Source organism: Canis lupus, chromosome 3 (genome assembly GCF_048164855.1).
Source record: "Canis lupus baileyi chromosome 3, mCanLup2.hap1, whole genome shotgun sequence".
Classification (NCBI taxonomy): domain Eukaryota; kingdom Metazoa; phylum Chordata; class Mammalia; order Carnivora; family Canidae; genus Canis; species Canis lupus.
The window spans coordinates 19035855-19107943 of record NC_132840.1 but is presented as its reverse complement, the minus strand read 5'-3'; the positions used below and the strand labels follow the sequence as shown (position 1 = coordinate 19107943).

The 72089-nt window shown below is 40.1% G+C and overlaps 2 protein-coding genes and 3 long non-coding RNA genes across 7 annotated transcripts; 3 read left to right on the top strand and 2 right to left on the bottom strand.

Annotated features, from left to right (window-relative positions):
* Window positions 1–3622: 3622 nt before the first annotated feature.
* Window positions 3623–3757, top strand: LOC140624533 (thymosin beta-4-like). Its single transcript, XM_072811449.1, has one exon. The coding sequence runs from the start codon at window positions 3623–3625 to the stop codon at window positions 3755–3757; it is 135 nt and encodes a 44-aa protein (XP_072667550.1).
* Window positions 3758–30863: 27106 nt separating this feature from the next.
* On the bottom strand, window positions 30864–33899 carry LOC140629953 (uncharacterized). The gene is made up of 2 exons (XR_012027731.1): window positions 33488–33899; window positions 30864–31953 (listed from the first exon to the last, which is right to left on the bottom strand). It is a non-coding gene; the product is annotated as an uncharacterized lncRNA (long non-coding RNA).
* MPHOSPH6 (M-phase phosphoprotein 6) lies at window positions 33711–56290 on the top strand. Of its 2 annotated transcripts, none has more exons than XM_072819437.1 (5): window positions 33711–33850; window positions 38845–38957; window positions 52053–52143; window positions 55079–55173; window positions 55588–56290. In XM_072819437.1, exons 1-5 carry the CDS (start codon window positions 33800–33802, stop codon window positions 55721–55723), a joined length of 486 nt encoding a protein of 161 aa, XP_072675538.1. In that variant the 5' UTR covers window positions 33711–33799; the 3' UTR covers window positions 55724–56290. The 2 variants fall into 2 exon arrangements, with proteins under 2 accessions (XP_072675538.1, XP_072675539.1); XM_072819438.1 differs by lacking the exon at window positions 33711–33850 and adding an exon at window positions 34226–34370.
* Window positions 34377–37049, top strand: LOC140629954 (uncharacterized). The gene is made up of 2 exons (XR_012027732.1): window positions 34377–34760; window positions 35403–37049. It is a non-coding gene; the product is annotated as an uncharacterized lncRNA (long non-coding RNA).
* Window positions 55859–66268, bottom strand: LOC140629955 (uncharacterized). 2 transcript variants are annotated; one of them, XR_012027733.1, is made up of 3 exons: window positions 64526–66268; window positions 60438–60656; window positions 55859–60081 (listed from the first exon to the last, which is right to left on the bottom strand). It is a non-coding gene; the product is annotated as an uncharacterized lncRNA (long non-coding RNA). The 2 variants fall into 2 exon arrangements; XR_012027734.1 differs by having other exon boundaries at window positions 64713–66268.
* Between the last annotated feature and the right edge of the window lie 5821 nt (window positions 66269–72089).

Here is a 72089-nt window from a genome sequence, read left to right as displayed (position 1 = left end):
GTTCAGTGGAATCCATTTTGTTAACACCAACAATTAGTTGTTTTACACCCAGTGTGTAAGCCAGAAGGGCATGCTCACGGGTCTGCCCATTCTTGGAGATACCTGCTTCAAATTCACCAATACCAGCAGCAACAATCAGGACAGCACAGTCAGCCTGAGATGTGCCTGTAATCATGTTTTTGATAAAGTCTCTGTGTTCTGGGGCATCAATGATGGTCACATAATACTTGCTGGTCTTGAATTTCCACAGGGAGATATCAATGGTGATACCACGTTCACGTTCAGCTTTCAGTTTATCCAAGACCCAGGCATACTTGAAGGAGCCTTTTCCCACCTCAGCAGCCTCCTCAAATTTTTCGATAGTTCTTTTGTCGATCCCACCACATTTGTAGATCAGATGGCCAGTAGTGGTAGACTTGCCCGAATCTACGTGACGACGATGTTGATGTGAGTCTTCTCCTTTCCCATTTTGGTTTAGGTTTAGCGGTGGTTTTCATGACACCTGTGTTCTGGTGGCAAACCCATTGTGAAAAAGTCATTACAGATTTTTACTGTAATCTTCATTACAGTAAAAACAATGGCTTTCAAAAAGCCCTAATGAATTAATAAAGGTAGGCATTGAGCACCAATAGCTGATAAATAACACACACACACAAAAGAAATACTCAGATTATGAATTTACAAGGAAAAATAAACCTGATTCTGATGAAGCCTCAAGATCTAACTACCAATTTACAGGAAAAACAGTAGACAAGAGGACCATATTAAGCCATACTGCAGGAATGCAATCAGTAAAATTCAGACTATAGGAAACATTATAAGATAGACAACCCAGTGTCTTTGACAATAGAAAAAAATAGCAAGGAAAAACAAAAAGACAGAAAAAGAGGAAGAAAATATACAACAAAAAAGACTTATGGAACATACACAAATCTGATTTGGATTCTGACTCAAACAATTGTGAGAAAAAAACTTGTGGCACCTCTAGCTTTCACTCAGGGATAGAGAGCTACATAGAACATCATTCTCATCATACTTAAAACAACAACAACCAAAATATATATATATAAAAAGCCAGACAACTACATTAATGATTTTTTTTCAAATCCATTGGAAAATGAGGTCTCAGGGCAACCAGCTGGTCTAAAACACAAGGAGGGACAGATGCCTGTAAGGAGAAAAGAGATGTGGCCATTCGTGTACCTGGGGTAAATGCCACTGGATGGACATCTGTGAGAGAATTCAGTGAGAATAGTTAATATAATATTGGCAAATCAAATCAAACATTATATAAAAGAATAGTACCTCATAACCAAGGAGGGGTTTATCCCAGGAATACTGATTTGAAAATCAATCAACATGATTCACAATGGTAAAGGAAAAAAAGAAGAAGAAACATCATGTTTAATGGCAAAAAAACTGAATGCCCTCCCAATGAGTTCAAGAGAGGAGTATCCTCTCTCACCACTTATTCAACACCAACTGGATGCATCATGCTGGGCACATTCCAACCAACTCAATAAAACAACAAAAGAAAACCAAGGCTTACAAATTGGAGAAGAAGAAAGAAAACGGTCTCCATTCATATATGACATGATTGTCTATATAAAAAAAATAATAAATTATACACCAAAAATACCTCCTAGAACCAGTATAGGAGTTTGGCACCTTTGCAGGATACAAAGTTGATTCTACATATTGGCAATGATAAATTAGATTTCAAATTTTTTTTAAAAATACCACTTATTGTAATAGCACTCCAAAAATGAAATTTAGTTTCATATATGTCATATATGTGAAATATCTGCATGGTGAAACATATGAAACACTAAAGAAAAAAAACAAAGAAGATCCAAATAATCACATTCATAGATTGGAAGACATAGTATTATTAAATTGCCAATCCTTCCCAATATGATCTATAGATTTAACAGAAAATCACTGGTATACAGTAACTCTCTATACTGCTTTTTAAATTCTTCTGTAAGTCTAAAATTATTGCAAAATAAAAAGCTTTTGAAATTTATAATTAAGGAATCACTATTAATTGGTTTTTAGATGAGATGAAGGTATTGGGGTTATGTTTTGAAAACTCCCCACCTAAGAGACATAGATTTAAATTGTAAATAATTGGAAATTCTCTAAATGGCAGCCATCACAGAATTACTTGTTTCAGACAAGAATCATGGATGCTAAAATTAGTGAGTGAAAGTATTATGAGAAACAAGACACTTGAAGGGTGCCTGGGTGGCTCAGCAGTTAAGCGTCTGCCTTTGGCTCAGGGTGTGATCCTGGAGTCCCTGGATTAAGTCCCACATCAGGCTCCCTGCATGGAGCCTGCTTCTCCCTCTGCCTGTGTCTTTGCCTCTCTCTGTGTGTCTCTCATGAGACACAAATAAATAAAATATTAAAAAAAAAAAAGAAACAAGACACTTGAATTGGCTCAAATATCTCCCCCACAAGATACTTATTAAACACAAAGAGGATGATAGTAACTTTTCAGCTAAGTAACCTGGCAAACATTATCTTAAACAAGTACCTCCTGATACGATGTACAGAGAAGGACACAGTACCATTGCTAAGGACTCCTGCCAAAAATGCATAACCTGAATCTTAATCATGCAAGAGCATTTATTGCATAAAACTGTACTAAAGGACAGTCTACAAAATGACTGGCCTGTACTCTTTAAAATGTGGAAATCATGAAACACGGAGACAGACTGGAAGGAGACAAATGATATGGGATTCAAAAGCAACATGTGATCCTGGGTCAGATCCTGGATCTGAAAGAAAAATTGTCTTTGCTGTGAAGGACATTAATGGGGCAGCTGTCAACATTTAAATAAGCTTTTATTTTTTTTTTAAGAGTTTATTTATTTATTCATGAGAGACACAGAGAGAGAGAGAGGCAGAGACATAGGCAGAGAGAGAAGCAGGCTCCCAGTAGGGAGCCTGATGGGAACTCAATTCCAGGACCCCAGGGTCACAACCTGAGCCAAAGGCAGACGCTCAACCACTGAGCCACCCAGTCACCCCTTAAATAAGCTTTTAGATTGGCTAACAGTGTTGTGTTATTTTAATTTCTTGATTTTGATCACTGTATAAGGGTGCTGTTTTTCAAGTATCACACAATGAGGTGTTGGGGGAGTTTACTTTCAAACAATTCAAAAAGAAAATTATATATACATACATAATATATAAACACACATAGTGAAATATTAGAGAATATTTATTGTATTTATAGAGTATATTATGTATTTAAAATGTTTTATTTATATATTTATTAATATATACAGAAAAAATGATCAAGCAAATATGTTAAAATGTTATCTTGTGAATACACAGGAATTTTTTACACTATTTCTGTAACTTTTCTAAAAGTCTGAAATTATCCAAAATAAAAAGTTTTTAAAATTAACAAGAGATAATAATAACATCTTGAGTCCATGGCCTCCTCTATTTCCAAAGAGCTTCTGTCTATCCCAGAAGAAAACTGACTCTGTCTTTCATCCATTAGACCATCCCAGCCATCTGACTTAAAACAACACGAATTAGATTTGATGGCCACTGCACAGACTAGACTTTGCTAGCTCATGCACCTCGCTCTACTTTCTCTGCAACCATGTCTGACAAACCTGATATGCCTAAGATAGAGAAATTCAATAAATCAAAATTGAAGAAGACAGAAATGCAAGACACAAATCCACTGCCTTCAAAAGAAACAACTGAACAGGAGAAGCAAGCCAGTGAATCGTGATGAGGCATGTGCCACCCATATGCACTATATATTCCACAAGCATTGACTTCTTGTTTTGCTTCTCTCAGTATGTATTCCTCCTCCTAGCTGTTTAACTTTATAAGATGCAAAGAGGTTAGATCAAGTGTAAATGACTGTGCTGCCCCTCTTCACATCAAAGAACTACTGACAACCACAGCTTGTGCCTCTCCCATCTGCCTGTCTGGCTGGCAGGGAAGGAAAAGTTCCTGCATACTGGTGAAAGAAGGAGCTAGGTGGGACAACAGTGAGCAAAACCCAAGCAAAAACCAAGCTGGCCTAAGGTGCCCTGAAAGCTGTAAAATGTGGTTTAACCAGAGTGCCACATTTTTGTTCAAATGATTTTACTGGAAAATCATTTTTCATTTGCAAATTAAAAGTTTTAAAACCAAAATAATAATAATAAAAAAACCCCCGCAAACTTACTATCTTATAGATCGGCAGATCAGAAGTCCAAAATGACTCTTTGTGGGATACAGTCAAGGTTTCAGCAGAGCTTGAACCTTCTTTCCTGGAGGCTCTAGGGGAGAATCGGCTTCCTTGCCTATTCCAGCTTCTAGAGGCTGCCTGCATTCCTTGGTTCATAGCCCCTACCTCCATCTTCAAAACCAGCAGCATAGCATCTTCAGATCTTTGCTGACTTCCTCTTCTGCCTTCCTCTACTTTAAAGGACCTTTTGACTTCAGATGAGACCCACCAGGATAATCCAGAATAATCTCTGTCTCTTAAAGTCAGCTGATTAACAACGTTAATTTCATCTGCAACCTAAATTCTTCCTTGCTATGTAATGAAATATATTTACAGGTTGTAGGAATGAGGACGTGAACTTCTTTGAGTGGCCATTAATGTGCCTATCACAGCTACCCTCTGCCTGGAATGCCTGGAAAATGTGCCCTATCCCCCAAACCCTTCTGGCTAACCAGATCCCTAAATCATAATTCTTTCAGAAACGTGTCCTTAGCTAGTTGGAAATGTTATAGTGATTGCTCCAGATCTAATTTCCTTAACACTCCCATCCTCAATAAACTTAACGATGTTACTTATCTGGTAAGTTTTTGTTTGTTTGTTTGTTTGTCTGCTTGCTGGCTTATTGTACAGCCTTCCTTTCTTTAGCTGTTATTATCATTGTCTGATTGAGTCTATAAATTGTAAGGCTGATGCACACAAGCAAAATAAATGTCACTGATAAGAAACACTTTCTAATGCCCACCTTAAATTGCCTTTGCTGAAATGTAATCATTTATTCCTAACCTCACTTTGGAAGCAACAGAAAAGCAACTAGTCAATATCCACCATAAAAACCTTTTAGATTTAGAGTCCTTCTAATGCCAGACAAACAAACAAACAAACAAACAAACATAATATGTCAACCAACCAGCCAATCTAGGACAAAGGCCAGTCAAGTTGGTTTTTGGAGTTATGGAGTGATATAGTCAAGCCCCAAGATACATAGCCATCCACAAACATGACCTATATGATATCTTCCACTTTTCCTTCTTAGCCAACATACCCTTATTCCATCCTTGCCTATTTCCTCAAGTTCTCATCGTTTAGGCTGCCTTCCCTTAGTTCTGATTCCTTCCTGACTTCTTTATGTAAGTTGAACTTGGACCTGAGCTTGTTTCTTCTTCAAATGACAAAATCTTGTTCATCTTTCAAGATTCTTCTCACATGATCCCTTTCCCCACCAAGAACAATTAGCCATCTCTTCTCTGTGTTCCCACTGGATATGCCAGGGATTCATGACTCTAATATAACAGTTAACTTGTGGAAATTGAAGTTCCTTCTACATCACCGTCAGCTTTGAACTCAACTCTGGTTACTGGACTGCGAATACCAAGGAGGCGGCTATTGTGAGTCACATTTGTTGTTTTTTCAATAAGTCAGTCCTCCAAAATTTCTCCCTACCTCTTTGTTTATTTCTTCTATTTTCAGATCAATTCCCCTTTGCCTGGAAGAATTCTGACTCAGTGTTGGAATCCTTCAACACTTGGTCTTTGGTCCTGTTCTCTCAGTATGTATTCCTCTCCTAGTAATTTTAGCCATTTCCTCAGTTTCAATGGCTATTTTTATGCAAATCACTCCCTCAGGTACATCCCACCCAGAACTCTCCTCTGAGTTAAGTTTATGCCATCCATTGTCTTCTGAAGATCTTAAGGAAACCTCAAACACTTGTTCTGAACAAAACTCAGGAACTTTTTCCCTGGGTATGAGAACTTTTGGTCACCTTCTCAGCACCCATTTCCTCCTTCCTACAGCAGCAACATCCTGATTTCCTTCAAGGACTTCACCTCTCCTACCCTTGGCCAATCTAGTCTCCACAAGAATGACCTCATCCTCATCCACAACCAGGGGTAGGCAGTGATTAACCTAACCCAATCCACATATCCCATCCCCCTAAGCAGGGTGTCTCTTAGCCTATGGGCACGTAATCCAATCAGAGCAAAGGAGTCACAGTGATGCTTTAGCTGGGATCCTAGAGAGAAAAGCCCACTGTACTTGGGCTTTTCCTGTACTTGGTCATCTGAGAATGTGGTCATCTTGCTACCCCAAGCAGCCAAAGAGAAGCTGAGCTGAGACTTAGATCCTTGTCATAGTTTGGCCCCTAAATAAGTCATGCCTAAAGCTAGTTTACCCCCCCCCCCCTTTTTTAATCTCATTTCTGTTAGTCAACTAATTCTCCTTTAGTTTAAGCCAGTTTGTATTAGTTTAATGAAGAACCTTAACTGATACTCTCTCCCTACACCTGACCATCCAGAGTCCCCCAACTCAGTGAATAGCATCATCATCCATTCAGTTAAGAAAGTCAGACACCTAGGAGTCATTTCAAATATCTCCTTGTCCCTCACTTGCTGTAGCCAATCTGTCACCAAGTCCTGTCAATTAGAGGTCCTAAATATTTTTCAAATCTATTTATCCCCATCTTTATTGCCGCAACTATGTTTTGCCTAGACTACAACAGCCCATGAACTGCTCTACCCTCACTTACCTTCCTTCCTCCAATCCATCTTCTACACTGCAGCCAAAATGATCTCTTTGAAGTGCAGAAGTGCTAATTCACCACCCTGTTTAAAACAACAATTTTCCATTGCTTTTAAGACAAAGACAACATTCCAAGCTCCTTCACATGGTTTCTCTACCTGGCTTCCCCCAAAAACAGCAGAATACAAAAGCCTGCCTGTGTTGTTTTATTTGGGAATTGACCCCAAGAAATAGGAGTCATGGATTAGGGAAAATGAGTGAAACAGAGAGGGAGGAAATAAATGAGCAAGTTGACCACCACTGGGAGCAACTGTGATCAATCCAATGGGAACTTCTGAGGGACTCTGGGGAGTGTATTTCAGAACTGTTTACCAGAGACAAAGGGGAGAAGCATTCACTAATCAACTTTCATCCACCAGTGGTTGGGGGTTGCCTGTAGGCGCTAACTACTGGACACTTATGAGCTGCTCACATGTGATTACCAGTGGTCTCTTTATAAGGACCCCAGGCACAGTTGGAATGAGGTCAGCATAAAAGTGGTGGGAGTTGGTATGGCACTGTCCACCATAGCCTTCACTGAAATAGAGGCCATGAGATAATATAGTACAAGTGTCTGATACCATGCATAGTCTGGCCTCTATCTCCTCTTCCAGCTTCCTCTTGACCTCTTTTATTTTATTCCAACCATGCTAGTCTTATAGCTTCTGGACTCCATGTGTTCCCACCCACCACAGGGCCTTTGAACATGTTATTTCCTCTGCCTGAAATGCTCTTTCCTTCCTTTTTGTCTAGTTCTATTATTCATCAGAACTCAACTCAAGCATCACTTTCCCTGATAAGCCTTCCCTGATTGTTAACGCTACCATAATGAGCACTCCCAGCATCATGTGCTTCTCCTTTGAGGCACATATGAAAATTTCAGTTGTCTACCTATGTGATCATTTTAGATTGTCTGACTCCCCCTGGACTATCCACAACATTAGGAAAACTATAGAATCCCCAGCATTAGTCTGGTATTTGGTACATGTCAGGCACTCAATAAATCATAATTAAAAAGATAAACAGATTTCTCTTTTTATTCCCACTAGTATCTGGAACAAATAGGTGCTCAAATATTTTTAACATAGCTAAATTATTAATGGAGCTAATGTTTTCAGAAGTGTTACTTTCTGATGGAATTTATTTAACTTTCACCAAATTGTATTCTATCTCTTAAAACTGCTATAGTGAGACTCTTCGGTGGGAAGCCAGACATTGTTTTTTTAAGACAAATATATTTTTTAAATGTGTGATACCTATAAACAGCAACTGGATTCCCCCAGAAAGAACAGCTGAGAAAGAGAGAAAGAGAAATCATCCGTGTAGATAAGAAAGCTTCACTGTGGACCAAGACAGGAATGCTACCTAAAACAAATGGGTATAGGTTATTGACCACAAGAAGAATAAAATTCATTGGTATGTGAAAACAAACTCCCAGAATCACTCTGAGCTCTCCCTTTTAGCCAGCACCATCAATTATGATTATTAAGTGCCTGCTCAGCTGCTGTGCAGTGGAAGAGGCACAGAGGTTTGGTAGCTAGGCAACGGTCTGGAAACTCAAAGGGTAGGAGTTGTGATGCTGGCTCCTCCATAAAAGTGATAAGTGGCCTTGGGTAAACTCCCCTGCCTTGTTTTCTTCATCTGAAAAACAGCATCACCAGTCTGTCTTTCTGCATTGAGGGAAACAAAAACAGAGTGAATGAAACACTGCAATTGTAGGAAAGTGAGTTTATAGGGCCTGGGGAGTGAAGAACGCATCAGGAGACCAACTTTTCAACTGAATTCACCACTTTATTACTAATGGGTTGAGCCTAAATAGTCTGTGCCTCAGTCTATCCATCTGGAATGATTTATAGATAATGGTCAAGTTCTGATAGAAAACACAAATTAAAATGTGGGTCTTCCTTTCTGTAAGACCTCTCCCCCAGAGTCCTCATACTTTCTCAGCTACCCCTAAACTAAGTACGTCAAAGGCAAATGTCATATCTACCTGAGTCACTAACAAGCTCCAGCACCTAGCCCAGTGTCTGGTGCACTGAATGAGCTCATTGATTATTTAAATTATACCACCTATTTAAATGGGGATAGGAGTTTATATAACCTTAAGTGAATCATTACTAGTCTTGAAGAAAAGAAAGTCCACTGAACAACTTTAAAGGAAATGGCCTAAAGATAAGTCCATGCCAGGTCATGAACAGCCATGAAAGAGATTACATTTTGACTAATTCTTTTTCATTATTTTTACTATTATTTAGAACAGTCCCAAATAATATAGTTATAGCCCAACAGCATTCCTCTCCCCAAATATAACTGTCATTTCTGTAGAGTAAGTTTTAAAAATGTTTATATATTATCAAAATTAAGTTTCAAAATGAGCTACAGTATCTGGAAAAAGAGGATAATAATATTTCACAGAAACTAATTGGAAACTTGTTTTGAAATAAAGTAGTTATTATTTCCATCATGGAGAGATGAAAGTACGGAGATTTCCTTTTATCTCACCCAGGCTAGTATCTTACATTATTTATTCAAGCTAAAATTAAAACCTGGCCAAATCCTACTGAGGCATTGCATATCAGTTAGAGATTATTCTTCTGGAAATGAACTTTTGTTCACAAATTTCATTATGCAGTTACAAATGACTATTATTAAAATGTAACATATAAAACTAAATTGTCTTTTTTTTTTTTTCCTGGCTATGCACAAGGTCCACTTTCCTATGCAGTATTATTCTTTTCTTCTGGACTTGGCAACATGCTGTACCTCTGCCCATTGCCTCAGCATCCAGAAAAATCTTACAATACCCATTCCATTCACATGAGCCCCCCTTAATGCTACTTTTTATTGTTCCATCCCTTACAAGGAACAGACACCAAGGAACATTCTCTACCTCGTGACCTTGCTAAGGCCCAGTTTCATTTTTTCTTCAGGCAAAGCGATTACCTACAAAAACATATCTGGAATGTGGTGTCAACCTACTTGCAGGTTTCTGAATGCCTAATCCTTTCTTGACCATCCCCCAGGCCCTGTCACATCTTACTCATTTTGCTTAGAATGTTCTTCCTTGATTGTCCAACTCTGACTTGTCCTTCAGGTCTCAGCTTAGAAGGAACTTTCTCCATAAAGATTTCTCTGATCTATGTCCAAGCTCCTAGGTCAGGTACAGCCTCTGTGTTGCCATGACACCCTGCACCATGTAGCACTTGCAACTTTTTTTTAGTTGGTTCTACCTCACCCTGGATTGTAAGCCCCACGTGAGCAAGAGTAGGTCCTACTGGCTCACCATTCATTCACCAGTGCCCAATACTATGATAGGCATATAGCAGTTAATCAATAAGTATTTCATGAATTTTGGATTTAGATCCCATTCTGGTATTTGGCCCCTAGTAAAACCAATCTTCTATCTGAATCTCAAAGAATCCTCACTATCTTCAAGCTTTCCCAGCATTAACTTTGTGGTTCACCAGAGTTCCCCTTGGTTCTTTACCATGAGAACTCTAATTTCTCTTCTGTTCATTTCTTTTTACTCCTGGAAGGTCGTGTCTAGCACACCCAGGGTCTTCTCTTCTGGTCAATCTGTTTCAATCATGCTCATTTAAAAATTTCAGTTTTTAAACCTGGTCCAACCTTTTCAGTTCTCAACACCCTATATCCCATCTACTGCACATCCAGGCCACACTTTACTTTCTTTCTACCTCTAGTCAACTCCTTAGCTCTCTCTAGCTCAACAAGAATAAAATTTAGTATGCATTTGTTAAGGGAGGCAGGAAGACTAAAAATGAATCTAGGCACTGCATGGATTGTTATACAAGACAACCATTTTAAGAAAAATTCTAACCTCAGTTTCTTGTACATCTACACTACCTGTGCTCTTGATCTTGCTCAAATTTTCCCTTTGTCCCAGGACAGTAACACGCTGCTACTTCCTTTCTTAATAATAGGAGGCCCAACCCAATCCTGAGAGTCCTTTTCCAATCAATTCAAACTAGCTTTTCCCTCTGCATCATTGCTGTCAATAGCTCCTTTTTTCTTCATAGGTTTCTAGATTTATTGTTTATTTGTTTGACTCTGATGAAAGATATAAATAAGGGTAGATTTTCCCAGGAAGAAGTCAACTAGGTCATTTTTGTAGTTTGCCTAAAGACTATCTTGGTTCACATCTTTGTTCCAAGTAAAAAGTGAAGCTAATGAATATTGCTTACCTTCACTCTTCTTGTTTGTATTGTTTGACATATGAGAGAATCAATAAATAATATCCCTCTCACCCCTTTTTATGTTAAGAATCTACTGAGAAACAAGACACAGGAGACAAACAGAAATCAAAGCATCGGCTTTATTATTATTACTCATAAAACTCATCAGAAAATTTGCCTTGACGTCTGAGCACAAATAGACTTGCTAAACTGCTTCTCAATTGGACAAATTTATGCACCAATCACAGTCATCACTACACTGCTGTAGGACCTCCCCCAACCAGGCAGTGGCTACTTCTCTAAGTTTCCAACATGTATCAGTATCCTGTAGAAAGGAAAGTCCAAGATTTAAGTTTGTTTAGTTCTTTCTCCAGTCAGAGAAGGCCAAGAATGTAATGGCTGCTATGCCAAAGGAAATCTGTTATAAAAACATAAAGGCAGGGGGATGAAGAATCCTTCCATATAGCAACCAGTCAAATTTTTAATGGTCCTGTCAAAGATTCCAATGGTCCTAATATGGCCCACAGATCTGATAGGCTCAAGGTTCCCTTGGTGATTGCAAATTTATCTTTTCATACTGCTATGAAACAATATTTTACGATTCCCATGAGGGAATTATGGATTTGTTTGGCCTCATCTGGGATAAGTTTCCCTTTATTGTTCAAACTCAGCTAGAAGGCTCGGAAATGGGTATACAGGTCACTTGGATTATCTGATTAAGAAGAAAATCCTAAAAAAAAAAAAGAAGAAGAAGAAGAAAATCTTTTTTTATTTCAAACCAGACTCTAATGAAAGTCTTTAATTACTTTTTAAAATTTTTTAAAAATTTATTTATTCATGAGAGAGAGAGAGACAGAGACACAGGAGGAGGGAGAAGCAGGCTTCATGCTGGGAGCCCAACGCAGGACTCGATCCCAGGACTCCAGGATCGTGCCCTGGGCCAAAGGCAGGCACTAAACCGCTGAGCCACCCAGGGATCCCCCAATGAAAGTCTTTATAAAATGCATCCATTCACTTTGCTCCTGCCATGAATACACTAAATGTAATTTAATTTTTTTGTTGACTTATGGTCTTTGAGATTCTCACATCTCATTGTTTATATCAAGTCTCACTATTTGACACTGGATACATATAAATACAAGATATAAAAAAATTAGATTGAATGTGCCCTAACCACAGGACAAACTATGGCTCAGCAGGAAACTCTCTGATGAGGTCAGAATTTTTAAAATATATTTGACAGATTATAGGAATATATTAGAAATGATGATGGTGGTGGTGGTAATAAGTACTTACTATGTTCCAGACACTATTCTAAGCCCTTTACGTATATTAAGTTGTTTACTCTTGGGGCACCTAGTGGTTCAGTTTGCTAAGTATCTGACTCTTGATTTCAGCTCAGGTGATGATCTCAGGGTAATGAGAGTAAGCCCAGATTCAGGCTCCACACTCAGTGCAGAGTCTGCTTGTCCCTCTCTCTCCTCACATACTCTCTCACTCTCTCTCCTCAAATAAATTAATTAAATGGTTTTTTTAAAAAAAGAAAAACATAAATTGTTTACTCTCAAATTCTACAAGGTAAATATTATATCCATTTTATAGATAAACAACTCATATTCAGACAGGTAAACTGACCTGTCCATGGTCTTACTGCTAGAGTACATGGAACAGCCAGGATTTGCCCTTGGTTGTGTGGTTCCAGAGCCCTCACTCCTAACTGCATACTAAAACAAGATAAAATGTGCATAGGAGTATTGAACTGAAAGAACACAACAGGAGGGTTAATCCCTCAACGTGCCATTGTGAAATATGCTTATATGAAATATGCTTAAGCCTTTCATCCACAAACTCAGAAACACACACACCCCTTATCAGCTACCATCAAAGTAAAAAAGATGAACCTAAAAAACACACTTCACTGCTTGGGGCAGATGATAAAACATTAACAAACAACAAAGAGAAAGTCATATATCACAGCTTCTGTTGTATTTCCATCTTCTGTATCAAGGAGAATGATCTTTAGATTCAGGAGGGCTGAATAAATGTAGTTTAGAAGAAACTGAAGTATGAGATAAGTAAGGTGATAGCAGGAGACCGTCTTACTGTTTTAAATGAGTTTGAGTCTCCAGGCCTGAACAAATTACATCCCAGAGTATGTAGAGACTTTGCAGATGTAATCTAAGAGTCACTGTCAGTAATCTTTAAGGAATCAGAGAGAATAGAAAAGGTACTGGGGTAATAGAGCCAGAAAAATAGTATTCCAATTTCTCAACATGTGGGGAAAATGTGTATCCCATGATTTATAGATATGCAAGCTTGATTTTGAAACATGGTAATATTCTAAAATGATGAGATAGATGATTTGTGAGTCCCCAGAAAAGGAAGTGGTGATCACTAGGAACCAGGGCAGATTCATTGGGGGAAACATAAAGATCCTACATGCCTCTTTTTTATGGGTCTAAGGACAAGTGACAGTAGGGTGCCATGCCCATAGGTAGGGATGTGAGAGCAACTTGGCTGAGGTTCCTATCACCCTGTGCCATCACTAGGGTTGATGGAGAGGATTGGGCTGGCTGATGTGTTCCCTTTGCTTTTTATTTATTTATTTATTTATTTATTTATTTATTTATTTATTTATTTATTTATGATAGTCACACACACACACAGAGAGAGAGAGAGAGAGAGAGGCAGAGACATAGGCAGAAGGAGAAGCAGGCTCCATGCACCAGGAGCCTGACGTGGGATTCGATCCCGGGTCTCCAGGATCACGCCCTGGGCCAGAGGCAGGCGCTAAACCGCTGCACCACCCAGGGATCCCCCCTTTGCTTTATACTCCATGAAGGCACACATTTATTCAAAGAGAAACACCAGAGGGAGAAAAGCCTTCATATGGACAAGGAGATACAAATTTCTGTGCCTCCTTGCACCCCAATGTCTAGAGCAACAATGTCCACAATAGCCAAACTATGGAAAGAACCCAGATGTCCATCGACAGATGAATGAAGAAAGAAGATGTGAGATACACACACACACACACACACACACGGTATTACTCAGCCATCCAAAAAAAATGAAATCTTGCCATTTGCAATGATGTGGATGGAACTAGAGGGTATTATGCTAAGCAAAATAAGTCAATCAGAGAAAAACAACTATATGATTTCACTCATATGTTGAATTTAAAGAATAAAATAGAGGAGCATAGGGCAAGGGAGGGAAAAATAAAAGAAGACGAAATCAGAGAGGGAGACAAACCATAAGACTCAAACAAACTGAGGGTTGCTGGAGGGGAATGGGGAGACAGGGTAACTGTAATGGACATCAAGGAGGTCACGTGGTGTAATGAACACTGGATGTTATATAAGACTGACAAATTACTGAACTCTACCTCTGACACTAACAATACACTATATGTCAATTAATTCAATTTAAGTTTAAAAAAATAGTAAAACAAACAAATTCTGTGCCTCCCCAAAGCCCAAACAAGCTCACATCCATCTGCGGTTTATACTAATTAGGGCAAGCATATTTAGAAAATCTCTTAATTTTCTTGGAATCTGATGGATAAGACAGTATTTTTAAGGAAATAAATTCCTGGTTGACCACTCATACCAAAAATGCTTGAATTTATGAATCAATACCCTTCTGACTAGAACCCTTCCTTTCATGCATAGCTCACTTCCTCCTTCCATTAGGACTCTCCCCAGTGTTGCTTCCTTAGAGAAGTTTTCTCCAACCTATCTGATAGAAGACAGCATTTGCCCCCTATCATACTCTGGGTATCTTGTTTTATCCTTCTACATAATTCTTGTCATTATCTGATATCATACTACATACTCGAGCTCTTCCCATTATCTAATGTTGTATTATTATATATGCTATGATACATACGTGTGTCTGTCTCTGTATGTATGACTTGCAGAGCCAACAAATTCTATGTGAATGATGTCCTTACATTGTGTGGTAGTCTTGTCCTTTTGAATGTCAGCTCCGTGAGGGTGTGGTGAAGCTTGTCCTGGGAGAGGACTGACTCAGGGGATTGAGGGAGGCTGGATACAGTAGCCCTCTGTGTAACTGAAGAACCATCACAATGAAACAAGACAACAGTCACTGTTGTTCCTGATGTGTGAAGCGATAGGATATAGGTTTGGCTAGAGATGCAAAGCATACTCATAATTAGATAGATGCCTTCTGACCTTTGAACTCCCAATCTACTAGAGGAGATGTTCAAGGAGAGGCTACAAGACATCCTGGTCCAGATACTTTACTATTTGCCCAAAGGGGTGAGAAAATAGGTTGATTTATGGATTGCTTTTCATTCTATGTAGAATGACCTTATTTTCTGAACCCCAAACCAAGATCTGTGATCCTATATAAAGATTCCTGTGTTGCTATTAGGTTTGAAAGACCATCTTGTAGCTATAGTGCTATTAGTCACCAAAATATTGAGTTTCTGGGAGATATCAATTATTAAAATAATGGAAAAATATTTGAAATTGGCACTTTCCTGAGAAACGGAAGATGTAAAATCACTCTAGGATAGGCATTTTTCTCTCTTTGAGTACTCCTATTTTAACCAAATAGAACTCCAAGAGTTCTATTCTTGGAGTTCACTCATTTTTTTTTTCTAGCACAGTTGTTTGGTTTTTATTTTTGTTTTTTTTTTAAAGATTTTTAATTTTCTAAAGTAATCTCTACACCCAGCACCAATCTCACAACCCCGAGATCAAGAGTTGCGTGTTTTACTGACTGAGCCAGCAAGTCTCCCACAGTTTTCTGAACCATGCTGTCTTCCACAGAAAAACTGAGTACCAAAATATAACGACCCTATTTTAGTTTGTTCAGATTTAGAAAATCAAGAAGCCCTTGGAAAAGCTTCTGGGAGCACAGTAAAATTCCAGGCCCTCCTACAGAAGCTATGCAACCCTTCCCTCACAATGTCACTTCTACCTTTGTGGGGAAACTGCAGCCTATGCTGCTAATCAAGATCCCAAACTATCCTAGTTCCTACAGCCTAGACCATAGTGGCTCCCCATCAATTCCCCATTTGGGGATTATTTTTTTTTTTTTTTAAGATTTTATTTATTTATTCATGAGAGACAGAGAGAGAGAGAGAGAGGGGGGCCCAGGCAGAGAGAGAAGCAGGCTCCAGGATCATGCCCTGGGCCAAAGGCGGCGCTAAACTGCTGAGCTACCCGGGCTGCCCCCCATTTGGGGATTCTTGCACCAAGAGGTGGGTAAGGCAAAAGACTCCCCCCACCCCACCCCACTTTCACCACCCTTGGCCAAATCTGGACTCTCCTTTATCCATAGGAATCAGTCAGACTGATTAAGATATTATAATTCCAAATAGCGGCACTGGGCTGGTATCAGCTGTTCCCTATTAGACACAATGTTCTTTTCAATAGACTACTTTGTTTCACACTGACAGTCATTTTTCACCCTGCATGGCAGAATTTCAAAGCCAAGAATCCTGTATTACACGGTAAACAAACAAAATTAGACTCAAAATTGCCTTTTTTGATTTTGATATATTAATCAACTCTTCAGGAAAGCTTCTAAACATTTTCAATTACAAAAAAAAAAAAAACAGGCTGGCAACATTTTCCAACTTCAAAAAAATCAAGCTTAGTTAAAGGTTTGTTTTCTATTCCACTGATACTCTATATTACATATTTGCAACTGTTTCTGTTTTAGGACAGATTGATTAATGGCATCAGTTCTAAAAAATCCCACCACGTCCACAGGGGGAAAAAAAGTATTTCCATCTGTGATCTTCATTAACCAAGGCAGATCTACCTATTTTTGTGTGTTCCTTCTTGTTTCAGCTGCATCCTTGGGTCCCTGAGTATCTCTCAAACTATGGGCCTCATGATTGCCACTGAATGCTAATTGTGGGTCAGGTTGGGTACTCTGGTACTCAGAAGGAGAGTAATGGATGGAATGAGGCAGGGGAAAAGAGAAATCTTGACACCCCAGAGACCCAGCCTCCCTCCTGTACTTTAACATCTTACCTGACTAGGCAGGAAAACTGTCATTTGAACTAACAATGAAAAGATGTTGAAAAACAAAACAAAAAGTAAGATATGGTCAAAAGGGATGTGTACCAAAAAAGCATATTCTGGACAATTATATACTTAACAGATTCGACAATGATAGTAGCTAAAGTATTTAATTATGCCTACTCTTTCTTTCTTTCTTTCTTTCTTTCTTTCTTTCTTTCTTTCTTTCTTTCTTTCTTTCTTTTTTTCTTTCTTTCTTTTTTGTTACTTTCTTTAAGAAGTGGAAATCATAGGAAGAATGCTACTGAGACAACTAAAATGTTTACACACCCTTCCCTAAATGGATTCTTTAAGAGCTTGAGAGGTGACTATAGTTAATAGTTTCAAGCATACTTGAAACTGCTAAAAGAGTAAATTTTAAAAGTTCTCATAACCAAAAACAAAGCAAAATAAAACCAAAAAATTTTAACTATGTATGGTGATGGATGTTAACTAGTCTTTATTGTGGTGATTATTTTGCAATGTATATAAATATCAAAGTATTGTTATAGGCCTAAAACTAATACAATTTTTGTATATTTTTTATTGGAGTTCGATTTGCCAACATATAGCATAACACCCAGTGCTCATCCTGTCAAGTTCCCCCCCTCAGTGCCTGTCACCCAGTCACCCCATCCCCCTGCCCACCTCCCTTTCCACTACACCTTGTTCATTTCCCAGAGTTAGGGGTCTTTCAAGTTCTGTCTCCCTCTCTGATATTTCCCACTCATTTTCTCTCCTTTCCCCTTTATTCCCTTTCACTATTTTTTATATTCCTCAAATGAGTGAGACCATGTAATGTTTGTCCTTCTCCGACTGACTTACACCACTCAGCATAATACCCTCCAGTTCCATCCACGTCGAAGCAACTGGTGGGTATTTGTTGTTTCTAATGGCTGAGTAATATTCCATTGTATACATAAACCACATCTTCTTTATCCATTCAGCTTTCGGTGGACACCGAGGCTCCTTCCACAGTTTGGCTATTGTGGACATCGCTGCTATAAATGGGGTGCAGGTGTCCTGCCGTCTCATTGCATCTGTATCTTTGGAGTAAATCCCCAGCAGTGTAATTGCTGGGTCATAGGGCAGTTCTATTTTTAACTCTTTGAGGAACCTCTACAAAGTTTTCCAGAGTGGCTGCACCAGTTCACATTCCCACCAACAGTGCAAGAAGGTTCCCCTTTCTCCACATCCTCTCCAACATTTGTTTCCTGTCTTAATTTTCGCCATTCTCACTGGTGTGAGGTGGTATCTCATTGTAGTTTTGATTTGTATTTCCCTGATGGCAAGTCACATGGAGCATTTTCTCATGTGCTTTTTGGCCATGTCTATGTCTTCTTTGGTAAAATTTCTGTTCATGTTCATATCTTTTGCCCATTTCATGATTGGATTGTTTCTTTGCTGTTGAGTTTAATAAGTTCTTTATAGATTTTTGATACTAGCCCTTTATCTGATAGGCCATTTGCAAATATCTTCTCCCATTCTGTTAGGTTATCTTTCAGTTTTGCTGACTGTTTCTTTTTCTGTGCAGATGTTTTTTATCCTGATTAAGTCCCAATAATTCATTTTTGCTTTTGTTTCCTTTGCCTTTATAGATGTATCTTGCAAGCAGTTGCTATGGCCAAGTTCAAAAAGGGTGTTGCCCTGGTTCTCCTCTAGGATTTTGATGGATTTTTATCTCACATTTAGATCTTTCATCCATTTTGAGTTTATCATTGTGTATGGTGTAAGAAAATGGTCTAGTTTCATTCTTCTGCACGTGGTTGTCCAATTTTCCCAACACCATTTATTGAAGAGACTGTCCTTTTTCCAGTGGATAGTCTTTCCTCCTTTGTCGAATATTAGTTGAGCATGGAGTTGAGGGCCCATTTCTGGGTTCTCCATTCTGTTCCATTGATCTATGTGTCTGCTTTTGTGCCAGTACCACACTGTCTTGATGACCACAGCTTTGTAGTACAACTTGAAATCTGGCATTGTGATGTCCCCGGCTCTGGTTTTCTTTTTCAATATTCCCCTGGCTATTCTGGGTCTTTTCGGATTCCATACAAATGTTAAGATTATTTGTTCTAACTCTCTGAAGAAAGTCCATGGTATTTTGATAGGGATTGTATTAAATGTGTAAATTGCCCTGGGTAGCATTGACATTTTCACAATATTAATTCTTCCAATCCATGAGCATGGAATATTTTTTCATCTCTTTGTGTCTTCCTCAATTTCTTTCAGAAGTGTTCTGTAGTTTTTAGGGTACAGATCCTTTACCTCTTTGGTTAGGTTTATTCCTAGGTATTTTATGCTTTTGGGTGCAATTGTAAAGGGAATTGACTCATTAATTTCTCTTTCTTCAGTTTCATTGTTAGTGTATAGAAATGCCACTGATTTTTGGACATTGATTTTATATCCTGCCACATTGCCGAATTCCATATGAGTTCTAGCAATCTTGGGGTGGAGTCTTGTAAAACTAATACAATGTTGTTTGTCTGTAATAACCCTATAAAAAAAAACTTCATTAAAAAAATAAAGAGCTTAAGACAACTCCTGCTGTTAATTGCTAAAGTTTTTTGTGACCTTTAAAGCACTATCTTATTTATTAGTTAAAAATGACAAGTTATCAGGTTTTCCATAATCCCTGCAATTTGCAATGGGTGTCATCTATAAGAATATAAAACAACTGGAATACAGAAAATCTGTTCATGCAAAGGGCTTACAATACATGGTAGAAACTGGACAAAATAGTTTCCAAAATATGTTAGGAATACTGGAAATGTGAAAACAAATGTGATATTATATAATTAGATAAGGCTGTGTATATTACTACATGAGAATTTCATCTCCCTTATTAAAACTAAACAGAACTTAAAAGCTTTCAGCACTTGAAGAAGCTGCTTTTGAAGGGCATTGGGGCTGGTCAAGTGACCACAGGTCTGTCCTGTGATTTCTCTCTCTCTCTTTCTCCCTCCCTCCCTCCCTCCCTCTCTCTCTCTCTCTCTCTCTCTCTCTAGCACACACACACACACACACACACACACACACACACACACACACACTTCTTGGTACTCCTTACTACAAATGAGACATACTAAGATTTTCTGGACTTTATTATTTTATTTCTTTTTTTGTAAGATGCATAAAAACAATTAAGCTTATAGAGTCTGGCACAATAGCTACATAACCCTCTTAGCCCCCACGAATATTTATTTTTATTCACCAAAGGACCTAGTGATTCAACATATTAGGCTGTGGGCCTCATGCATGCCATTAATGACAGAATTTGTAGTTGTAGATCTTGTCCTAGGATTTTCCAAAATTAGGAATGTCTCTCATCATCAACATTAACTTTACTTTGATTCTGTATATTGTGATGAGGAGGAAATTTTAGGATGCCAGAAGATAAAGACTCATAAAAGGATATTATGCACTTTTTATTTCCTATCAAATGCAAGGCCAAGCAGTATTTCAATATTATTCATATTACTTCCAGCATTCTGCCTAATGGTGAGAATTTTTTTATCATCCAGAGCTGGCATTGCTCAATTAAAGAGTGAGGAGTGGAAAGGAGTTTCACCCCCTACTGTTGAGTTTCTATAGCAATGAGTTAGAGGAAGATTTCCCAGCAAGTAGACAGAATCTTTAAAAAGGTTTTACTTGTTTATGGGCAGAAATCAAAACTACATAGTAACATCAAGTTACATCTTTGTTCTGCCTTATATGGGACAGGAAAGAACAAGTTTCCTCCCAGTCTCTCTCTATAGACATACCTACTAAAAAGTGCTTGGCAGGTAGGTGTTCAAAATTAATAAGCTTAAAATGGGTATTTTTAAAACTTTCTCTAGATATTTCTTATTTTCCTCCTCAATGTAGATGTACTGCAGCCTGTCTGCAGTGTCACCCTTAACTGAGACCCCATCCTCTGCATTCATGGTTTGGTCCCTAATGGGTCCAATGACAAATCTCTTGAAAAAAAATACAACATTCAAAGAAGAGTTACTCACATAGTAAAGGGAGATACTATCATGTCAGTTAACTGTACATGGTAAGGGCATGTCAAGGGATGGTAGCAAAAATGGAGCAACGTATTCAGGAGTGAAATTAACTGAGGAAGATTCTCTAAAAGTGGTAAGAATTCCCTATGGGCTTGATCATTATCCAAATGCATTCATTTTATAAAGTGCCTATAAACCATAACCCTGGTGACTTACATGAATTAATTAACATCCATGTCTAGTAATCAGCCAGCAGAAAAATTAAATATATCTGAAATATATGTCAAATTATTTTTTTGTTTCATTTATCACAACACTAATCCCAATTCACATATGTTCAGTCTTCTAAAGTTCAGCTGCTATTACATGATTCTTGCTCATAACTTTAGAAAAAAGGAGGAAAGTACTTTTTAAGACATCTAAATTAAGCATTTTTATTAGGAAAGCAGTATGTCAGCTCAAAGGGGATAGCTATGCTAAGGTAACAAGAGGTCTACAGCATTCCTTGCATGACTGAGGTGATTCCTCATTCATGTTGGCCTCCTTTGGTGTACTGTGTCCCAGAATGAGGGTAACCAAAAAACTTAAAAGAGGAAAAAGAAACGGCAGCAAAAATGGAACTCTGTGAGATTAATTGTATCATTTAATATTTATATGATTGTTTCTAAAACACCAACTCAAGATATAAAGAAGTGTCATTGGTTGAGAGAATTTTAAATACTTACCTTTATCAAGAGAGTGGTCATTGGCAAGTGAAACCACAGGAGGAGGCCCATGCCTGGTCCTAATGAGCAATTTCAGACTTTGGTTCATTTTAGCAACTACAATTGAAGAATACAAAGAAACCAGAATTATAATTACATAATTTTATATTGTATCAGTATATTTCTGCTGAAAAAAGAAAGCTGAGTAAAATTAGCTTAAATAATGTCTTTTATTATGTTAGAAAATAAGAGGTCCAGAGATAGAGTAGCTTCAGGGTGAGTTCACTTGGTAATTCATAGACATCAAGAAGGATCCAGGTCCTTTCCATCTGTCTACTAGGCTAATATAAGCATGATGGCTTCTCCCCTGAGGCTAGCACCTCCTCACAGTACTAAGATTGGCTTCTGTAATTCTGGGCAACATATACAGATGACAACAATCAGAGACAGAAGTGTTTCCATATACACATAAATTTTACACAGAAGCATCTTCCTCCTCAAAAATCATCTCTCAGTTTTCATTGGTCAAAACTGTGTCACATACCCACGTCTAAATCAATCATTGGAATGGTAATAATTAGATTTAGAATATCTGTTTAGACTATTAAAGATTCACTTCCCCTCAAAGCTAAGGGAAACCCCAACTTCCCCTAAAACACATGGTCACCCAATATTTGAGAAAACTTAGGGTTCTACTAGCAAGAAATAAAGCTAGTGAGAATGACAGGGAGCAGGAAGCCTAAAGTGTCTACCACAAATACTTAATAAGAATAGAAATAGGGCTCAACTCACTGCAGACATCTCAATGCATAGAGCTGGCACTAACAGCCTAACCGGTAGACAATATCATGCATATAAGATTAACCATTGTTGCTATAACAGTATGTCTTCACAGAGAGCTGCAAAGACATGAATCTCTCTTTAAAAGGCACTAAGTGATTATAATCAAAGAACAAATCATTGCTAAATCCATATCATTTACATGAACCCAGAATAGATATTTCTTCTTTTATTGAAAAATCAAGGGTTCCCTTTACTGGAAATTTCAGTTCCAATGAGTTTCCAGTAACAGTTTCACCTTCCAGATACGCATTTGTAATACATTTGTATTGGTTAGTTGGGCTCAATTTATCTAACGAGCCACTAAAGTGGCCAATTGTTTATGTAAATTAGGAATCATGGCTATATTAAAAATTAATTTATTATATAATGTGCTACCTGAATATACTCATACATCATTTAATTTTTCATTCCATTCCAAATTCTTCATTTATTACATGTCCATCTCTCACGTGGAAAAAAATGGTTAAGATGATATTGTTAAATGTGTGTTCTTTTCTGAAATATTTAATCAACTGAAATATTTAATGAGAAATAACACTATTAAACACTATTCTACTATCTTTAAGGGATATCAGGAGAAACAATGTGGTGCAACTATAAAGCCATTAACTGAGAGGTAGGAGACAAGAGTTCTAATTCTAACAGCATTTATTCAGTACTCACTATGTACCAGGTACTGTGCTAAGTGTTTTATTCATATTCATTTATTTAATCGTCATAATAGCCTGTAAACTTCTTATAAGTGGCAGGAGCAGGATTCACCCAGACCTTGGGACGTTAAAGCCAAAGCACTTAACCCTAGTACACTACAACCTCTCTAGTTCTGGAATTGCCACTAATTATTTGATCTTGTCAGAGCCAGTTTCCTAATGAGTTAAACAGAGAGTTGGGTAGAAAAATTTCCAACACTAACGCTTAAAATATCCAGAAGGACTTGACCTTACAGATATCCTCCTTTGCCAAATAATTTATGTTAAAGTTACACTTATCATACATGACCAAACACCTGTCTCGACACTCTACTAACGACAACTACAAGATGATTCAGAGAAAAAAATAACTCAAAAGCCAACAATGGTATATAAGTCACAGGAAAACACAACTCTTTGGGGGAATAAGTTTGCAGTTTATTAGACCTAAATTCATGAATTGCCTCAGACACTGGTGTGAAACTACTTAGAAGGCAGGCTACAGAGCAGGGTTTTCTACAATATGGCTTCTAAATTAACTCCCAAAGTATGCTAAAATATTTTCGGACATTAGGCAGTAGAACTTTCTTCCCCCTTCAGAACAAAATGTCTCTCCTCTGTTGAAACTTCCTAAAAGAGAACTGAATTATTTTAAACCATCTCACCAAACATAATTATGAGTATTTATGAGATTCCTCAAATATTCTCTTTAAAGAACCCACAGAGACACAGAATAGAGCTATACATTCGCATAACAATCAATAATAAATTCATTTCTCTAAACACTGTGAACTATCCATTAAAGGGACCTACCATTCAGCTTCTTTGAAGGGCCAAGTTTTAAATTTAAGTGATTAAAATCTGGAATCTTATTTTAATAATATAAGCAGGATTGGACAGTATCTTCCTGTGGTCAGTGGAGTAGTTCCTACTTGCTATACTTTTTCACTGTGTGTAAAGAGGGACATCAAGTGGTCTAAGTTCTGGAAGACTGTCTTGTCAGTGGCATTTCCTCAACCTAGTCTGTGGAGTTTCTATGATCCTTGATGGGCTGGTTGAGCAAAGGAGTACAAAGGATAGAAAACTTCAAACCACTCATCTTATGAATCACTTGAATAATTTCAGCAAAATTTTGTAAGGATCAAACTTCTTTGAGTTAAAGACTTTTCTTTGGGGCATAGAGTAATACCTTAATTCTCTCCAATAGATAAAGGATATAATAATGTGAATACAAAAATAATTTGTGTATCATAGTGTTTGTATTTTGGATGCATATTGTTTTATGGACAAATTTGCTTTCCTATTGCATTCTTTTTATGTTAAATAATAAATTTGTTATTCCTAACAACAACAACAAAAAGACCAAAAACAAGTTTAAAGCATTGTTGTTGCTAAGGTCAGGTTGTGAAAAATAAATTTGTTACTACAGTATACAAGAATGAATCCATAACTTTTTAAAAAGGATAGTTACAGCTTGTTTACACCTATGACTTGGAATATATTGCAAATAAAAGCCTGGGCACTTCTATTCTTATACACTTGTAATCTCCTTGTCCTATGTTTATGGAATAGATAAATTAAGAAGAGCTTTATGACATTTTTCCACCAAGAAGGAAAGGTTAGGCAGCTGGAGAACTGCACAGAAAGCCACTAATGACAAGAACCATCTGCCTGTTATTTAAATGTTTCTCAAATCAGGAAAGCATGAAGTTCTTTCTGGTTCTTTCTGCCCTTAGTCCTTCAGGCCAGTCGGAGTCTATGGATGAGGGGCAAAATGAGAGGAATTACCCTTCTGTCTGGCCTGAGCTATTGAGTTTATAGTAAATTAGAGTATTAAATTGATATAGTAAAATTGATATGACAATTAAAAAACAATAGAGCCGAGTCAGTACAAACTGAAATTAAAAAATTCATTCTGTAACAGTGAGGACTTCAGAACCACAGGAAGTGGAAGTTCACGGAAGTGATTAAAGCATAGACAAGGAGTCCCAGGACCTCAGTTCCAAGCCTGTTCAGCCTCTTCCAAACTTCTGGCAATTTATTTAACTCCTCTAGATTGTGTTTCTTTATCTGTGGAATGGGACTACTCACCTCAAAGAGTAATGGTGAGAAGTAAGTAATCAGATTGGAAGTACCTGTCAAAAGTGCCTGGCACATAGCCAGGCACACTATACATGCTAATGACTAGTCTTATTAATCCAGGAGTAAGATTATTCAACTGAGAGACAATATCTGGACAGGACATCCTGACCTACAAATGTCTCTCATTTTACATAGTGACATAATTTGTTTTTAAGTTCTTCCTTTCACAAATTCTTTTTTGAAAATTTAGTTCCAAAAGTAATATGCATTTTTTTTTTAAGTAAAAACTACTGAATAGGTTAGAAGTGAGAGCCCTTTTCCCATCCTCAATACCAACTCTGATCATTCTTACTTTAAAAAGTAACAACAGTTCTTGGCTTGAGGTATGTTTCTAATCGTTTTACATGTTTAAACAAAATTAGATACAGCTATTTATAATTTTTAAAATACAAATTGAACCATGTTATAAAAATTATTCTATTACTTGCTCTTCCACTTGACTATCCTGGATATCTTTCAGGATATGTTAATATGTTTAGATGTATACTGTTGACATAAATTTAATATTAAATTTAAGAAAACAAGATAAATGATGAAAACAAGAATAAAGTCTTCTTTCACCATTGTTTAACTTTAAATGTGATGACCGGATTGTATGTTGTGGGGTTTTTTTTTCTGTTTTGCTTTATGCACACCTCAGTAGTTCCAAGAAGGCAACGAAGCCCTTCATATCTAATAGGGCACAGAGCAGAAGTTGCATGTCTTTTACAGCTCTTCCAGACTTTTGTCAAAGCCTACACTGACTAAAGAGGTATATCTATGTGGCCTGGAGGCAGATCTATGTAGCCAAAGCACCTTCTAGGGCCACAAGAGGGAAGAGTCAAAATTTTCTCATTACTGGAAAGAGATCAGGATTGAGAAGGCCCAGTGAGACTCAGAATCTGGAAAGGCAAGGAAGGATCTGTGAGGTGCACCCAGAGAGGTTGACACTTGACCCCCCCAGTCCTTTCAAGGACTCTTGAACAATAAGCATGAACTAAAAACATTGGAGGAGCAGCATCTAAAAGGACCAAGCTGGCTGAACAATGGCAGTCTCCATATTATCCAGTGAGATCTAATGATCAGTAACCAGAGGGGTTTCTACCTATGCTTTGGCAGTACTGAACCTTTGCACAATGTTCGGGACAGGAGAGCACTAATAAATATTTAGTTACTTCCTGCCAGCCCAGAAGTATGATGAAATCTTAGATTTGGGTGTAAGTGAACTTTAAAGATATGCAATATTTTTTAGAGATTTAGGTTTGTGTTTGCTAATTCATACAGATTATTCCATTTAAAAAGCAACCATGCCAATAAAATGCTAGAAAAGTAACCTGCATTCATGCTGTAATAACCAACTTTGACATCTGCACAGCTTTGTACACTTGGTAAGCTCTTTCCACATGTTATCTCATTTCATCTTCACAGAATTAAGAGTGTTCTGTGGCTCTTGAGCTGTTGACAGTGGATGTGCAGGAGCGAAATGGCTTAATGGAAGAGAGGATTTTCTTTTAAACATCTGGTCATCAGGTATTTCCTTAGCTTTGTTGTATTCTCTTGCTCTCTGTCTCACACACATTCTTGTTAAAAACAAGAAGAAAATGTTATTCAACACTTCATTTAAAAACATCTGTGCAAAGTTGTCAATTGTAAGGGGAGATTCACAGAACCCAATGCCAAGGATGAATTCACTTCTTAAGGGGTTGCAATTTAGGCTGCCACCCAATGGTGGTTGTAGGTCATGGCCCTCGTGAAATGGAGAAAAAACAAAGGAACAGCTGCAGGGATATCCAACAAAGGAAAGAGATTATAACACTTTGTGATGCCTTCTTACTATCAAAAACACGTATCTGGGCAGTCTGGGTGGCTCAGCAGTTCAAGCCCCTGCCTTCGGCCCAGGATGTGATCCAGGAGTCCCAGGATCGAGTCCCACATTGGGCTCCCTGCATGGAACGGAGCCTGCTTCTCCCTCTGTGTCTCTGCCTCTTTCTCTCTCTCTCTCTCTCTCTCTCTCTCTCTCTCACTCATGAATAAATAAATAAAATCTTAAAACAAAAACACATATCTTTCTTAAAACAATTCGAAAGATATAAGGTTTACTTAAAGAGGAGGGTTTTTTGGTTTTTGGGTTTCAGAGCAAACAGTTTGGTTCAAATTCCCAACAGCTTCCTTTTCAACTACTGGCTTTGACATCTATAACCTGGTCTCTCTTTTATGAGTAAAAAGAATTTGCCATGGGTAAAAAAAAGATTTAGTCTCCACAGCTCTCTGCTTTAAGATCTTTCTTTTGTTCCTCCTTAGTATTAGCAAACACACAAGCTCCCCTTGGGGAAAATAAACATCCATCCTAGGTGCAGCTTGACTTCCACAATCATACATGTTCCCCTAATACTTTATTTCCACATTCTTTTTCTTTCTGAGAACTTCCTCCATCCTTCAAAAAGGTCTTTCAGGTTTGGACATGGTGACTTCATTTGTATAAATTGGTTATATTTTTAATTTTTTTCCTTTTCATAATCCCCATGGCAACTGGCTTCTTTGGAAACTTCCACAGAAAGTCTGAAGATATATCTTTTAACTGAACAGAATATTTTGAAGAGAATTAGTACAGGAAAATAAGCTGGTTTCATTACCACATCCTTGGCCTTTCATTATTTTTTTGTTTTGTAAAATGAAAAAAAAATTTAATGTCAATTCAGCTAGATAGAATTGGTCAGGTATTCTGGGTCTTACATGTTATTAAAGAATGTGAATAATTTTAAAAGATGCTGTCTCCCGCATTTTAAAGAGCAGTTTTCCCTTAACCATTCAATAAGTATTTATTAAGTATATTAATTGCTTGAAGCTGCAAAAGATTCAGAGAACTATAAAACTCAAAATTGGGCAGCCTGGGTGGCTCAGCGGTTTAGCACTGCCTTCAGCCCAGGGAGTGATCCTGGAGACCCGGGATCGAGTCCCATGTCGGGCTCCCTGCATGGAGCCTGCTTCTCCCTCTGCCTGTGTCTCTGCCTCTCTCTCTCTCTCTCATGAATAAATAAAATCTTAAAAAAAAAAAAAACCTCAAAATTGTCCTCCTACACTTGCAGTCATGTTACTAACAATGAGAGGTAGTGTGTAACTAAACATTGAAACTATAAAACAGTCCTATTGTCATTTGGTATGAAAAAGGAAATGATCATTTTCAGTTGATGTAATACAAAGGCAAAAATCTGAATTGGGTTATTAGAGATGGGCAGGAATTGAAAAGTTGAAAGGCAAAAATATTCCAAGCATCATTCCAGAAATAGAATATTTACATTGCAGGTAACCATGAAATGTCTGGAGATGCACTGTCTAGATCAGTTTAGCTACAGGACACTGTACAAGACAGGGTTAGGAGATAAGGCTAGAAGACAAGTTTAGGAAACCTTGACCATCAGCCTTGATTTTATCTCATAATAGGATTAACTAATTTTAAAAAAGAAATTAATCTTAAAGAAATCTGAAAGAATTTTTGAGATGACTTGTTTTGTTTTTCCTTTCTCCATTACCCTACTCTACTTTCAGCCAGAGTGATCTCAAGAATGACATAATTCTATCATACAATTTTTTTTTCATGAGAGACCCGGGGCGGGGGGGGCAGAGAGAGAGGCAGACACAGGCAGAGGGTGCAGCAGGCTCCATGCAGGGAGCCTGATGTGGGACTAGATCTTGGGTCTCCAGGATCAGGCCCTGGACTGAAGGCGGCGCTAAACCGCTAAGCCGCCAGGGCTGCCCTATCATACAATTTTAAAGTGTCTTTCTCCTCCTTAAAACAATTCAATAGCTTCAGCATCTTTGAAAATCCTACAGACTTAACATATGGCCTTTAGAGATCTGGCCCTAGCTTGCCCCTCCAAACTTGTCAGTAACACCATAGGTATCATTCAAACCCCTTCCCATCTCATTGAAACACTCCTTCACTCCTCTCAGTCCTTTCCCTTTTTGGTCTCAGTTTAGATGTCATTTCCCCCAAGGAAGGCTCTTCAAACTCCTCAAATCCCGATCAGGTTCCCTGCCATAACTCTTATCTCTAAATATTTAGGACCTGTATCTTGTCTGTGGCATATCCTTAGGGGAGGGGTAGTTAACACTAGCACCTACTAGAGGGCCAGGAACAATATAGATGCTCAAAAATATTTGTTAAAGAATGAAAAAGGCAGAGGATAGAAAAAATAGGAGTCTATGGCTATCACACAATCATAAAGTAGTAAGATTTAGCCACTAAATTCAGGGATAGGCTTGTGACAATAGAAAAGAAAAGATGAATAGGGGCACAATACAAAAGCTAAATGAGAAGTCCACAAACCTGAATTCTGAATTGATATATTTTGTACACACAATCAGGAGATTCATCTATCTCAGCAGTTTCCAGATCTTGACTAATCATCGGAATCATCCAGGAATAAGGGGTGATTTTTGGTTGGGATGTTTTAATTTTTCCTATCATCCTTTCATAATCATATCTAACCAATGTTTAGGAACTATTTACCTGGATGTCCTATAAGGTAACTTTTAGTACTAAATTCTAATTTAACCAAGATATCCACAAACAAGTAAATGATAGAGGACTTGTTAAGTAACAAATGTAAGCAGAAAGGATGTATTATACTAATTGGATTTTTTGGAAGGTTGACCTAGTCACAATCTGCATATAAAGGACAGCCAATAAACACTTGCTTATCAGATAAACCAGGTGAGCAGTAAGAAGGAGCACATTTTGGTTTTTTGTTTTAAAAGATTTTATTTATTTATTCATAATAGACACAGAGAGGCAGAGACAGAAACAGAGGGAGAAGCAGGTTCCCTACAGGGAACCCGATGTGGAACTCAATCCCAGGGCCCCTGGATCACACCCTGAGCCAAAGGCAGACGCTCAACCACTGAGCCACTCAGGCGTCCCAAGGAGCACATTTTGTGAGGAATAGATTTGATAATGGATGTGTTTCCCAACTGAGATTCTACCAGTTATTTGTCTAAGGGCTATGTCAACAGAAGTCTCTACCTTCTTGTCTCAAATAGGTATTTGCCCTTGACACAGCTATTGTGGCTATTATCTCTTCTTTAGGTTACAGTACCCAATTTCTCTTTAAAGAATTATCCTCTCCCATTTTGTATAGTCCTACAAGAACTATAATCAGGTCTTGACCCTCTCCTAGACTTTGAAAACTTAAGTGTCCTAAAAACAGAGAAATCAGTTGGTGTTTTGTGATTGTTACAGTGGCACTAAGTTAATTCTTGCTTCTGAGGTCCTTGGGCTGCCCTGGTTTCTGACCTTTTAACTTGGCCTTTTTCTGAGACCATTATTACTTCTAGAAACTACCTAATTAGTATTCTCCTAATAAATCCCCATTTTAATAAGCCACTATCAATTTCTGATAGTTGCAAAACAAAACAATAAAAACTAACAAGAGGAGAAATGTGAGCCATGAATGTAATTTTAAATTTTATCAGTCTCACTAAAAACAGATGAAATTAATTTTAATGCCAGATTTTATTTAAACCAACACATCTGAACCCTTATTTCAACATGTCATCCATATGAAAAAACACTGATATTTTGCTTTTTGTTGTTGTTCCAAGTCTTTGAAATGTACCACGTATTTTACACGTACAGCTCACCTCAACTTAGACACTAAATTTTTTAAAGTGAATTGTCCCTTCGAAACTGCAATGTGTGTAACAAGAAAATGTTTTGCACTGCTAGTTTTTAAATTAAACTCAACATTCAATTCTTCAGTCACAACAGCCACATTTCAAGCATTCAGTAGCTATATGACTAGGCTTACTGTATTGGGCTGCACAACCTTAGGTAAGATCTGCTACAAGAGGGAAGAGACTCAGGACCTTTTCTCGATACATCTAGTAATTGGAAGAACTGGGAAGTTTTCACACTTCCAACAAATTCCATTATGAACAGATTCAAGGTTGTGTGAAGACCTAGAGAAATATTTCTTCCCCAAAATGACAATTCCTTGGCTCTGTAACTAAAACAGGTCAACACATTACTGTGAGACTTACCCTCTGTATTCTATAATTTAGTAGCATAGAGCAATCAAGGAGTTATCTTTCCAATCAGGTGGTTTAACTCAGTTAAAATTATGTTATTATTCTTAAATCACTTCTCATGTATTATATTTTGATGAGTAGGAAGAGACTTTGGTGACTAGTTTTAATTATAAGTATTTTCGTTGTCAAATAAAAATGTAGAAATTTGAGTGTCAGGTTGAAGAATTTGACCTTTATCCCTCAGACAATAAGTTATTATAAATTTTGGAGTTGGAGAGTAACATGATGAAGCCAATGTTTCATGAAAATGAATCAGAATCCAGTGGGCAAGTAGACTAGGAACAACAGAGGTGCATAGTGAAGATGAGGAGCTCTTAGCATCCTTAGCTGATGTACATAATGCTCTTATTTCCGGCAGGAATTGTTTTCCTCTTAAGCTGTCAAGACACGTGCTCATTCTTCAAGATCTAGTTCATGGTCAGCACTGTTTCATGGATGTAGATAGCAGACTCGGTTACTTCTTCAACTCTGGTCCCACTGAACTTCTTTGAAAATTCTAAACAGAAGTCAAATTTAAAGATAAAAAAAATAGAACGGTAGTTACACAAGAGGAGGGAACAGGGAGTTATTATTTAATGGGTACAGAATTTCAGTTTTGCAAGATGAAATGTTGCTAGGAGATGGAGAAACAGTGAAGTATCCCCCAAACTAAGACACTTTGAGACTGGAAAACAAAACAGGCCACTCCATACAGTTTACACAGAGTTTTATTCAGGGTAACTTACTGACAAGAGGGATTGGGCAGAGGACAATCGAGGCAGCTGCAAAGTTATTCTCTGCAAAATCCAGACGTCTACAGATTTTATAAAGGGGATAGACAGGCAGAAGGGCATTGTACTCAGATCAAAGGGTTCAAATGCACCTCAAAGAGCTTGCACACACCTGACAGCTAACCTTTAATTGGATCTTAGGGTACCGCCTCAAGAAGGGGAGAAATTGCGTTATCGCTAACAGATTCATGGGAGGCCAAAACAAGCCTCTCTTCATCCCTGCATGGAGCCTGCTTCTCCCTCTGCCTGTGTCTCTGCCTCTCTCTTTCATGAATAAATAAAATCTAAAAAAAAAAGAAAAAGAAAAAGAAGGGAAAGGGAAAGGAAAGAAAGCTGTGTGGGACAGGCAAGCCGCTGGCACCGCCCGCCGGCCGGGTGCTTTCCGGGGAACGGTGTGGACCTCACCGTCCGGGGGGGCCGTGCGGCCCTGAAGCAAGAGCTGGGTTCTTGTCTCCCGGAGCAGAAGAATGAGTCTCACGGACAAGAGAGAGTAAAAGCAGTGGAAGTTTATTAAGCAAGGATGCAGAGAAACTCTCAGGAGAGGGGTCCTCATGGGGTTGCCAACTGGGCCTCCACTGACAAGTCTTTTATTGAGAACTGACCAGGGAGATTGTGGCCTTATCCTCCCTGAGACGTCCTGGTTTAAGTCTGCTGATAACATCTTTAATGACTTCCTTTTGGGTCTGGTTATTCTTTACCGGTCACAGGTGTGTGTGTGTGTGTGTGTGTGTGTGTGTGTGTGTTTTTTCCACCCATATCCGGGGGCAGGGTGGTCTGGTCTGTGCCCGTAGGTCTGGTTTCCTTACATCTCAGCATTCTGGGGACTTTGTGAGCCTGCCTCCGCGGCCCCCTCTCCATCTCTCCCTACCTAGCCCCGCCAGTCCCTCCCTCACTCATCCCCAGCCCTTGGCACAGGTGGCTGCCGGGCCTCGCACCTGCGAGTTGGGTTTGGGCTGTCTCACGGGACGCTCATCCAGGCTCAGGGACCTACCTGCACAGCTGCAAACGGTGCACAGTTTCCCAGACTGCCTGGGTCAGCACCCGCCCGCCTCCCCTCCCCCCACCGCTCCCGGGCCAGCCCAGCAGCCTCCCCACGCCTCAGTGACCTCAACGCAGGAGGGGCTGTGGCGCTGACCGTGGTGCGCGGCCCGGGAAGCCCGCCGTCCGCGACGCAGACGCGCCACAGCCGCGGCGTGGCCAGGACGGGCGGCGAGCGTCTCACCAGCTCCCACCGCCTCGGTGACGCGCGGCGACACTCACCACGGCGCTCTCGGGGCGCAAAATTCGGGCCTCCTCCGACTGAGGCCTCTGTAGACGTTTGCCTCCTGCGTCCAGTCGCCCTCGCCCCTGGCGGACAGCCGCGTCCTCACCCGCAGCTCCTCGGGGAGGACAGCGCCTCCCGGGACGCGCCCAGGCGAGGGCGAAGCCACGCGGTGCGACGACGCCAGCTGCGGGAGACGCCGCCGCCGGGACGCACGCGGCAGTGCGCGTGCGCGGGCGTGCGTGTGCGTGTGCGCGTGCGCGTGCGCGGCGGGGGCTGGGGGTGGAGCGCGGCCCCGAGCAGGCGCCAACATGGCGGCCGAGCGCAAGACGAAACTGTCCAAGAACCTGCTGCGCATGAAGGTGCGGGGACGGCGGGGAGGCGCGCTGGGCGACGGGGGTACCTGAGCTTCCACACCTGGCCGGGGCCGGGGCTGCAGACGCGCGGGGGCACCGGGGCGGCCGCGGAGGGCCTCCAGCTCGGACATTCATTCATTCACTTAGCGCTTGGTCTGGTTCGGGCCCTGGGAACGGGATTCTGAGTCCGGCGGGTTCGCTCTTAAAGCCCGCGGCGGGATAGGAGAGCGGCGGCAGCGGGTAGGATGCCGCGGCGCTGAGCGGTGCCCGGAGCGCCGGGAGCTTACTTGGCTTCCGCGGGAGAGGCCCTTGGGTGGGGGGTAGGGGGGGAGGGGAGGAGGAGAGAGGGAGGGCAGGTGGGAGGCGGGGCGCAGGGCCGCGGAGACCCAGGGAAAACCGGGTGCACGGCTCTGGGACGCAAACCTCGGGAAAGCCGCTGGGATTCCCAAGAACTAAAGATCAGCCGTTGTGTCTGGAAGGCAAGTAGCAAGAAGTGGGCCTGAACCAGCAGCCAGTGGCCACATAGGTGAGCAGTTTTAGGCCAGAGGAAGAATTATTATTATTATTTTTTTCTCTATGTGAACACGGAGAAGCTATTGAGCATCTTAGCTGTGCTTACTTTTCAAAGTTCCCTTAGCTGCCCTATGGAGAATGCCCTGGTGGGGGAAAAAAAACAAAAACGAGCTAGAAGTTTTGATCTGGTCGCAATGGCAGTGGGAACAGAATTAGAACAGTTGAGGTGAATATCTTCGACTTTCAGCAAAATTGATTATTTAGATTCGAAATTGAATCCATTTTTTTTTTAAGATTTTATTTATTCATGAGACACAGAGAGAGAAAGAGAAGCAGGATCCCTGCAGGGAGCCGGATGCGGGACTCGGTCCCAGGACCCCTGGAATCCTGACCTGAGCCAAAGGCAAGAAGCTCAACCGCTGAACCCCCCCAGGCGCCCCAAAATTGAACTCATTTAACAAATAATTTCAAAGTGGAAAAACAAAAAGGCAAGGGCACGTAAAAGGAATATAGGAATTAAAACAGGGGAAACAACCAGGCCTTAAAAGCTTGAATAATAATAGTAAACATTTATAGTTTCTGCTATGTGCCAGACAGCTGTTCTACGTGCTTTGCCTATAGCCGCCCGTAGAATCCATGTAGTGACTCTGCGAGGTAGATGCAGTTATTACTGCTCTCCTACAGCTGAAGCCCCGAAAGAGAAGTAGCTAACTTGCCTGAAGTTACACAGCTAACAAGTTGTATAGACAGAACCAAACTCAGGCAGTCTTGCTCCAAAGCCCCTGCTCTTAACTGCTTGTCGCTGTCAGCACAGTGTAAGATGTCGTGTTTAGAGAATAATTTCCAGAAAAAAAAGGAAGCAAGGCATAAATAATGTTTTGAAAGATTGGAGAGTACATGTTGCATGTGCCAGATTTGGAGTTCAGCGAGGGTGTAACTAGGGATGAATAGGGTGAGTGAGGGTGGAGGGTAAATCATAATTTATAGTTTCTAAAGTTCTTTTTTCCTACATATTAATAGCAAAATTTGCATTTTTACCCCACAGAGGCTTCTTCTGACTCTGAGTTTGCAATCCGAGAGGTAGAGTGGATTGGCAAAGCAGGCACATCAACTGAAGATGTCCTGAGTGATTACAGCTCTGACCAAAGAGCTGACTCAAGAGTTAGAAAGGAAGAAAATACCATAAAAAAAGTATCAACTCCTACCCCAGTGGTTGGAGAAGACTCAACAGGACTTGGAAGCAAAGGAGAGGGGGGGACTATGACACAGATTTTCTAGTTGGGTCAGCAGCTTCAGTTATAATAAAGAACTTATTGGTAGGATAGCAAGAGATACCATACATACAGATAGAGTGGAGTGTCCCATGAGAATGAATGGAACAGCTGCATTAGGTTGCTGTATCCAGTGTAACTGTTCAGCCAGAGTTCAGTGTAGAGCAAGAATGAAGAGAGTAGAGGATTTAATACTAATACATTTGTTTTGAAGTGTACCTGAAATCCTCCGACTTGGTCACCTGTTAGGGACTGGAAGGTGATCCTGATGGGAGTAGAAAGTGAAAGATATAGGTGGTATTCCTGTCAGCATGATGAAATGATTGTAAAGAGGGCGCTTATTTGTGATGTTAGCTCCTTTGGGCTCTTAAGATAGGAGTTGGTAAACTTTTTCTCTAAGAGGACAGATAATAAATACTTCAGGCTTGTGGGCCAGTTAGTATTGTACCTACTCACCCCTGCCATTGTAGCTCAGAACCAAATGAACAGATCTTTGTTCCAATAAAACTTTATTTACAAGAATTGTTATCTAGCCCAGAATTGTAATTTGTGATGCCTGCTGTAGGCTCTCACTTGTGAGTAAAGTCAAATCACTAAGCTTTTTTTTTTTTTTTTTAAGATTTTATTTATTTATTCATGAGACACACACAGAGAGGCAGAGACACAGGCAGAGGGAGAAGCAGGCTCCCTGTGGGGAGCCGGATGTGGGACTCAATCCCAGAACCCCGGGATCACAACCTCCAAAGGCAGATGCTTAACCACTGAGCCACCCAGGTGCCCCCAAAGCATCTGAGTTTAAAGAGAACCATCCAAGAAAGAGAGTCTGGGAAAATAAGTCTGGAGTTACATTCAGAGAACCTTTATTGAACTCTTCTTGTATACCAGCTACAGCCCAAGTACTAGTAATAAAAAATGAATAAGAGACATGGTCTACTATTCAGAATCTCTGTCTTTTGGGAGACACAAAAGAAGCATTAATGAACAAAAAGCCAGTGCTTATAAGGCTCTTAGATGTAGGGAAAGATATTCTTTTATGGGAAGAGATCTCTGAACAGCTTGGCCAAACACCAGTCAGGGAAGGCCGAAAGGACATGTGCTCTGGGTTTTTTCAAGTGGATATTTTGCCAGATAAGAAGATGGAAACATGATGTTGAGTAGCAGAGGAAGCAGGACTGGGAAGTACATTACTACATTCCAGAAACTGCCAGTTTTTTCCTGTGGTGAGGGCTTATGCAGACTTATGTAGCTACCACCACATTCATGATACAAAGCTGTTCCATCACCATGAGGTTCCCTCAGCCTCTCCATTTGTAGCCATACCCAGTCTTTTCTACTGTCCCCAAGCTCTGACAGATCTGTTCTCCATTCCTATAACTTCGTTATTTCAAAGATGTTCTATAAATAAAATTGTACATATGTAACCTTTTTGAGATGGCTTTTTTTTTTCATTCAGCATAATTCATTTGAGATCCATCTAAGTTGTTGAGTATCCTTAGTTCCTTTTTTTCAATTGCTAAATAATATTCTATGCTATGGTAGTACCGTAGGACTTAACCATTCACCTTTTGAAGAGTATTTTGATTGTTTTCAGTGTTTGGCTATTAACAAATAGAGCTGCTGTGAATATTTCTGTATGATTTTTTGAGTGAACATAAGTTTTCATTTCTCTGAGATAAATGCCCAAGAGGACAATTGCTGGGTCATATGTTATGAATCTAGTTGGGTAAGAAACCAAACTGTTTTCAACAGAAGTTGTACCATTCGTATTCCTACCAGCAATGTGTGAGTGATCCAGACTCACCTCATCAGAACTGGATATTATCACTGTATTTTATTTGTAAATGTTTTCCAAGTTCCGTCATTGCCTTTAATATTCATTGGTGGGATCCCTGGGTGGCGCAGCGGTTTGGCGCCTGCCTTTGGCCCAGGGCGCAATCCTGGAGATCCGGGATCGAATCCCACGTCGGGCTCCCGGTGCATGGAGCCTGCTTCTCCCTCTGCCTGTGTCTCTGCCTCTCTCTCTCTCTCTCTCTCTGACTATCATAAATAAATAAAAAAAATTTTTTAAAAAATATTCATTGGTAAAGCCCTTTTGCCTAAAAATGCTTGTATTTTTGGAAAGGTTGGAATGGAAGGAAAAGTAATATAGAGCTCAGACAAGGAAAAGAAATAGGGACAGATGGAAACTAGTAGAACTCTAGACCTAATTTCTGAAGGCTCCTGGATATTTTCTGAATTTATTTTTTTCCCTTATTAATGTTTTATCATTTTGCTGTGATCAGTTTCCTATGGTGTTCACTGATGCCCTAAGGAAATAGAGTTATTGTTTATGGTGGGAAGAGACTAGCAGCTGGACTGCCAATTTCTCTCCTGGCCTATTTTGAGTTGAGCTTCTGCACATCTTAGAAAAAAGAGCAGCCATAGAGGTAATCAGCCTTTCAGAGGACAGCAAACCCCTTACTATTTATCATTCATCATGCTGAAACTGAAAAGGAGACAGTCTAGACAAAGTCCCTGCCCTCGAGCTCTTCAGAAGAAACAGGTACTTGAAAAATTAAAATGTAGTGAGACTTAGAGGATGTCATTTGAAGCATCTAAGAGAGAAGTGCCAATTTTGTCTGCAGATGTCAGATTTCACAGGGATGGAATAGCTTTTACTATATATCAGAAGGGCTAGGAGTTGCCCAAGTAAAGGAGCATGAGAAAGGGTCCTCCAGACCAAGATCAGCAGGTACAAAGACTAGTCATGGGTCATCAACAGATTCAGAAAGTACGGAGTCTCGCCTCCTCTTTCTGCCCCTCTCACTTTGTGTCTCTACTTGCCCATCCTGATCTGTATCTTCTGTTTTAGCCCTTCCCCACTGGCCACAATCACAATGTGAAACTGAAATATTGATGAGCTACTTACCAAATACAGTTTTTTATTGCTTGTTTTATTAAATCAGACAAACTGAAGTATGGTAAAGATCTTTCCAAGGTCTTCTGAAGGAAGCCCACATTACTTTTTTGTGTGCTCTAGCGGGCTCTCTCTAGTCTGGTGTGAGGTTCTCAAGGGCAGAGCTAAGCTTCTGCAGTCACACCACCTCCCCCCTCCCCACCAAGATAGTATTCCTGAGAAATGAGGGAGAGCACATAGAGGAATAAAGTTATTTGAGTTTTCCTCAATTCTAGGTTGAGAAAACTAGCTGCTGACATGATTTTGTTTTGTTTTGACAGTTCATGCAAAGAGGACTGGATTCGGAGACCAGGAAACAACTAGAAGAGGAAGAAAAGAAAATCATTAGTGAAGAGCACTGGTATTTGGATTTGCCAGAGCTTAAAGAAAAAGAGTAGGTTTATTAGAAATTATACTAATGATGTTTTGGCCCTTCAGAGGGAAATCCCTGTAAATGGGACTCATCGTTCTAGTGTCGCAAGGCCTATAATATAGTAGCTGCTTAGTTTATTGAATTAACTTTTCAAATAGTTTTCTAAAATTATAAAATCTATATAAGTTCTACTTGGGTTTATGCATTTTTACTGGCCCTCATTTATAATGCTGTTCTTTTTTTATTTTGAATAAAGGAATCTAGCCCATTTGTCACTGGTAATAGCTGGAGAGCTTTTATGAGAATCTGTGGTGTTCCCTGTCACGTTAAGTTGGAAGGAGTGTACTTTAGGCCTCTCCAATTTTGTTTGAACAGAAGAGTTCTTCTTTGGGCGAGCTTCCTTTTTTTTTTTTTTTTTTTAGATTTTTATTTATTAGAGAGAGTGTGCGTGAGCAGGGAGGAGGAACAGAGGGAGAGGGAGAAGCAGACTCCCTTCTGAGCAAGGAGCCTGAAGCAGGGCTCCATCCCATTACCCTGAGGTCACAACCTGAGCTGAAGGCAGGTGCTCAACTGACTGAGCTTCTCAAAAGCAAGTCAAGAGTTGTGGATGTGTTTCTTTTTTCTTTTTTAAAAAATTCCATTGCTGTTAATACCAATCACCTTAACTAATATTTATTGATTTTATAGCATGTTCCAGGAACTAAACTAAGCATTTTAAATCTCTCAATTATTTAATCCTCAGAGCAGATATAGAAGTTTGCTACTGTCATTCCATCCATTTTATAGCTGAGGAATCTAAAGCTGGAGGGAGAATAAGTTGCCCAGAGTCAGCTAGCTGGTTATGACTACCATACTAGGCTGGGATACCATACTAGACTATTCATCTTCCACCTCTAAGTGTGGTTGATGCCTGAGAAATAGTTTTGAATAAAGGAGTGATTGATTCATATCATCTGTTGACTTTTATCTAAATTCTTCTTAAAACTATTGTTTGTCCTCGGTGCTTTTCTTACTTTAGTAAGCTCTGTGGTACGGTAATTTTATCTAAACTGTCAGATGATTGAAAATGCTGCTTATTCAGGCACGTTTGTGTTTTTCCTTTCTATCTCTTAACAATTTTTTTGTTTTTAACATGTTGTATTCCCTTGTTCACTTGGCTGACCTTCTCTGGATCTTTTCTGGAAGGCTAGATATCCTTCCCTAATGATAGAAAGCATGTCCCACCAAGAGATATGGAAGGAGGGTACTTTGTTTTCTCTGCTTGCTTCTCTGCTTGCTTTTCTCTGTTGCTTCTCAGAGAAGCAAGGTAGCTGTGAGAAAGGGGAAGACAGTGCCAGAGACAGTGTGGGCTTGGGGGCAGGGTGATATAGGAAGAGACCATTACTGGTAAGGTGCTATAATTTAATTTTATACCTTGACTAAACTTACACAAAGTATTCCAGATATTTTTTTACTTATTGTTATTAAGGAGCAGAATGATTTCTGCCTTGTTTTCAGTATTTAATCCCCCCAACATAACATAGTATTCCCAGAAAAAATGACCTTTAGATTCCTTCTCTAGGAGGCAAATGTCTCTATCCTTTTGAACTACCGTAACAAAATACCACGGACTTGTAGCTTATAAAGAAACAGAAGTTTATTTCTCACAGTTCTGGAGGCTGAAAGTCCAAAATCAAGGCCCTTCTGTGGTCCTGTTTTGGTGATGGCCTTCTCCCTGGTTCATAGCCAGCACCTTCTCACTGTGTCTTCACCTGTTAAAAGGGGCTAGGGGCTCTTTCTTTCTTTCTTTCTTTCTTTCTTTCTTTCTTTCTTTCTTTCTTTCTTTCTTAGAGCAGGGCGGAGGGGCAGAGGGAGAGAGCATCTCAAGCAGATTACGCACTAAGCATGATGCCAACTTGGGGCTTGATCTCTTGATGCCAAGATCACAACCTGAACCAAAACCAAGAGTTGGAGACTTAAGTAACTCTGCCACTCAGGCACCCCAGGGCTAGGGGTTTCTATGGGGTCTTCTTTGTAAAGTGCTAACTCCACTCACGAGGGCCCCATCCTCATGATGTGACTTCAGCCACTTCCCAAAGGCCTTATCTCCTAACACTATCATCTCTGGGCATTAAGATTTCAACATGCGTATTTTGTGAGGGATATAAGCAGTTAGACCCTAGCAGTAAATAATAAACTTCTGCCATCATTCAGTGCCTATTTGTGTAGATATGTATATTAGGTTAAGTTGTTGGCAGGAAAAGATGACGCTATCAAATTGGGTTACTTGAGAGTATAGCAGTAGGGCTCAGGGAAGCCACCAGGGACGGTGCATACCCCAGCTTGTGTGGTGGGAGCAATTTCCACTCCAGGTACAGAGGGTCAAGGGGAGGAAGTGGTCACTGAATCTGAAGATATCTTACAAGAGCTGCTAGGAGAGGGTCAAAGGGAGGGAGTGGTCACTGAATCTGAAGACCTCTTACAAGAGCTTCTACCTTCATAAGAGGGCACAGCCAGCCTGAGGAGTCCTCCACAGGAAGGACCCCTTCCATGTATAACATTCAAATCAGCCTCCCAGGATACAGAGTGGGGGAGATAATGAGAAGTAGATCTGGAGAGAAAAACCGGATGGTATGGCCTCAGGATTTGTCTTTTTTAACATCCCAAATAGGGAGCCTGCAGAATGGATTGGTTAATTAAGCACATGGGCTCTGGAGTCAGGCAGACCTGTGTTTGATGCCCAGCTCTGCCACTTGCTTACTTGCGACGTTGGGCAAGGTCCTTAGCTCCTCTTTTGTCACCTGTGTATTGGGTATGATGATAATGTCACATGCATTTTGAGAAGTAAATGAGCTAATATATGTGATGCACTCACTGCGACATCTCAAGCACAAAGCGTAATAGACAGATTCTGCTGGCACAGTTATTGCCCTGTCCTTGAATATTGTGAAATTCATCCATTCCTTCCTGCTCTTCTGTGTTTGCAAGTCTTTCCTCGGTAGTATCATCTGAATTATTCCAAAGGGTTACAGCTCTCTTTGAAATTGGAGACTTCGCTTTGTATATGCTTTGAAAGTCAAGAGGTTGCCGTCTATGATGTCAGCCATATCACATGGCAGTTCAGTGAGGATGATTAGGGCTCTTCAGTCCAGACATCCCCTGAGGGGATGCCGCTGCCAGTGCTTAAGCTGCGAGGGGGATGAGGGACTGGTTGCTTGACTCAACTGGGAACACCTGCGGGGCCTTCTAAACACCCATCCAAGAGCTCCTCATAGGGGCTGAGACCTTAGTGTAGCCATATTGCAGGTCACCTGCTCCTGCCCAGCCCTGCCATCCTCATTTCCATTGAGGGGCATCTTCCAAAGAGCACTGGCCCATGATACTTCTGCACACAGTTCTGTCTCAGAGTCTGTTTCCAGGGAATCTAATACAAGATACTTGGAATAAGTTCCTAGAAGTAGAATTTATCAGATCAAAGATTCTGCTGTGTTTTTGCTATACTATTTCTCTCCAGAGGATGTGCAGTAGTACAGAGAACAGCCAGCATAATTGCTTTTTTGCCATAAGATGCTGCTTTAAAAGTATTATTTGGCTACCATGCTTCTTGTGCTTGCATAGTGTATCCTAATGAATGTCATCAACTCTGAGATCTGAGATTGTACCCTACTTGCAAATTAACAGGTTAGCTTGCCACAGTTTCATGGATGCTAGTGGAAGGTACAAGACTCTTGCTTCAGACACAAGGACTTCCTTACCTCACAGGACAGCAAACAATATGAGCACCTCTTTGGCATCATTTCCCCTTTGCCCCCCAAATCTCATGGGGGATGATGTGGCAAGGCCCTGCATGTGTTGCTCACAGTAGTTTTGCATCATAGCTGAGAAATCCTGAACTTAGGAAACCTATTATCTTTAACACTAGACTGCAAGCCAACTTGCCCTTAGCCCCAGGAAAGACATTATTACACTGGACATTAAGCAAGTCTGCACTTTGCCTAAAGGAAGACGATAGCTCTGCCTTTCAAAGCCGTTCACTATATATATCCCTGAAAAGATATTCTAGACCAAAAGGACAGTTAGTGCCTTATTCACAGGAGAGACCCATTAGAGAATTGTATCCCTGTAGTGACTTTTTCCCCTGCTTTGCCATGCTTGTTATTTGTGGCAAGTCTAGTTTTGTTTTATGTTTTAAGCAGTAGTTTCTCATCTGTAAAAATGGATGAAATAATATCCTTGATGTGTTTTGGCCCTAAAATTATGGATCCTTACTAACAAAACTAAGGATTTTAAAATACAGAATACTTAGTTAGGTTTTAGAATATTTAATTTTTTGCTAACTCTATTTAGTTTTACTAATTATTGAAACTACTCATAGATTATGAAACACCTGTGTTCCTTTTTATATAAAAGTTTTGTGTTAGTAGAAACCCCTGAAAAAGCCCTTTGATAGGAGCAGTGTTCCTGTCGTACATCCATTCCTAGCCCCTGGTCTGTCTTCTGTCTTAAGTGAGTGCGTAAATGTATAGTTATTGTGTTTTCCTGAGGGGGTGATGCATTTGGGAGACAGATGAGATTTTATCAGCTGCACTCTGTAAGGACCAAGATTAGGCAATTGACAGGGAATCCCACATTTATGGAAAAAGCTGAACAGAAGGCTCTGGAGAATGTGTGCCTGAATTTAGGCTCCCTCAGGGAGGGTGGCTCCTGAAGGAAGTGTTGGCTGGACTAGAGGGCCAGGGAGAGAGGAACCCAAAGAACAGCGATTCTCAAAGTTTGGGGCTCAAGGACCATTTACATTTTAAAAAATTATTTAGAACCACTGGAAGAGCTTCTGTTTGTGTAGTTTATCTTATGTCGATATTTACTATGTGAGAAATAACAACAAAAATTTTTAGATCTTATTTTTTTTTTTTAATTTTTATTTATTTATGATAGTCACAGAGAGAGAGAGAGAGGCAGAGACATAGGCAGAGGGAGAAGCAGGCTCCATGCACCGGGAGCCTGACGTGGGATTCGATCCCGGGTCTCCAGGATCGCGCCCTGGGCCAAAGGCAGGCGCCAAACCGCTGCGCCACCCAGGGATCCCACAACAAAAATTTTTAAATCCTCACTTTAAAGGCAGACTCCTGTTGTTAACATAAATAACACATTTTTCATGAAAAATAACTGTTTCCCAAGACCAAAAAATGTTACTGAGAAGAATGATATTGTCTTACACTTTTGTGAATTTTTTAATGTCTGGCAAAGCAGAAGATGGGTTGATTCTCAGGGTAAATTTTCTTAAGTCCTGTACTCAGCCTTTTGTGGTCTGTTGTTTTGGTTGAGGCATGTAAAGAAAATCCTCCCTTACACAGGTGATATATTTGAAAGAGAGAAGTATTAGAATAGCCTTTTCAGGTAATTCTTTGACACTATGCCAAAACTCAGTAACTAGTAGTTTCTTTAAAGTTAACCGCAGTATGGAATCTCAGAACATCAGTACATTTTTCAGAATCATTAGTCTACCTTGCATTTGGAATAGATCTTTTATCCACACATGATTTCATAACATCATGCATTTCTCATTTGGAAAATATTCAGTGAGTTGTATAGATTTTCTAAATGTTAACTCATTTCCTTATATGATATCAAAAACCATATTCATTAATATTGCCCTGGGTTTCATCAGAAAAATCTTTTAAGTATTGAGAAACTCTTGAGCCCAAGATGACATACATAAGCTATTCAGAATTCTCATTTCTGCTCGAAAGCTTGAATTTTTAACCGGCAACAGTATTGTCGGTTGTTCCTTTGAAGTGACAGGTTCATTTGATTCATTTTCAGAAAAATGTTTGCCAAGTACCCAAGTTTGAATAACCATAGTTATAGTGTTCTATGGAAAAAGTAGCTAGTTCAACTCAGAATTCGATCACACAAGTGCATTTCCTCCAGATAGTCCTCATGCCTCACTATGCAGAGGTACTTAACATTTTGGATGCGGAATATTTTTGAAAAGTGTAATCAAGGGCCGAGATTAATGAAAATTAATACATTTTTTTACTGCCTCATCGAAAACATTCGTATTGGCTTCTTTCCCTTTTTTATTTGAAAGCCAGCAGTGAATAATGCAGTGATTACCAGCATAGTATGGTGTCCCTACTTTACTTCATGGCAAGATGAGCTCTTAAAGTTGCTTTTGTACCCTCTGTGTAAATGTTGACACAGTGAAGAAGACGACACCTTAGTGTCCCTGTGAAAATACTTTTGACCTCCTACCAGTGTTCCCTTCTGCATTCCTTCCTGGCCATGGAAGCCTCCTGGCTGTTTCTCAGGCTGGATGCTTGCACTCCCTTCTCTGGGCCTAACTGGTCCCACAGCTGCTCTTCCCCAGGCATCATATTTTGTTCCTCGTTGCCTTCCAAACTTGGCTCACACATCATCCATCCAAGAAGCCTGTTCAGACCACCTTTTCTAAAGCAACCAAAGACAAATTACCTTTAGATAAAAAGAATCTGAATGAATTGGATAGAATCCTGTTTTCATTCTGTTGCTGAGCTAAGGTGGGTTCACTGCTTGCTGAGGTACAGATAACGACTACACCCACTGGGTGGAACGGTCGCACAGAGGAAACTTTTTGCATCAAGTAAAGAAAATAATTTCCAAAGCTATGATTCTCCCAAGTGAGGGTGAGTGGGTTTCTTTTATTTAGGGTTAGGATGATTATTCAGAAAGGGGAGCTTTGTCATCACATGTGGAGGCAGACATGAAGTCATGTAAGGAAGGGTACTTTAAAACACAGGCCTACGTGTGAATCCTGTGTTAATGAAGCTTGTGCTTCTCAAGGGTGGAGACTAATGTTACAGTGAAGCAGAGGTAACTGTCAAACAAGGGGAATGGGCTAACGGCGTGCTTGAGAGCTAGCTAGTATAACTGGATGGCGGGTCTTGGGCTCCTGATGCAGGGCTTGCTTTACTTTTGAAACAGCTGAGGGAGTTTTACCAGTTGTTTTTTTTTTTTTTTTAAGATTTTATTTATATTTATTCATCAGAGAGAGAGAGAGAGGCAGAGACATAAGCAGAGGGAGAAGCAGGCTCCACGCAGGGAGCCCATGTGGGACTCATCCTGGGACTCCAGGATCATGCCCCCGGCCAAAGGCAGGCGCTAAACTGCTGAGCCACCCAGAGATCCCCACCAGTGGTTTTTTGTCTCTGATTTAGTTAGGCTATTTCCTGGCCTGGTAAAGTGTTAGTTTTTGCTTCCTCTTTGTCTTTTTAAAATGTTTAACTACTGAAGTTTTTGTATTTCTTTGTAATTCGGCCACCTGCTGGGAAGTTGTGCTGGGAGTCTGCTTGCGCAAGTAAGGCTGCCATCACAGAAAATAGCTGGCTGGGGACCTAAAATGACTTCTCTGGTGGCGCACTTTGTCTTGTCTTTCTTTTTCCAGGGACCCCTAACTCTTTCCGCTTACAGTTTCTCTTCCATACAAGTGGAATTGCAGGGTCATAAGGTTGGCATATAGTTAACTTTATGAGAAACTTTCAGACTAGTTTGCACAGTGATTGTACTGTTTATACTTTCACTAGGAAGTAGAAGAGTTCTGGTTTTTCCACATCCTTCCAACATTTGCTGTTACTCTTTTTATATTCTGTCATTGTAGTAGTATCTTGTTATGATTTTTATTTTTTATTTTATTTTATTTTATTTTTAAAGATTTTATCTATTCATGAGAGACACAGAGAGAGAGGCAGAGACACAGGCAGAGGGAGAAGCAGGCTGCATGCAGGAAGCCCGATGTGGGACTGGGTCCCGGGACTCCAGGATCACGCCCCAGGCCAGAGGCAGATGCCCAACCTCTTGAGCCACCCAGGTGTCCTTCTTTACGATTTTAATTTGCATTTTCCTAATGACTAATAATATTAACTCTTATGTGCTTATTGGCATTTCCGTATCTCCCTTTATGAAGTGCCTATTCAAATCATTTGCCTGTTTTTAAAAGTGAGATGAGGGGATCCCTGGGTGGCTCAGCGGTTTAGTGCCACCTTCAGTCCAGGGTGTGATCCTGGAGACCTGTGGGCCCACGTCAGTCTCCCTGCATGGAGCCTGCCTCTCCCTCTGCCTGTGTCTCTGCCTCTCTCTCTCTCTCTCTCTCTCTCTCTCTCTCTGTGTCTCTCATGAATAAATAAATAAAATCTTAAAGTAAAATAAAAGTGAGATGGTTCTTTTTTCTAGCTTTTTTTTACATATTTATCCATCCCTCTATACATCTGTCAATCCATTTTATTTTTAGCGTATTTCAGAGTAAGTTGCAGACATGCATATTATTAACTAGAATTCAATATTTGTGTAGGGTTTTGTTTCTTGAGATAAAACTTAACATACTTCTATACAGGTAGGAGTTCTTTATATTCTGAATACAGATCCTTTTTTTTTTTATTTTTATTTATTTATGAGAGTCACACAGAGAGAGAGAGAGAGGCAGAGACATAGGCAGAGGGAGAAGCAGGCTCCATGCACCAGGAGCCCGACGTGGGATTCGATCCCGGGTCTCCAGGATCGCGCCCTGGGCCAAAGGCAGGTGCTAAACCGCTGCGCCACCCAGGGATCCCCTGAATACAGGTCCTTTAACAGATGTATGTATTGTGAATATATTCTCCCAGTGTATGGCTTGCCTATTTCTTTTTTTTTTTTTTTTTTAAGGTTTTATTTATTAGGGGGTGGAGGTGGAGAGGAGCAAAGGGAGAAAGGGAAACGCACTCTTCACTGAGCAAGTAACCCAACTAGGGGCCCTGTCTCAGGACTCTGTGATCACTACCAGAGCCAAAGGCCGGCATTTAACTGACTGAGCCACCCAGGTGCCTGCCTTTTTATTTTCTTAATGTTGTCTTTGATTAACAGTAGTGTTGTGTTTTGTTTTGTTTTTTTCCTATAGAAAACCTGTGATCCCAGTACCATTTATTGAAAATATTTTTCCTTATTCATTGCATTGTTTCAGTGCTATGGTCAAAAATCAATATGCTGTGTTAGTATGGAACTATTTCTGGACTCAATTCTATTGCATTGATAAATTTTTCAGTCCTATTAGCTTGATTGCTATGGATTTCAATCTTGAGTCTTGTAATCTTGAAGTCTAGAAACAGTGCAAGTTTTCTACTTTTATTCTTTTCAGGATTGTTTTGGCTAGTCTACACCCTTTGTATTCTCATATAAATATTAGAATCAGTTTATTTCTCTCCATCAGCCCCTTCCCCCGCATAAGACTTAGATTGGCATTGCATTGATTCTGTATTTCAACTTGAGAATTGGTATCTTAACAAAATTCTGTCCTTCAGTCCATAAACATGATATGCCCATTTATTTAGCTATTTAATTCCCATCAGTAATGGCTTGTAGGGTGGAGTGTAGAGGTTTTGTGTATATATATCAGTAAATATATACCTATGTATTTCACATTTTAAATTGCTGTTGTAAATTGCCTTTTCCCCAGAGTTGTTTGTTGTGTTAATATATGTAGAAATGCTGTGTATAGACTTTGTATTCTGTAATTGTGCTAAATTGATTCATTAACTGAATCAGTTAGGTTGATTTTGTTTTGTTTTGAAGATTTTATTTATTTGTTCATGAGAGACACAGAGAGAGAGAGAGAGACAGAGAGAGAGATAGGCAGGGAGAGAAGCAGGCTCCATGCAGGGAGCCCGATGTGGGACTCGATCCCTGGTCTCCAGGATCAGGCCCTGAGCTGAAGGCAGATGCTCAACCACTGAGCCACCTGGGCATCCCAACTCTAGTGGTTTTGTATGGGTTTCTTAAGATTATTTACAAATGCATTTGTCATCTCCTTTTCTTTATTTCATTGGCTAGGATTTCCTTTTCTTTATTTCATTGGCTAGGATCTCTTTATTTCATTGGCTAGGATTTCATTGGTTAGTACAGTGAAACAAACAGACATCCTTGCATTATTTTTGATCATAGGGAGAAAGTATTAACTGCTTTACTGTTAAGTATTAACTGTTGTGTTTTCATAAATGTCCTTTATCAACATGAGAGATTTTCCTTTCTCTTCCTAGTTTCCTGAAGACTTTCATAAATGTTGTTGAATAGTGTCCAATCATTTTTAATGAGATAGATGATCATATGATTTTTCTTCTTTCCTCTGTTAACATGGGAATTATCTTGATTTTTGAATGTCACAACCATACATTTCTGAAACAAATCACCCCTTGGTATTCATGTTTTAGATTTGTGTGTGTGTGTGTGTGTGTGTGTGTGTATAGTTCTTACAATTTGCTAATATTTTAGTAATGATTTTCGCATTTATATTCATACACCATAGGTTTCTTATAATGTCTTTAGATGGGGCCATAACATGAATTAGGAAATGTCCCCTCCTCATTTCTTAGTTTGAGTAAATTTGGTATTATTTTTTCCTTAAATTTTTTATAAAATTCACCAGTGAAGCCATCTGAATCTGGAGTTTTCTCTGTGGAAAGATTCTTAATAATGAATTCCATTTCTTTAGTAGATTACAAGACTATTCTTATTTTTTACTTCAGATTCTGTTTTTCTGTTCTAAAATTTATATTTGGTGAGTTTTCATAGTTTCCATATTTTCGTTCAGGTACCCTAGTTGTGTCTTCATTACATTCCTGTGTTCCTATAAATCCTTGAACATATTTCTAATAACTGTTTTTAGAGGCTCCTGGGTGGCTCAGTCAGTTAAGTGTCCAACCCTTGATTTCAACTCAGGTCATGATCTCCAGGCTTAGGAAATAGAACCCCATGCTGGGCGTGGAACCTGCTTAAGATTTCTCCCTCGATCCCTCTTTCTACCCCCTCTGCCCCTGTCTGAAAAAAACTTTAAAAAAACTGTCTTAAAGTTCTTCTCTGTTAATGCCATTATCTTTTTTTCTATTGACTTTTTTTCCTGTTTCGGGTCACATTATCCTGCTACCTTACATACCTAGGAACTTTTTATTGTGTGTCTCACATTATGTATTACATTGCTGAATACCTGGATTTTGTTGTCTTCCTTAATAAAGTATTGAATATTCCCTTAGACGGTTAATTTACATGCCAATCAGCTTGGTCCCTGTTTTTGTCAGAGTAGGTTTTACAGCCCTGACAATTGTTAAGATGAGTCCTACTGCCGAGGCGTGATGTTTCTGTTCAGTATCACAGAGTATTCAGCTTGGTTGCTCCACTCTAGATAGACACAGCTCAGACATTTCCCTCCTTTGTGCAAGGTCTTGTCCAACATACAATTTTAGGGTAAATTTTCTTTCTCAGGTATGGTATGCTGGAAAATGGTCCCCCAAATAATATCCAAGTCCTTGTCCCTGGAACCTATGTTAATTTATATGACAAAATTGACTTTGCTGGTATAATTATGTTAAAGATCTTTAGATGGGGAGATTATTCTGGATTGTCTGGTGGGCCCTAACTGCAATCATGTATATCTTTATAGAAGGGAGATAGAGGAGAAGGCAATGTAACCATGGAGGCAGAGTTTAGGGTTGTGCAATCACAAGCCAAGGACTTCTAGCTGTCAGCAGAAGCAAGGAATGAATTCTCTCCTCCAGCCTCTGGAGGGGGCACGCTCAGTTAACACCTTGATTTTGGTCCAGTGAAACTGCGGACTTCAGAATTGAGAGCATATATTTCTGTTGCTTTAACCCACCAGTTTTGTGGTCATTTGTTACAGTAGCCCTAGGAAACTAATGCACCAGCTAACTTGTTCTCCTGGAAATTTTTTCCCCCGACTCTGTTGGACTTGCCTTGCACATAGACAGCCTGGTATTTGGCCAGACATTCAAGGAGACCGTGAATGCAGGTCCCAGAATTTCTCTATGTATCTTCCTTTCTCTGGGCTTGACCCCATTATACTTCACCTCCCTCTATAGCCCTGAACTTCAGTCTGTCTCTTCAGTTTTGTAAGACTGGGCTCAGGTAAGGCTCCACAGGCTAGAAGTTGCCTCCAGTCAGAAAGTGGGCATTCATTGCCTTCAGTCAGAAAGCTTACTTTGGTTTTTCCTCTCAGGCACCACAGCCCTGTGCTTTGACTTGTTCATTGTTTCCTCCTAGGTCCTCTTTTATCGTTGGCTGAAGTAGGAGGACTAGCTTGATACCAGCTGCCTTCTTATGGCCAGGAGTGAAATAATCTGCTTCATTTTTTTTCACTGTGGAATATAAATCATTTACTTATCGCTTGGCATCACTCTAGAATGTGATCTCTGTGAAAGTAGAAACTCGTTTTTGTGGCTGTCCCCCCCCAGCTTCTAGAACACTGCCTGGCAAAAATGTTGGCTGAGTGAGTTGAATGAGTGAATCTTGACACAAGAAGTAGGGCCTACTTTCTGCCAAAGAAGCCCTAAAGGCCTGGTATTTACTTTCCTAGTGTGCTTTATGGTTGATTGTTTTGTGGTTTCAGGCAGTAGTCAGCTATGCTCACCTGGAACTAGGGTAATAAACTGGTGACTCAGAGGAGACTTCCAGAGCATCGCTGGCCTCCCAGTACCTTCTGCTGTCCAGAGGTTAGCCTCAGGTGCAGCGTCATTTTTACTAGGGTAGATTTTACCATGGTTTTGGTTTTGGGTTGATGACCTAGCTACCCTAATTTCTGCCTATTTTCCATTCCTGCTTATCCAGCTTTCCAAGCGATTCTGTGAGATGCCTGGTATCCTTTCAATAAATTCCTTCTGTGCTGAAGTCAGTCATTGTTGTTTATAGCTGAGAGCTTTGGCTAATACACTCCTACACCTGCCTGGGACTCCCAATTTCAGAGTATTTAATAAGAACTTAACAATATTGCGGGGGGAGGGGGTATGTAAACATCAAGAAAACTACATCAGATTTTAAAAATCTAGGTTTATTATAAATAGTCTAGGTTTCTGCATTGTGTAGGCATTTATGCAAATTAAGTGTGTAATTTAGACAAGGCTGTGGCTGCAGCCTCCAGCTCTTGTCATCTACTGCCTTTGCTGGCCAAGGTAATCAGTTTTTATTTCTACCCCTATGTTAGAATTAGAAGTCTTACCTTATTTTTACTTGATTCTACTAAGAACCGTAAGTGAGATCGATTTTTCATTTGAAATCTTGACTTTTATTTGCACGGCTTTGTTATAAGTAGACACGCTAGTAATACAGGTTTATTTTCCCACTTAGATGTTTCATAATAGAAGAGCAGAGTTTCTTGTTATGTGAAGATCTTCTCTATGGAAGAATGTCATTCAGAGGATTTAATCCTGAGGTTGAGGTATTAAATATAATTGCTTCAAATTTTAAAATTTTCCAATTGAATTCTTTCTGCTAATAATTGGGTTTTGGTTTTTTCCCACCAGGTACCGTTTCTTCTCGTTATATACAAAATAACAAGTTTTGAAATACCAGTGGAGCTATTTAAAGAAATTGCAACCCTTGCAGCCTGGTTTTATGGTAGAGTTAGTAGATGATTTAATATAGCAGCACACACTCCATGACAGCACCCTGCGAGTGTTAGAGTTTTAACTCTGCTCTTTCACAGGACCGTCTGGATTTTGTTCATATGAAGCTATTATGAAAAATTATTTTCTGGCACCTATAAACGTATCTTTTCTAATGGAAAATTATGACTTAAAAATTGAGTACTTTGACTTTTTAATGGGCAGGTTTTAATCCAAGCTTGTAAATCGATTTCTAAATGAACCTTTTGGAAAGTTTGTTTGAAAAGTAAATATTTACCTTATAATAGCTGTTAATTTGAATTTTCCTGGTTCAGGTTTGTAGAGATGCACAGATCTTCATTTAACAAATATTTATTAGAATTCTGGCACACGTACTAAAAACCATCCTGTCAGGTATTCCACCAACGAAATGGAAGTTTATGATATAAAGCTTTAGTTTTGTAACTATCACTTAAAGCCAGGGTTTCTCAGCTCTGGCACCACTGACATCTAGAGCCAGATAATTCTTTGTGGCGGGGGCTGTTCTGTGTATTTTAAGATCTTTAGCAGTGCCCTGGCCTCTACCCACTAGATACTAGTAGTGTACACATGCATACATACACACACACACACACCAGTTGTGACAACCAAAAATGTATCCAGACATTGCCAAAGGTCCCTTGGTGAGCAAAACTACCCCTGGTTGAAAACCACTTCTCTGAGAACGTCTATAGGGAACCATAGTTAACCAGACTAATCACCAGAGATTATTTAAAGATTGTAGGTTTTCTTCTCCCTCCCCTCCTTTTTTGAGGGTGTTTGGTAATTTAAGTGTTCTATTTATACAATCAACACTAAAAGTGTTTGTTTAGAATAGATATTTTTCTTGGCTTGGCCTGCTTAAAGCTTTAGATTAGGAAAAGAAAGAAGGCATTAGGGTAAAAGGGGAATCTGGGGGAAGCAAAGATAATAAGTGTATGATGCCCAGAGACTAGAGCTAGGCGTAAGCAAGCACTCCAGGGTATGTCTTATACAGTGGGAAGGATCCTGATGTGGGAGGCTATTAGAAGATGGCTTTCATGACTGCTGCTCTGTAACACTGAGTACATTCTCTCTGGGGAAAGGTTTTGAACTGTTTGGCTTGCAGATCTGAACTGTTATGAAATGTGGGAAGGATTAGGTGTATATACCCAGTTATGAAAAGATACCAACTTGAGAGCACTTATTTCGTTATAAGTAGGATGTACTTTGAACACATTTTAGCCTTTTTTTTTTTTAAGATTTATTTGAAAGAGTGCGGGGAAGCAGAGGGAGAGAGAAAGAATCTCAGGCAGGCTCCCCACTGAGCTGGGAGCTAAACACAGGACTCAATCCCATGACCCTGAGATCATGACCTGAGCCAAAATCAAGAGTCAGATACTTAACTGACTGAGCTACCCAGGCGCCCTGAGAACACATTTTTAATATTGTATGTCTCTTTAGTGACACCTACTATGGAGTTTATTTAGTCAGTAAATATTTATTCTGTACCTGAGGTTCATCAGATCCTCTTGAGGCACTGGAAACGCACAGGAAACTGAATTCTGTGCCCTCACAGAGCTTATATTCCCAGAATTTTCTCTTTAGTCCTTTAAATGTTGGAAAAGCTAATTGAAACTAGTTTCTCTTCTGCTGTCCCTTCCTCATCCTGCCTTTGCTAAAAAGAAGGTATTGTACAATAAAAATAAATTTTTTGAAAGATTTTATTTATTTATTTATTTATTTATTTATTTATTTATTTATTTATTCATCCATTCATTCATTCATTAGAGACAGAGAGAGAGAGACGGAGACCAGGCAGAGGGAGAAACAGGCTCCCACAGGGAACCTGATGCAGGACTCAATCCCAGGAACTGCAGGATCACGCCCTGAGCCGAAGGCAGATGCTCAACTGCTGAGCCACCTAGGCATCCCCAAAATAAAAATAATTTTTTAGTCGGGGTAATGATCAAGAAATGTTAATGTGAGAAAAAGAAATGGAGGTGAGACTATATGGCACATGGACATCATGTAGAATGCTTTATCCACCCTTGTATTCTGGGGTGAAGCCAGTCCTCCCCATGATGTTAGAGCCAGCCTCCCAGTCCTTCCATCCAGTAATTTACCACCACCACCAAAAACTGCATTTAGTATCACTTTTGAGTGTAATATTCTTACATTTAGCTCAAAGATGGGAAGTTGGAGGAAGTCTGAAAGTTTGCTTTTTCTTTGCCCCACTCACTAGAGTATGTTAGCAGTGTGCCTGCTTTAGATGTAAGTAACTAATAAGATTTACAATCTAAAATAAAATTTAAAGGAGTGCCTGGGTGGCTCAGTCAGTTGGGCATCTGCCTTTGGCTCAGGTCATGATCTCAGGGTCCTGGGATTGAGTCCCACATTGGGCTCCCTCCTTGGCAGGGAGTCTCCTCCCTCTGCCTCTGGCCCTCCCTGCCACTTGTGTTCTCTCTCTCACTCATTTTTTCTCTCTCAAATAAAATCTTTTAAAAAATAAATAAAATACAATTTAAATTCATTAATAGGAAGTCTAATCTAATGGTGCTTTGTCATTTTTTCCATTCACGGCTGATTTTTGTTGTCACATTGTGGAGCAAAGTATTACAGAGCATCCCTTCAGAGATTTGGACTACTTACATAGATTGTGACTTCTTCTTTCTCTACCTTCAAATACATTTGGTATCAGTTTCTTTAATAAGCCTGTTCCAACCCTGAAAGCACTGCTGTATTTTTCAGAAATTAATGCTTCAGATGAATGCTAAAAACAAAGTGGAAGAAGTTGAAAGTGAAGCAGTGGAGCTTGATGTGTCAGATGAAGAAATGGCCAGAAGGTAATAGTCACTTCAGAGCCTAGTTCTAACCTGGGCCCAGCATTCACTGGCTCTCACGTGGGTGCTCCACTTCCCAACTGTTCTGTCAGGTGCCCCAGCAGGAAGAGGACTTCCTGCTTTCTCTAAAGTGGGCTGGGGCAGGTTCATACCTGTCACAGGCCAGCAGTTGAGGGCTCTTGTCCAGTGCTGCTTCTAAGACATATTTTAAAATATATCTCTCAAGTTCATACAGGATAGTACCAAAACAAAAGTGAAGATTTTAATTCTGCATAGAAAAGTTCATAAATTTTAAATCAGACAGCTTTTTTTAATCATTTCGATTTTTCTTGTTGTATACTTGGTTTAATATTCTTGACAAGACTTGACTCCTACTTGTTTGTTTAATTAAATTTGTGCCGCATATCATCTTAACAGATATGAGACCTTGGTGGGGACAATTGGAAAAAAGTTTGCCAAGAAGAGAGACCGTGCTAATTATGAAGAAGATGAAAATGGACACATAAAACCAACAGTTAAAGTAAAGAAGATGTTTTTAAAGCCCCAGGATTAAAGTAGATGCTTTAAGACAGAGCTCAGGGAAGCCTCGTAAGAGTTAACATATTGTGGAACTCATTCTGATGGCCTCTGTGTAGCTATTAATACTATGATGTTTATTTGTAAAGAAATGGATAATTTTGGAAATGTGCCATTTTTGAAACAGATGTGTGGTGGATGTTATACATCCTTTGCTTAATGGTGTTCATCAGGAATGGATTTTTAGCCCTCGATCTTCAAATATACAGAGGTATGTGGTTGCTTCCTAAAGACTTTTTTGACCTCAGATTTTTTTTTTAATAGGGCTTTCCAGTCACTGACCTTGAATTGACACACATAAATTAAATCACTGTTAAGTTATCCTTATGTTTATATTTTACTTTAAGTTATTAATCATGCCAAGCCAATTTATACATACATTTTGGAATCAAATGTCATGAGGACCTATTATATGTGTAAATTCATGAAGAATAAATATGCCTCTCTAGCCAGAAGTACTTGCATGCTACCAAGTCATTGTTAGTTTGTGGAATTACGAGTTTTTGCTTAAAGCTTTTATTAATAAAAATTGTTCTGTAATAAATAAGTTTCATATACTTTTTTTCTCTTATGCTTTCAAATAATAGTTTTATTCTAATTCAGTATTGGAACTTTTATCCAAATGCTAACTTTAAGAAACCAATCATTAATTGAGAATATGGTAATGTGCTAGGATGAACCATAAGAGATTGGCTTTTATGGGTTAAAAACAATTATTAGTTTCTTATTTTAATCATTATGAAAGTCATTAACTCATAACTGTGCCCTGTTCTGTTTGGTCAAAGAAATCATTTGCACACAGAAGTCACCACTTTCCAAACTAGCAGCTCACTTGTATAACCTAGAGTTGTATTTTCCTTTCCATATTTTGCTGCTTTTCCATGGGTCCCTGTGTTTTTACTGGCCCCAGGAAAGAAAATGCACTGGGTTTTAGGATACTCCTTGTAAAGTAGTAGTCCCCAGATTGGCTGGTACAAAGCTGCACTGTTTTCCCTGAGATGTATTTAATCTGAATGGTGTCTCCTGCTAATATCTCTTCCATCAGCATTGTATGTATGGGAGAAATCTCTGCCAGCCAATGAGTAGCAGGAGTGACCTTGTATTGTTCCAAAATTTCAGCAGGATCAAACAAGACCATTCAGGTAATAAAGAGGATAATCCAACAAATATTGGCAGACTATGATTTCACATGACTTCTCTCTCACTCACAGCAGGCTCTCACACCCACATCCCTGTGTCTGACCTCTGCCCTGATCATTGTGGATCATCTCCTCAAATATAACATCCCTGTTAGATGGATCCTGTCCTCAAACCTGACACTTCTCCACTCCTACCTCAGATTCTCATTTAACCTCATGGCGATACCACAAGTCAAAAATGGAGAGTAATATAGGAACAAGTCTGCAGTTGAGCCCACAGACCTGTATTCCATGGTATCCAGATTCTGGATGCAGTGATATCAGAAAACCTGAACTACATCAGGAGGGAAGCACAAACCTGTACTTGACCACTGGAGATCCTATCAGGTACTTAATCTAGAAGGGCACTGACAATGGTTGGACCATAATGTTGCCCGAAGGAAAATAAAGCAATACTCTGCAAATGAATAACCACTGTGACAGCCCTGTGGAAGGAACCTGCCCTTAAATGTCAGCCATGTGCCAGCAGTAGTTCTGACATTCATTTGTTTAACAAACACTGAGTTCTTACATTTGGCCAGTTCTTACTGCCACTGAATTATGGGCAGGGGTTATAAAGTAGCAACTCTGCTTTACCCATGAAGAAACAGCTACAGAGACATTCAGTAACTCACTCAGTGCCACATAGCTTTTAAGTACTAGATCCAGGATTTAAATGTAGCTCTACTAACCTCAAAGACCATGCTTGCTCTCATGTCACCCTGTAGGGGAAAGCAAAAGAATAGCATTGGGAAACAGGCAGAAAATATAGCCTGGCTCCAAAATAAGACCATACTTTTTTCCAAATAATCTTTCAGAACCCTATTGTACTACTTACACATAGTATCTGTATTGTATAATGACATTTTAATTTATTCCCATTTTTTAAATTTTGCTTTTTACAGATGATATAAGTTAGGTTCACATCAGTGTTCAACACAAAAGATTAATTTTGTAGATAGGGTATTCTCAATATTAGTGTCCCAGTATTAAGAAAGAATGTACATATGAATCTATGGTAGCAAGAAAAAAATTATTTAATGAGTGCTCATGTGGAATATAACTATGTAATCACTTATTGAGATCACTCTATAAAATATTACCCAATTTGAAAGCAGGGACTATGTCCCGCTCTGGTTCTAACCCCACACTCCTCATGCAAGGATTTTTTTTTTTTTAAGATTTTTATTTATTTATTCATGAGAGACACAGAGAGAGAGAGAGAGGCAGAGACACAGGCAGAGAGAGAAGCAGGCTCCATCCAGGGAGCCCAATGCGGGACTCGATCCTGGGACTCCAGGATCATGCCCTGGGCCGAAGGCAGGCACTAAACCACTGAGCCACCCAAGGATTCACGCCCCCCCCCCCCCGGCCCCATGTAAGGATTTATTTAAAAATAGGTGTTTCATAGATAACTGGAATGAAAATTTTCTATTTACCCAACCTCGCATGAACATATTTAGTGACTCCTCTGAGAATCTATGTAACACCTATTGGACTCCTCAGAGATTTTGTAAGATCGTTCTGTCTGCGGGCATATATTCACAAATTCAAAATCTTCAAGCCCCAAGAATAATAAAGTAGAATACACTGTTTTCCCCCAAGAGGTCTTAAATATAAAACCTATAGTTTGTGATGAACCACTTGCTCCCTTCTTATTTAATCCAGGTACCAAATTCTACTCATTTCTGTCAGATGGAAGATGCAAAAGCATCTGAGGCTGGTTCTTCCCAGAAATGAACTCCAGGACCCACCACATCTGTAAGATCTGGCTGGGGAAATTGGCAGGCAGAACGTTAAAAGGGACAAATAGCTGCCTCTGATAAAATACAAGACAGACATAAATGACAGAACTGTTGAATTATGTAGCACAGTTTGGAGGATGTTGAGAGCCAGGCTGGCCTTTCCTAGCAAGCAAAAGGTTGTCAAAATAAGAACTACAGAGATCAAATGTGGAGTGTTGTCAGTAAAATTCGGTCTCAGGATAAATTTTGAAGTAAGCTGTCCAGGTCGGGTACAGCTCTAAAACTCTTTTTTGACTTTGATATGTCAGAAGACATCAGTAGAGTGTGTGTCTCTTAGACTTTGTTAAAAGAGAGATTTCCAGAATCTTAAGGGCACTGCCACTAAGTTTGGTTGTAGTTTGTCTAGTAGCAATATGGAAGTGAAATACCAACTTTAGAACATTTGCCAGTCTTCTATGCACAAGTATGGCATCTCGGCGTTTATTTGCATTTCTCTGACTGCCACTACATTTGAGAAGCTTTTTTTAAATACCTATAATTCCCTCTGCCACCCCCCATCCTGCCCTTGTAAGTTGGATGGCAAGATTGGGAAGGAGGAAAAAAAGTTTCTCTGAATTAGCCAAGAGAAATCCGTCAAATGGGATAAATGACAATGTAGATATTGCTGAAGAGAAATTTCAAGGGAAGAAAATAATGCCAGAATGTTAGGTTGCTGGCTGGCCCATCCCTCCATAGGACTGTGATAACATTGTAGCCACCTTCAGAAGAATTGCTCAACAGATTATGGTCTGGATCCCCTTGATTCTGAAAAGTTGACATCTGGATTTTTAGAAATTACAGTCCAAGTGGCCAAGTGTGCAATTCTAAGGTTGCTACTATTGTCTCTACCAAAACTGATAGGAGCACCTGAACTCCTCCAGCAGGAATCCAGCAAGTCCTACTGGATCAGAAACCTCAATGGAAAAAGGAAGGCTGGAACATTCATCTTCATGTTGAGGCAGAGATAGTTGGGTAATAGCAGAGGACTTCAAAACACCCTCCAAAACTCATGAATTGACACTAATTTTCAAATGAGAAGTTAAGTATTTCCAAATTTTATACCTGAGAGCAGAAGAGCAGAACAAAGAAATGCCTGAAGTCTTCCTGAGCTTGCTTCACATGGATGCAGAGATCACAAAAAAAAAACAAGGTCACTAAGTAGATACCAATGATTTCAAAGGTGGGAAGAAAAAAAAAAATCAAAGGTGGGAAGAAGTAAAAATTAGGAAGCTAAGAAAAGCTTACTTATGAATATGAATTATGCACACCAGAAGCTTATTGGCTTTAATACTTCAAAGTGTTAGAATTAGGGGCACCTGGCTGGCTCAGCTGATGGAGAATGCAACTCTTGATCTCAAGGTTGTGGCAATTACCTAAAAATAAAAAATAAATAAGAATTAGTGTGATCTTATTCCCCCAAACTCCCAATTCATTTTAAATCAACTCTGAGTATAAAAATTCTAATATAAACTCAACTCTTCATTTCCCTGGTGAAGGAATAAACGTTCTCCTTCCTAAGAAAGGAAGGGAGGAGGAAAAATGGAAAGTTCCTTCTTCACTGAACTTCCCCGATAAGGGTCCTAGGAAGAAATTAGCTTCAAGCTGAAGAGTTTAAAAGTTTGGGACCAACTCTTGACTGTACAGCTCTCCTTTGTTTCAACACTCTGGTCAATCACTAAGATGAATCCTCTTTCGTCAGAGGTACAGGAGCTCCCCCCACTTCAGTTACCTGTAGTAAGTGGCAGTCCAGAAGCAGATGATCCTCTTGACATATGGTCAGAAGGTCCATAGGAGCCCAGTGCTATGCTCCAGTGCCTCTCCTCACTTCATCGTGTAGGCACATCGGCTCATGTCACGATGAGAAGGGTAAGTTCAGCAGGAGGCCAGCAAGCAAAGGAAAGACTCCCTCTATCAGCAGGAGTATTTTCATGGACTGTTTCACAGGTTGCTGTTGCAGAATGGGGACACGGTAAGGGATGTATGGTACTCAGGAACTCACCAGGTCTCATCTTGGTGCCCCCATGTCCAGGGAAAACAACAAATGGGAGTTGTGTGCACCATTACCTTGCAAGGGCCTGGTAATCAAAGGTTTGCAGTTTTCAGAGAGGAAGCTCTGAGTTGCCTCACTGGAAAAGCAACTGAGACCTCTAGAAGCTCTGCCAAGTGACCAAGGATTCTAGAATAGTGGTAGAAGAGGGAAATAATGCAGCAAGAACTGTGATTTGTCTCACTCATCCTCTGACTGTAAGCTTTGCAGTCACATGGTGACTCGCCACCACCTTGAAGAAGCACTGACAGGATGGAGAGAATTAATGTGGAGTGCAAGCAGGTATGAGTGGTGTAAGCAGTGTCTGTGCTGGTGCAGACACTCCGGCCCTACCCATTTTCTTTACATCTCCAGCCAACTGGATCCACTTCTCTATGGGACTTTACTTTATGGGAAAATGCTCTCCCGTGTTCTGCCTGGGCACAGCCCACTGGGAGTGCCAGAGATTTTGCGGCTCCTGGGAGCAGCCTCAATCCAGCCCTGATCAGAGTTGGTATCAAAACACCCCACCACCACTAAGGAGGGGCCATCTGGAGGTATGGGTTTAACACCATTTTGGAGAATCTCCCCAGCAGTTGCCTTCACTGACGTGTTTGATCAGCTAATTGGCTGTTTCCTTCCTCTGTTTCCTTTCTCATCACTCCCTTACAAGAGTTTCCTGCACCTCCAAAGTAAACTGCCTGCACTTGAATCCACATCCAAGGGTCTGCTTCTAGGGAACTCAAATTAAGATAGTATCTCTGGAAAAAAAAAAAAAAAAGATCGTATCTCTAAGCCCAGCATTTAAACAAGTGTTATCGGGCAGCCTTAGTGCCGCGTTCAGCCCCAGGTGCTGATCCTGGAGACTCAGGATCGAGTCCCACGTCAGGCTTCCTGCATGGAACCTGCTTCTCCCTCTGCCTGAGTCTCTGCTTCGCTCTCTCTGTGTCTCATGAATAAATAATCTTTTTTAAAAAATAAAAGAAGAGGTCAAAAAAAATTTATCCAATAAAAGACTAAAGAAGAGAAAAATAAAAACTGTATGGCAATTGCATAGGATAGACAAACAGATCAATGGAATAGAAGAGAGTCCAGGAATAGATCCATATTATCCAATTATTATGGCCAGTAACTTTTTGATATAGATAATAACAGCAATTCAGTGGAAAAGGTAAAGTCTCCAACAAATGGTATAGGACAGGGACAAAAGTGAATCTTGCTTGATTCTTACTCTCACCAGTGTGGGCTAAACAGGTGCATTCATTTCTCAAAATTCATTGAACCGGGATCCCTGGGTGGCGCAGCGGTTTGGCGCCTGCCTTTGGCCCAGGGAGCGATCCTGGAGACCTGGGATCGAATCCCACATCGGGCTCCCTGTGCATGGAGCCTGCTTCTCCCTCTGCCTATGTCTCTGCCTCTCTCTATTTCTCTCTCTGTGACTATCATAAATAAATAAAAATTAAAAAAATAATAAAATAAAAAATTTAAAAAAAATTCATTGAACCATATACTTGAGGTGTGTGTGTGTTTATCATACATAAAACCTCAATTTCTAAAATCTCTGTTAGAAATGATTACATCTAATTTCTCCTCAACGTTTGTTCTCAGCCCAAATGTCTTCCAAAACCACTCTAAACTTTTGGCACCTTTAGCATTCTGATTACTAACAACTTAGAAAAGGTAAAATGTTATCCAGCCAAGATTCCTCATCTCCCTGCTCTACGACCTTCCCCCATCTCTCATACTGACTCTTCTATCCTTGTCGAGCCCCTCCCCTCTACATTTGCCCCCTTCCTTCTACATGCTTCCAGCATCTTGCTCCACCCATTCTCTCCTTGTCTACCCAATCCCAGTGACCTCATTCTCTTTCACTAGAAATGCCTGCTAGGCTGCCTCATGCAAGACGTTGAGGATGGCAAGGCAAGAGGTAAGAGCAGCCACTCATGGATGTTAGTTTGGGCTTTAGAACCCCAGACTTGCTTGCCCTGCCTTCTGGTGGTAGTCTTCTCAGAGTCTATGTGGTTATTCCTTACCTGATAAATTGCTGCTCAGGATCCAAAAATCATTTTTGCTGCCCCCTGAGCAGAAGACCATGCAGGGAGGTAGAGTCAAAGCTGATTGCTACATTTTCTTCTCCAGATGCTACTTGCTCATCCTCTTGAGTCTGACACTACCTGGGGCATTCCAAGATGCATTCCAAGGAAGGGATGATGGAAACTATCCTTGGAGGCCATAAAGCTGGGCAAGGCTGACATGCATGCTTATGCAGCTTGTGCATTTCACACCATACCTTGCTAAGGCAGTAAGACTGGTGTGATAATCAGCCTTCAGACCCCTTACCAAGCTATGAATCCTTGGGACTGTGTTTATCTGGCAGACAATGTTAAATTGTTTACTAATCTGTAAAAGGCCCCATAGAAGCTAGTATCCATCCTCAAACTTAGCCTGGGGAAGACAGGAAGGGACATTAGCTTTGGCTGAATTCAGGGTCCTAAGGTCCCAGAAGGTAGTAGCAAAGTTTTACAGGCTTCTCTGAGTAGGTCTGAAGGAAGGCAGCCTAAAAGCATGAGCCAGTTTTCATTGAGGCCTTTTATCCCACCTGTAGCAACAGTGTAAAATCAGTCACAGCTCTTGTGCCCAAGTTCCATCATCCACTCACCCCTTGTTGGTCCTTTGCCAACTGGTTTGTGTCTTGGTGTTTCCAAACCAATTCCCAGATGAAACGGATTCTGTAATTTGTCACCTCAGACCAAAACACAGGCTCCTCCCTGTGGTCCAGGGCTTGTAAACCTGGGTACTGAGCCCCAACATTGGGGCCGACTTTAAGATCAAGCTCGGCAGCATCATTTGTCCCCAACAGCTGCCAGATGGGGACTTGTCACTTCTCAAGACTCTAGGAGCAGCAGACATCTGAGTTAGAGAGACTTTAGCAGCCTACGATGTCAGGGGAGAGCTATTACCTTCTGACACTTCCTGGGGCCCCCTGTCAAGGCGTTATTCTTTGTGGGCTTCTTTTCAGAAGAGTCACTGGTGGTTGGCGTAGTGGATGGAGCCCTGGTACCAAACAGCTAAAATCAAGAATCTTTTGCTATTGGTGTTTGGAGCTCCCTAGGTACTCACACTTAATAGTACTGATTACACATTCCCATCAAACAACCATTTGTTGAGTTGCCGCATATGTGTCTTCCCCATCATACTGTCATTTCCCAGGACAGCAGGAATCTATCTGACTTGTTTCCCCTGATAATCCAATTGATATGTCCCCCAATGCCTAGTACCATGCCTGACACAAGGTAGGAGCTCAGGAAAAACTTGAGTGGGGAGAAGGAACTGCTAATGCCATGGATGAGAGATGAAAGAGAAAAGGTAGGGTTTGATATTGAATCAGGACCCCCTCCTGCTAACAGTATGGGTTGGGTGGATAAAGTCGACTGGGCAGATCAGAGAAGGCAGAGCAGCCAGGAGTCACAGAGCAGAAATCTTTGGGCTCCAATTGGAGTGTGTGAAATAGATAATGTATGAAATGCTTCTTCCCTTAGACCTTACTTTGTCTGATATTAGTATAGCTACACCAAGTTACTTTTGATTAGTATGTGCAAGGATTTTTTTAAGGATTTTTTTTTTAATCTTCTTGCCTTCAATCTTAGGTTGTTTCTCATACCAATGCTCTCTCATTTTCAGTGTCTTTGTGGACACTGAAGTCCAAAGAAAGTCTTGATATATTACTGTCTACCACACAGTGAGTTCTGGGAAGACAAGGGCTGTCTTCATTATTCTGGACCCACTCTTACCTCCCACAGCTGTTCACCCAGTGTTGTTGCTTCAGAATCTAGAGGTGGAGTTGTCTCCCATACTTCAATAAGGCAGGAATTTCATTATTGGTTAACAATGCAGAAATCACAGGACACCAAGACAGAAAGATGAGCCGCATCTTCCCCTTTTCCTTTACTGCATACAAATCATGACGCCAGGTATTACCTTCTCAGATTCTGGTTTCCGCCTCCGTGTGTTTTTCTTCAATTGTCCATTCATAGCTGTCTTTAGAGGTAAAATCTTCTGTCCCTTTTATTATTTCACTCAGGACAGAAATAAAATACCAAAACGACACTGAATTAGCGTCCTTTTGGCCTTGTTTGAAACATGGGTGAACCATCTTTTCCCCCAATGCTGCATAGCATTTATGTCAAGTATAATTTTTAAGAAGGAAATTTTGACAATTTAAACACTGCATAATTATAAGAAAGAACAAAGGACATGGACACACTGCTTAAGTCTTCTCTCTTAATAAAGATGGACATGTTTTTATTAGAAGAGCAACATAGGCTCTGCTATAGCTCACTTAGGAAACTCATTACACAGTAATATGAGAAGGTCTCATGATCCTACTGGGAGAGACACTTTCTGACAGCTTCCAATGGGCTTCAATGAAGCTTGACATACCATAGGTAACACTGAATGATTATTTCTCCTCCTGGTCCTAATCTTTCCATTTCTCTTGATTACAATAGATCCGCTTACTAGATGGATGGACCATACATCTCTGTAAGTCCACTAGCCGAACCCATCATAACTAAAAACTAATTCCCCATCCCTTTCCAAGTTCTTCACACATTTAGCATGCAACTTTATCCTCAATGCAGCCAAAACAACCCATCAACATGAGGTAAAGAGCCCTGAAGCCTTGGAGCTTATCTATGAAATCACAAATTAGGAAGAACAAGTGAACATCTGTCTAGGATGAGGGAAAAATTAGCTCCCGTTGACCTCAAATTTTCTTTGCCCTCTCACCTTCCTTCAATGAGAGATGGTATTTATTTAAGTCTTTCTTTGTGGCTAAGCCAGAGGTTTTGCTGATTCTCTGGTTCTCCACTGGCCCTCTCATTGAGTTAAATAAAACTCTGATGTGTGTTCATTGGGTATTTGTATGAGATTTTTAACATCTTCTGAAAATTATTCCTTGCTGTAGAAGGAGGACAGGGGTGGCATGGAAGTTGTGAGTCCTATATTTCTGGCCTGGAGTCCAGAGGAGGAGAGGGATTTGAGGAAGTTACCTATACAGGCTTGCATTCTCCAGATCATCCTAGATTCTCTGTCTGCAGAGGAGCCCACTTTCCAGGTAGAGATGAACATATGCATTATCAGTGTCCTGCTCGGGCTACCTAGTTATCTAGTGGTAGAGATCTTACTGCCTTTCAACAGCAGAGATTTTAGTGGCCTAGTGAAACCCCATCAACATTATGTCAGGAAGCAATATATTACCTCAAGCCCAAGCCCGCTTTGCACGGCATCATCTTTCATTCCTTCACACGATGTGCATATTCTAGCTCCCCACCTTCATTATCATAGCACCCTATAATTAGTATGGGTAGCAGTATGGAGTAATAATAACTAATATTTATTGTGTGCCTTTCCCAGGGAGATTCTAAGTACTTAATATGGATTAAATTACTTAATACTATAACCACTCTATGAGATAAGTACCATTGATAACAACCCTCTCCATGTACATATCAAAGTATGGAGGCACTAGAAAAATCAAGTATCTTCTCTAAGATCTCAGAGCTCATCGGTGGCAGAACTGAGATTTGAACCTCAAAGGAATTTATGTTCTCAACCACTGTGTGATAGTTCGTTTCACAAATTAAAAGTTGAACAAATTCGGCTTAAAAAGCTCAATCCTTTGGATGATGAAAAAGTCTGGAAATGGATGGAGGTGTTGGTGCACCACATTGTGAATGTTACTAAATATCACTAAATTGTATACTTAAAAATGGTTAAAATGATAAATTTTATATTGTATATATATATATTTTTTTTTAAAAGATTTTATTTATCTGTTTGAGAGAGAGAGAGGGATTGGAGGGGGATAGAGTGGGAGGGAGAGGGAGAGGAAAAGAATCTCAAGCAGATTCTCCACTGAGTGTGGACCCTGACTCAGGGCTTAATCTCATGACCCTGAGATCATGACCTGAGCTGAAGCCAAGAGTCAGAAGCTCAACAGACTGAGCCACCCAAGTACCCCTATATTGTGTATATTTTACCACAATTTAAAAACAAAACAAAACTCAGTTTTACTACATAATAGCTTTGACGTGTTACTTTAAGCAAGTTCACCTTGTAAGCCTAGTTTCGTATCTAAAAAATGGAGATGAGGGGCACTTCATCTCCTCACGTTCAGGGCATGATCCTGTGGTCCTGGGATTGAGGCTCACATCAGGCTACCTGCGGGGAGACTGCTTCTTCCTCTGCCTATGTCTCTGCCTCTCTCTGTGTGTCTTTCATGAATAAATAAATAAAGTATTTAAATAAATAAATAAATAAATAAATAAATAAATAAATAAATAAAATGATAATAGTACATATGTCACAGGGTTACTGTAAGAATTTAATTGGTTCCTGGCACATAGCAAGTCATAAATGATTGTTAGCTTAAAAAAAAAAGAGAAGACAATAGGGATTCTTATCATTGTCCATTAAGATTCCCTCATGCCCTTGTGGAGGGAGGAGCATTAGTCAATTGGCATTGAAAGTCTCCATTTGGATCAGAATGTTCCTAAAGTCCTGGCTATAAAAACATGGAGCCATACTGGCCTGCCCCTCTCCTGACCTCCACCTGGAAAGGACACACCAATGTGACTTATGTCCATGGCAAATGCACTCCCATGGAAAGGAGAACTAAACAACTTCTGTTACTTCATCTGTGCCCATGTGAAATGCCAGGCACTGGCTAAATCCTTTGCATAATTATCCGGTTTAATCATCACAACAACTGCATGAGATTAACCTTACCACTGCCCCTATATTTGGAGTAAAAAGAAAAAAAAAAAAAAGATGCAGAGAAGTTAAACAGCTTGTGTAAGGTCATTCAGCTATTGAACAGCAGACTCAAGATTTGAACCCAAGGGGCAGCCTGGATGGCTCAGTGGTTTAGCGCCACCTTCAGCCCAGGGCCTGATCCTGGAGACCCAGGATGGAGTCCCACGTCGGGCTCCCGGCATGAAGCCTGCTTCTCCCTCTGCCTGTGTCTCTGCCTCTCTCTCTCTCTCTCTCTGTCTCTCATGAATAAATAAATAAAATCTTAAAAAAAAAAAAAAAAGATTTGAACCCAAGAGTGTTTTAGTCAGTTTTGAGCTGCTATAGCAAACACCATATGCTGAGTGACTTAAATGACTAACATTTATTTCTCATAGTTCTGGAGACTAAGAAGACCAAGAGCAAGGTGCTGGCAGATCCTATGACTAGAGAAAGTCTACTTCCTGGTTTGCAGATGGCTATCTTCTTGTATCTTCACATGGTGAGAGAGAAAAGCAAGTTCTCTCCTTTCTCTTCCTATAAAGGTACAAATACCATCACAAGGGCTCCACCCTGATGACCTAATTACATCCCAAAACTCTACCTAATACTATCATACTGGGGATTAGTATTTCAACATAGGAATTTTGAGGGGACACATACCACTCATAACCCTGTGCAACTCCAAAATGCCCACAGCATACCACCTGCCCACTCAGGCACCAAGAATGTGACATGTTTGAAGCAATATTAACCAGTATTCCAAACATGAAACAAAAACAAATCACTGTGCAGGGGGAGGAGAGAGTGGTCCTTTGATCTTAAAACAAAGAAAGACTAGTAAAGCCATGAGCTCTTTGTAAAAGCCTCTCTGGAAAAGGGATCCCTCTGAAATCCTCTTCCTTTCATCTCTCCCAACCTGGCCCCTTACATCACAGCCCAAAGCCTTCTATCTGGGGATTCTAAAAGATGTTTCTCAGTAGAAACCAAAAAGAAGAGATGGAAATCCAGGACCTGCCTAAAGCCCCATCCTACTGCCATTGTGCAAGTGCGAGAGAGCCCTAGACAGAGCAGGAGAGGTGGAGAGGGCTAAGCATAGTGTACAGGGAAAACACTCGCGCCATCCTTCTGTAAAGGGTGCATATCCTTCTTGGTGCCATTCGCCCTGAGGACCCATGATGATGTGGAGCTATGTATTGAGAGTGGGTCTTTGAAAACGCTGCGGTAATGAGGAGGACACAGAAGAGGATGTAAATTAGAATGCTTATGGTTGCAAGCAACAGAATCTGAGTTCTGTCTTTTTAAAAAGTTTATTTGTTTGTTTATTAATTTCACATAATCAAGGGAAGGTTGGAGGACCAGGCTTGAAAAATTGATTAACAGGACCAAATGTCTCCAAAAGGCTAAGCAACAGGAAACGCAACTATCATTGTAGGAGACAGTCACCATCACTCTTCACATGCCTCAATTAACAGTCCATGTCCTAGGAAGCTCATAAGGTTTGTTCATTATACCCAAATCCTAGAGGCTGAGAAGTGGGCAGAGGTAGGATTTAGATCTCCTGGCTTCTGTAGTTGGAGGAAAGCATTGCTTTCCACCAACTTCTCACATATGGGGAATGGCTTCCAATAGGAAGGTAATTAGATGCTGGGCAACATCTGCCCTCCGCCCCCCCAAAAAAATCCAACGTTAGGGGATCCCTGGGTGGCTCAGTGGTTTAGCGCCTGCCTTTGGCCCAGGACTCGATCCTGGAGTCCCGGGATCGAGTCCCGCATCGGGCTCCCGGCATGGAGCCTGCTTCTCCCTCCTCCTGTGTCTCTGCCTCTCTCTCTCTCTCTCTCTCTGTCTATCATGAATAAATAAATCTTTAAAAAAAATCCAATGTTACAATAGCAATGACATGTATTGGTCATTAGACCAATAGACCTCTGATGATTTTCCAGAACTGTTTTTGCTATTTACCATGGGTATTCAAGATGAAAGTGTGAATTTTGTGTTTATCAATGAAATTTTTTTGTGCAAACATGTCTTACCTAGAAATTGTACCCAGACCAAAGTATACTATGTTTCAAGTTAGGACCTACTTTCTATGGAATTCATTTTGAATAGTCAGGAGAGAAAACAGAGGACAGTGCCAAAGAGAAAGGTTATATTATACCCATCAATGGATCATTACCTAGTATGAAAATAGGAAGAAGCACAGAAAATAGAGCTAAACAGGTAAAATTTGCAGGGTCACTGAAACATCCTGAGTATGAATGGAATAATCTGAAAGTGAAATAATTTAGGACAAAAGCCTTGAGTTTGCTGTATGCTTATTAATCTTCCTGTTTCCCATGGTAAGCTGAGATTCTCACTTTAGTCATCTCTATATTTTGCAATATGGTAAAAATGTTTTATTATGAACCAGGACAGAATGTCTTATCACTTAGACACAATGTACCTTACACTGTTATCCTAGCCAAACATCATTCCAACAGTTTAGGACTGCCAGTGATCAGCTGAAATATTTGGTTTGCACCATGAGGCTCAGGAAGGATTTTTTCTTTTCACCTTATTCCAGAGGCACCATGCTCACAGACTGTGTAAAAAAATCTTAACAAAAAAAAACTTAAAAGATATTTTAATAGAAAAATTGCTTTTCTGTAGGAGAGGGCCGCTGAATGGTAATACCCACTCTGTCTCATTTTCCTTAGTCTCATCAATTTCTCTCTCCCCTAGAACACTGTAACCACACCTATTTTCTCTGTCAAGCATTATTTTCCTTGTTTTTCACTGAACTCTTCCCTAGAGAGTGTATTTGTTAGGAATTAATTCTGTTGCAAAAGAGAGAAAGCCAACTTGAAATAGTTTAAAGGAAATGCATTGGCTCACCCAACTTGGAAATCAATCTGAATGGTAGATCTACAGGTGTGGTTAGATCTCAAACTTTGTTATTAGACCTTGGTTTTTCTTCATCATTCTGCTCCATTTTTCTCTATCCTGGCTTCATTGTTGGTGGGCTCTTGGTAGGGTCTAGAAGCTTCAGTTAACATGGATACCCTTTTCTTCCCATTGCCTTAGCAATTCTTCCACTATTGGGAGCCATGACTGGTTCTTCTTGGGTCAGGAGTCTACCCCTGCACCAATCTCTGGAGCCAAGGATATAAGTTGATTGGCCAGCTTAGGTCACATGACTACCTCTATGGTGGAGAGATAGGATCTCTTGAATGACAAAATCCCCCAAAAAGGAATACCAAACAGGCAGCAGAGTATGCAAATTCAGACAACAAACATATTGAGGTCTCCCTATTTTCAGGCTCCAAATTAGTTTCTAATCTCCCTTCCTTGTGATTCTTATTTCTTGATGTGAATTCTGAGCTGGGAATGAACCAAGACTCAGAAACACCCATCCAGTTCTGCCATGTCATCCCCAAACCTGAGATCCTGGAGGGAAATATTGGGGTACAAGACAAATGGGTAGAGAAATACTTTATTTTGAGCCACTCCAGAGCAGTTGTCCTAAGCCCCTGAGTGAACCACTCTGTGTGGTTCACTGGACTGGGGATTTCCACAGAGCAGAAAGTGCCACCACTCCACAGAGCTGTTTGTATGGATTTATTCTTCCTCAGAATTGCACCATCCAGAATAGCATTCCAAAACATGGTCTTTACCACCAATAATGAAATGGATGAAATGTAATGTTCCATTCTAATAATACAGTAAAGTTTATTTGTAGGCACTTATCAGCTCCTCATGTAGTAAAGAAATCATATTTTCACTGAATGTTTTCCAATTTCCTCTTTCTTACCCTGGGTGTGTTGTAAGGTTCACCCACTTTCCCGCTTCCAGCATTGAGAAAATATAGAAAAGGAAGAATTAAAGAGCAGTGGGTGAGGTTTTGTATGCAGTTTGCGTATGGTGCTGTGTGACCAGGTATTACATGTACATTATATCCTGCCCTTGAGCAGAAGAGCAGAAGTGGGTGCATGAAATACTTTTTGCCAAGAGTCTTGTTGTCAAATCACCTGTTTGTTCACCATGCTGTCAAGTTGTGGATGTATTGAAGGCTCCCCTCTGTCATTACCTCTCCAGTTTCTTAAGGTAAACCAGGGACACCAATACTGGGCAGACATGGGCAGGGCCTGGAGGTGTTTTATATGTAATACTTGTCTCTCTTGTTTTCTGAGAAATTATAAATATTGTGCTAAAATGAAATATGTTTGGGGGTACTGCCTGGCTCAGTGGGTAGAGCATGTGACTCTTGATCTTGGGGTCATGATTTCAAGCCCTACATTGGGCATGGAGCCTACTTTTAAAAAAAGAAAGAAAAGAAATATATTTTAATGCTTATTGATACTTTCAGGTAACAATCTCTGCTGGTTTAAAACACGGTCTTCCCAATGAACATGCAGTGGCACACAAGATTCTCCTCCTCTTCTCCTCTTGTCCTCAGAATCTGGGTTCATAAGGGTTGGTGTATTTGCATCGTCTCTACTCACTTGGCTCCATTGGATTTCTCATCCTTACTTCAGCTGCAAGACTAAGGCTGTCCACCAGGTGGCCTCTACTGCAGCAGATGCC

Bases quoted from the DNA above. Each gene is read 5' to 3' on its own strand.
- LOC140624533 (XM_072811449.1), top strand. From the start codon at position 3,623: ATGTCTGACAAACCTGATATGCCTAAGATAGAGAAATTCAATAAATCA.
- MPHOSPH6 (XM_072819437.1), top strand. From the start codon at position 33,800: ATGGCGGCCGAGCGCAAGACGAAACTGTCCAAGAACCTGCTGCGCATG. The intron at 33,851-38,844 runs GTGCGGGGACGG...TTGTTTTGACAG, and splicing joins AGAACCTGCTGCGCATGAAG to TTCATGCAAAGAGGACTGGA. The intron at 52,144-55,078 runs GTATTAAATATA...TGTATTTTTCAG, and splicing joins GATTTAATCCTGAGGTTGAG to AAATTAATGCTTCAGATGAA.